Genomic DNA, 70,693 nt, shown 5'->3' on the forward strand with positions numbered 1-70,693 from the left:
GGTAGAGCAGGTTCAGGCTGTTGCGGCCGTCCATAAGGACTCGCGTCAGGTGGAATCCGTCAGTTATTGGGTCTAGGACCAATGCGGCTGAACCTCCATGACGGATACTGGTCGGGTGGTCCCGTCGATCAAAAGTGATCGGGCACGACGACCATGGATTAAATTTTGGGGCGACTGGCTCTATCGCATAAACGTCCCTGAGCGCGTGCTTGCGCTCCCTCTTGGGGATGTGTGTAGCGTATATCATGTTCACCGATTTGACCTGGGGGGACTTATTTTGTCCCCCTGTGTTCGGTTGCCAGAGCTCCTCGTCATCGTCCTCGCTTTGTGATCCCTTTTCTTTATTCTCGGCATTTAACTTGCCGGCCAGTTTAAAAACCCAGCAATCTCTGTTGGTCTGATTGGCTGGTTTATCAAAGGTGCCATGGATTTGGCACGGTCGATCGAGTATGCGATCCAAGCTTGATGGTCCCTGATTGTTTCTTTTATATGGCTTCTTCCGCTGGCCGGACTTGGAACCACTGAATCCGGCATTGACTGTCGTGTCATCGGTGTTGTCACCATTACTTCAGCGTCTGTGTCTGTTGCGTCGGAGCTTGCCGTTGCTATTTTTGGCCTCGGAGGTGCCCGTGTCACTTGTTGTATTCTTGCTACGGGCCAGCCAACTATCCTCTCCCGCACAGAAGCGGGTCATGAGTGCCGTGAGGGCTGCCATAGATTTTGGCTTTTCTTGGCCGAGGTGGCGGGCGAGCCATTCGTCGCGGATGTTGTGTTTAAAGGCCGCTAGGGCTTCGACATCTGGGCAGTCGACGATCTAGTTCTTTTTAGTTAGGAACCTAGTCCAGAACTTCCTGGCTGACTCCCCGGGCTATTGAACTATGTGGCTTAAGTCATCGGCGTCTGGTGGCCGGACATATGTACCTTGAAAGTTATCAAGGAAGGCCTCTTCCAAGTCCTCCCAGTTGCCAATAGAGTTTTCAGGCAGGCTGTTTAACCAGTGCCGAGCTGGCCCTTTAAGCTTTAGTGGGAGGTATTTGATAGCAGGAGGTCATCTCCGCGGGCCATGTGGATGTGGAGGATAAAGTCCTTGATCCATACCGCGGGATCAGTTGTTCTGTCGTATGATTCAATATTCACGGGTTTGAACCCTTCAGGGAATTCGTGATCCATTACTTCATCAGTGAAGCAAAGAGGGTGTGCGGCGCCTCTATATCGGGCCGCATCGCGACGTAGCTCCGATGGAGTCTGTCTACGGTTGTCGGCCCGGGTGTGACTAGGTTTGTCACGTCCGAATAGGTAGCCATCATCACGTGTCGAAGAACGTCCCCGCGATCCGTAAATCGATCGGGTGTATCCTGCTCTGCTATCCAGGGTTTGCCGGAGGTCGTGTGTGTGACCCCGAACTGTTTTGTCTCTATTTTTCCGTGGCGGTGGGGCGGGCTGCTGTTCAGCTTGAATTGCCGCTCTATCCCGACCACGAGGTGGTCGGTCTGCCGCACTGTCCCGACCGCGTAGTATTCGGTCTGCCGCATTACGCGAGGGAGGTATGGGCTCCGGTGCCTCTTCATCGAACTAAGGTAGCAACCTTCGCTTTGGGTAACTCTTGGCTGGGCGTCTGAGGCCGTATTCTGTGGCTGCCAGGACATCAGTCCATCTGTCGACGAGCAGATCTTGGTCAGCTTGAAGCTGCTGCTGCTTCTTTTTCAGGCTCCTTGCGGTGGCTATTAGCTGGCGCTTGAAGCGCTCCTACTCGAGAGGTTCCTCAGGCACTATAAAATCTTCGTTGCCGAGGCTTTCCTCATCCTCAAAGAGCGGACGATAACTACCGTCCTCTGAGTCGTTGGGCCTGGCTTGTTCGTCGGGGCTAGTTTGCCCGTTTTCTTGATCCTCCTGCTCGGATGTGACCTCAGGAGGGTCTTCATTGTTTTCGGCATCGTCCGGAGTATTATTTTCTCCGGTGCCAGTATTGCTGTCTTTAGAACGACGTGACTTAGAGCGGCGCCGAGGACGCCGACGTTTTTGCTGTGTCTCAGGAGGTTTATTCTCAACTGGATTTTCTTTGTCATCGTCATTGGCTGTTTTGGGTGTGTCCACCATGTACACATCGTACGAAGAAGTGGTCGTCCAGCGTCCAGTGAATGGCGGACTTTGATTTTTCTCCTTGTCGGCATCGTCGTCCATACCGTCGATGTCTTCAGAGTCGTAATCAAGCGTGTCGGTTAAATCCTCGACTGTGGCTATGAAGTGGGTGGCGGGTGGGAAGCAAGATTCTCCATCATCAGCCCCTAGTTCGAACCGAACATAGTTCGGCTGTGAGCCCCCCCGCCAAGGATAGGTTCTTTAATGAGTTTAGCACATCGCCCAAGGGCGAGTGCTGGAAGATTTCTGTGGCGCTGAACTCGAAGATCGATAAATGATCAAGTTCGGCATCCGCGGACTCACATGGTTCGGAACTTGCACCCAGAGACGAGTCTGGAGTTCCGGTGACACAAATATTGTGTGAGGTTAAGTCCATGTGTGGCTCCAACACCGGGGAATTTGTGGCCTCCGTGGTGGGTTTGAGCCTCCAATCCTTGGATGGCGCTATATGCTCCAGATCTAAGGCCAGAGTTGTTACAGGAGCTATCTCCTGGATGCGGTCTGACGACAGATTTAGGTCATGTTCATCAAGGTTACCAGGAGCGGTTGTCGCGGTCTCGAATCCGGTGAAGTTCAAATCTCCACGGATGTCCGCGACGTAGGTCAAGATCCCAAATCTGACCTGGTGGCCAGGGGCGTAGCTATCGATCTGCTCCAGGTGGCCAAACGAGTTGGCCCGCAGCACAAAGCCGCCGAACACGAAGATCTGTCCGGGGAGGAAGGTTTCCCCTTGGACAACGTCATTGTTGATGATTGAAGGGGCCACCAAACCTTTTGAGGACGGCACAGTGGAACTCTCAATGAAAGCACCAATGTCGGTGTCAAAACCGGCGGATCTCGGGTAGGGGGTCCCGAACTGTGCGTCTAAGGTCGATGGTAACAGGAGACAGGGGACACAATGTTTACCCAGTTCGGGCCCTCTCTATGGAGGTAATACCCTACTTCCTGCTTGATTGATCTTGATGAATATGAGTATTACAAGAGTTGGTCTACCATGAGATCGTAATGGCTAAACCCTAAAAGCCTAGCCTGTATGACTATGGTAATGAGTATATCCCCCCCCCTCCAGACTAAGTCCTCTGGTTTATATAGACACCAGGAGGATCTAGGGTTACACAAGGTCGGTTACAAAGAAGGGAATCTACAAATTTGGTCGCCAAGCTTGTCTTCCACGCCAAGGAGAGTCCCATCCAGACACGGGTGCAGTCTTCGGTCTTCGTGTCTTCATAGCCCATCAGTCCGGCCCATGGCTAACAGGCTGGACGCCCGAGGACCCCTTAGTCCAGGACTCCCTCAGTGGCTAGCGGGTGTTTGTTTCACCCACTTTAGTTGAATTGAATTTGACTGCGGCCGGTCCTTGTTGAAGGTTAAAATAAGAAACTTGATAAATCACCGTTGTGGTTTTGATGCGTAGGTAAGAATTGTTCTTGCTAGAAGCCCGTAGCAGCCACGTAAAACTAGCAACAACAAAGTAGAGGACGTCTAACTTGTTTTTGCATGGCATGTTGTGATGTTATATGGTCAAGACATGATGTGATATACGTTATTGTATGAGATGATCATGTTTTGTAAAAGTTATCAGCAACCGACATGAGCCTTATGGTTGTCTCCTTATTTGTGAAATGCAAACGCCATGTAGTTGCTTTACTTTATCACTATGTGTTAGTGATAGTTGTAGAAGCAATAGTTGGCGAGACGACCACGACACAACGATGGAGATCAAGGTGTCGAGCCGGTGATGATGGAGATCATGACGATGCTTTGGAGATGGAGATCAAAAGCACAAGATGATGATGGCCATATCATTTCACATATGTTGATTGCATGTGACGTTTATATTTTATGCATCTCCCTGAGTATGCACCGTTGCGAAAGTTTGTCATGTTGAGACACCACGTGATGATCGGGTGTGATAGACTCTATGTTCACATACAACGGGTGCAAGACAGTTTTGCACATGCGGAATACTCAGGTTAAACTTGACGGGCCTGGCATGTACAGACATGGCCTCGGAACACTGGAGACCGAAAGGTCGAACATGAATCATATAGTAGATATGATCAACATAGAGGTGTTCACCATTGATGACTACTCCATCTCACGTGATGATCGGACATGGTTTAGTTGATTTGGATCGCGTATCATTTAGATGACTTGAGGGATGTCTATCTAAGTGGGAGTTCGTAAGTAATTTGATTAATTGAACTTAATTTATCATGAACTTAGTCTTGATAGTTTTTGCATATCTATGTTGTAGATCAATGCCCGTGCCATCGTTCCCTTGAATTTTAATGCGTTCCTAGAGAAAACTAAGTTGAAAGATGATGGTAGCAACTACACAGACTGGGTCTGTAACTTGAGGATTATCCTCATTGTTGCACAGAAGAATTATGTCCTTGATGCACCGCTAGGTGAAAGGCCTGCTGTAGGAGCAGATGCTGATGTTATGAACGTCTGGCAAGCTCGATCTGATGACTACTCGATAGTTCAGTGTGCCATGCTTTACAGCTTAGAATCGGGACTTCAAAGACGTTTTGAACGTCATGGACCATATGGGATGTTCCAGGAATTGAAGTTAATATTTCAAGCAAATGCCCGAGTTGAGAGATATGAAGTCTCCAACAAGTTCTCTAGCTGCAAGATGGAGGAGAACAGTCCTGTCAGTGAACACATACTCAAAATTTCTGGGTATCATAATCACTTGACTCAGCTGAGAGTTAATCTTCTAGATGATAGTGTTATTGACAGACTTCTTCAATCACTGCCACCAAGCTACAAAGGCTTAGTGATGAACTATAATATGCAAGGGATGGATAAGACAATTCCCGAGCTCTTCGCAATGCTCAAAGCTGTGGAGGTAGAAATCAAGAAGGAGCATCAAGTGTTGATGGTTAACAAGACCACTAGTTTCAAGAAAAAGGACAAGGTGTCGGATCACGGGTTCCGGCAAAACCCTCAAGTTCAAACACTGGGGTGCGCGCGAACATTTCCTCCCTACCGATCCACGTCCTAACTAGCTAAGATCTCAAGAAAGAACTCGATGAACTCACAACACAAGGGACACAAGATTTGTACTGGTTCGGGCCACCGTTGTGGTGTAATACCCTACTCTAGTGTGGTGGTGGTGGATTGCCTCTTGGGCTGATGGTGAACAGTACAAGGGGAAGAACAGCCTCCTGAGGTTGAGGTGTTCTTGTGCTCGGTGTGTGGCTAAGGATTAGGTGAGATGCCTCTGAATGAATTATCCCCTACGTGGTGGCTAGTTCTACTTATATAGGCCCTGGTCCTCTCCCCAAATATTGAGCGGGAAGGGAGCCAACAACGGCCAATTTGAAAGGGGACAGCTAGTACAGCTTATCCTGACAAAAGCAGTCTTCGCCTGCAAAAGGCTCTGGTGGTGACGCCGTCTTGGGCTCCATGTTGACCTCCGTGTTGCCATCCTGCTGGTCTTGGTCTCGTTGCACCGATATGGAAACCTTTGCTTGACGCTCGGTACTCTGCGCCTGCGCTTGCCCCCTTTAGCACCAAAGAGGAAACAAGGACGCTGCGCACGCTGGCACCCGCCTGATCTTGATCGTCATGGCTCACGTCACGAGAACCTCGCGAGGTTTGCCCTGCCTTGATCTCTCCGCTCCTCGCGAGGCAACCTGGTGAGGCCGCTCCTGAGGAGGTCTTGCGTCGTCCGCCTCGCGAGGCTTGGCCCCTCGCGAGGGTCTTGAGTGCCTTGTTGATGAAGATGGGCCATACAGGCCTGCTAGCTCAGCCATGCCGTGGGCCGCAGGTAGGCAAGTCTGGGGACCCCCGTTCCCAGAACGCCGACAGTAGCCCCTGGGCCCAAGGCGCGCTCGGGCTTGGCTTCGAGGCGAAGCCAAAGGTCAAGTACGGAGCGCCGCGGGCCCCAAAAGCCTGCGGCCTTGGTCGACGCGTGACGGTTGATTGGACGTGGGCGTCTCCGCTTCCCCACGCTACCTCGGCAACTGCCCGACTTGACAAGTCCCTGCGACATGCAAGGAAAACCATCATTACCTGTGATCGTGGGGGGCGCTGGTTGGCCTTCTCCTGCTATAAATGAGGGAGGGAGCGGAGCCCCCGTCGCCCATTCTTTCCCATTCCGCTTGCTTCTTCCTCCTCTGCTCCACCATCGACTCCCATGGCGCCGTCGAAGAGATTCTCCGCCGCAGAGAAGGGAAAGGCCCCTCGCGAGGGGCCCGGCTCCCCGGCGCCCAAGCGGGGACGCGGCCGTCCCCGTAAGCACACCGCGACTCCCGCCATGGCCCCCCGCTCCCGGGGTGGCGCCGCTGCGCGTGGCAGGGGTCGCTCCGGTCGCGGCAGTCCCGTCGATGAAGGGAGACGTGTCGTGGTTGCGCAGCCTCCCCAGTCGTGCTTCCACTCGGCAGAGGTGCTGTCGGAGTTCGTTGTCTGGTCGGAGGATCTGGCTGGCAACTGGCTTCAGCTTCCGCGCTTCTTCGTTGACGAGCTACCAGCCTATGGTCCATGTGGGCTCTGGCTGCAGGCGGACGGCTGCTGCAGCAGGGCCTCCTGGGTCATGGTTGAGGTCTCCGCCGCGGGCAACATAGCTCTGGCCCGAGGTTGGCAGACGTTCGCCCGCGCGCGCGGCCTGGGCAGGCGGTGCACCCTCCATTTCAAGTACGACGGTGATGCGTCCCTCTACGTGTGGGTGTTTGGGGAAGATGGTCACCGCGCCGGGTGCTGCCCCGAGATGAACGACGGCGAGGAGGTGCTCGGCCTCGGCGACGGCCGCGACGAGGGCGAGGGCGAGCCCGCCGGCCGTGCCTTGTCCAGTTATGGTGGCTCTTCTCTTGGCGACAGCTCCAGCAGCGGCGGCTACGACCAGCCGCCGCGCTCGCTTCGAAGGTGGTAGCGGGTCGTCTCGTCGTCGCGCCTCCATGAAGCACGAGGAGGGATGCGGCTAAGCTCGGTACGTTGCCAGGGGCCTGCCCCCATGGACCGCTGCAGCGCCGCTTTTGTTTTGTTCTTCTTTTCTTTCCTGCATCAAAATGAAACCAGTATGGGCCCGGAGGGGCATGTATGGAATTATGATTCCTCAATCATTACGCTATTCTTGTTGTTTCCATGTTGTGTCGTTATTTTGTGCAGAGATAACTTAGCCTGGCGCGTTCGGGGCAGCCTCCTCTTCACGAGGCACTTGTTTCCTCGTGCCCGTCTTGACTTAGCGGTCACTCAGGAACTGCAAAAAATTCGTTAGGAAGCTTGCTAGGAGACTTATCATTCACCCGAGCCTTGACCCAGTGCTTCATATTGCGGTACCCGAGGGGCACGGATTAGGAGAGATGCGCCAGGTTCTGGGTTCGAACGAGGGTGCCTCGCGAGAAAGCAGACGGAAGGCAGAGAGAAGGAAAAACGCAGAAGGAAAAGCGCTCGCGAGGGCACCTGCCTAGCCCCCTCGCGAGGTATGCGAGAGAGAGAACACAGGTGAACTAGAGTCGGGAATAGTGGCAAACGGCGACGGAACCAAATCAGCAAGGAACACCAGAAGCAAACTTCGATTAAAAGAAGGCGAGCCAACTACGGAAAGCAAATGAAAAGCCGCGTTCGGCACCTAGTCTAGTCTTCAAGTCTTCTCACCAGCGCGGAGCTAAGTGCTGCCACTAGGCGTGGGTGGGAGCCCCCGAAGCCCGAGGGCGGCACTCTTGAGACTCCGGGGCGTGTACAGCCCCACTCATTATTACGTGAGAGTGTCACGGGCGGCGATTCTTCACAGGCACCGGGCCTTCTTCACAGGCACTGGGCCTTTCTTCATAGGCATTGGGCCTTGCTTCATGGGTAGAACTTCCGGAGGTGCTAGATGTTCCAGGCGTTCTGGATGGGTACCCCGTCCTGCGTCTCCAGGCGCGCGGCGCCAGGCCTGGAGACATGGACGACCCTGAACGGGCCCTCCCACATAGGTGAGAGCTTGTGCAACCCTTCCCTGGAGAGGACCCGCCTCAGGATGAGGTCGCCCGCCTCGAGCGTCCTGGAGCGGATGTTGCAGCAGTGGTATCGCCGCATCGCCTGCTGGTACCTTGCCGCCCTCAGTGCAGCTTCGTGGCGACGTTCCTCCCCCAGCACGAGGTCCATCCCCCGCGTGGCGTCCTGCTGCGTTTCATCAAATGCCAGGACCCGTGCGGAGCGATGCTTGAACTCGTGAGGGAGGACCGCTTCGGCTCCGTAGACAAGGAAGAACAGGGTCTTGCCCGTTGGCTTGGTGGCGGTGGTGTGGGTGGACCACAGCACGGACTGGAGCTCGTCGTGCCAGCCCCTGCCGCAGGCCTCGAGCTTCTTCTTGAAGGTCCTGGTCTTGAGGCCCCTCAGGACCTCTGCGTTGGCGCGTTTGGCCTGACCATTGCTCCTAGGGTGTGCCACCGTAGCGTAGCAGATCTGCGTTCCAAGGTTAGCACAGTATGTTTTGAAGAGGTTACTAGTGAATTGTGAGCTGTTATCTGTGATGATGCGGTTGGGAACCCCGAAGCGGCTGACGAGGCCCTTGATGAACTTGACTGCGGAGCCAGCTGGGATGGTGCGGACGGCTTCCACTTCCGCCCACTTGGTGAACTTGTCGATGGCAACGTAGAGGTAGCGGTAGCCCCCAGGCGCTCGAGGGAACGGGCCCAAGATATCCAGCCCCCAGACCGCGAACGGCCATGTGAGCGGGATGGTCTGGAGGCCCTGAGCCGGCTGATGGATCTGCTTGGCGTGGAACTAGCAGGCTTCACAGGACTTCACCAGCTCGGCCGCGTCATTGAGCGCCGTGGGCGAGTAGAATCCACTGCGGAATACCTTGCCGACGAGGGTCCATGATGATGAGTGGTGCCCGCAGTCCCCACCGTGTATGTCAGATAGCAACTCCTTTCCCTGGTCTCTGGAAATGCAACGCAATGAAACACCATTGGGCCGCCTCCTGTACAACTCACCGTCCTGGATGCAGTATGCCGTGGCCTGCCGGGCCACGCGCTCTGCATCCTCCCCCTTCTCCGGCAGCGCCCCTTGCATCAGATAGTCCCTGAATTCCTTGGTCCAGCATCCCTCCTGGGGCTCGAGCGCCAAGAGTAGGCGTGCTCCCGAAGTCGGGCCACAGGCTAGGGCTCCTGTGGCAGGCGGCTGCGGGAGCTCCTCCCGAGGCTGAGCTGTCCTTGAAAGTGGCGGCGTTGCTGACGGCTTGAAGAGGCGCTCCTCGAAGACGCTAGGCTCTTGGGGCTGCTGCTTGGACGCCCTCTTGGCGATGTCGTTGGCTTCCTTGTTGGTGCCACGAGGCACGTGCTGCAACTCTAGGCCCAGGAACTGCTTCTCCATCTTACGCACTTCCGCGAGGTATGCCTCCTTCTGCTCGTCCTTTGGCTCATATACTTTGTTGGAGAAGTTGACGAGGAGCTGTGAGTCGCCCCTAACGGTGAGGCGCTTCACCCCCAGAGCTGCCGCGGCCTTCAGGCCAGCTATGAGGCCTTCGTATTCTGCGATATTGTTGGAGACCTTCTCACCCTGCTGGAAGCAGAGCTGTACAGCGTAGTAGAGCTTGTCTTGAGTGGGTGAGACGAGTACTGCTCCAGCCCCCGCACCCTGGTGTGCGAAGGCCCCATCGAAATACATGACCCAGCCATCGGGCGCCTCACTCCCCGGCGAGGTGGGCCGGTCCTCGCCTACTTCCAGCGTCGGGGCCTCCGTCCATTCTGCCACGAAATCAGCGAGTGCGGCTCCCTTGATGACCCTGGTAGTGCTGAACTCCAACTGGAAGCCTGCAGCTCGATGTTCCACTCAGCGACCCTTCCAGCAGAGTTGGGGCTCCTAAGCACTCTCTCCAATGGGTAGGCGAGACGACCTTGATGGGGTGGCCCTGGAAGTAGTGCCGCAACTTGCACAAGGCCACCAAGAGCGCGAGAAGAAGCTTTTGGGGCATGGGGTATCGTGCCCTTGCGTCCCGCAACACCGTGCTGACGAAATACACCGGGTGCTCGACGAGGGCTGGCGCATTGGTGAGGCTCGTGTCTTGCAGAAGCTGGGACATCTCCTGAGGTGGTGGAACTCCTAGTGCCTGATCGCTTGCGGGAATCTCTGTGGTGTCGTCCTGCCGAGCTTGGTCTTCTGTTGATGCCGCTACGGCTCTTGCTGCGCCTTCCTGATCTTGCGTCATCCCGGTTGGCGGCGTAGCTTGGCGCGGCGTGCCCTTGGCTTGGTGCTCCCCCCGAACCGCCACTAGCGCCGCGCTGGCGGAGTACGGGGTGGCGGCAAGGTAAAGTACTAGAGGCTCGAGAGGTCGTGGTGCCACCATCACCGGAGGGCTGGTCAGGTATCTCTTGAGGTCTTGAAAAGCTCGGTCGGCCTCCGGGGTCCACTCGAATGGGCCCTTCTTCTTCATCAACTTGAAGAAGGGTAGGGCGCGCTCTCCCAGCTTGGAGATGAAGTGTCCCAACGCAGTTACCCGACCAGCCAGCTTCTGCATTTCCTTGAGGGTCTGCGGTGGGCTCATATCCTCAATGGCCTTGATCTTCTCCGGGTTCGCCTCAATCCCTCTGTGGGACATGAGGAATCCCAGCAGCTTGCCGGAAGGGACACCGAACACGCACTTCTCCGGGTTAAGTCGCAAGTTCACCTGGCGCAGGCTCGCGAAGGTCTCCTCCAGATCTTGGATCAAGGTTCTTGCCTCCCGAGACTTTACCACAATGTCGTCCACGTAGGCCTCCGTGTTTCTCCCAAGCTGCCGCCCTAAGGTGATGTGCATCAACCGCTGAAAGGTTGCGCCCATGTTGCGTAGTCTGAAGGGCATGCAGGTGTAGCAGTACACCCCACACGGGGTCAGGAAGGTTGTCTTCTCTACATCTTCAACCGCCATCTTGATTTGGTGATACCCTGAGAACGCATCCAGGAAGCACAACGGGTCGCACTCGGCGGTGGAGTCGACGATCTGGTCGATGCGTGGGAGAGGGAACGGATCTTGAGGGCACGCCTTATTGAGGTTGGTGAAGTCGACACACATTCTCCCCTTCCCGCCTTTCTTCGGCACTACGACGGGGTTCGCCAGCCATTCGGGGTACCGAACCTCGCGAATGGAACCCGCCACCTCCAACTTGCGGGTCTCCTAGACGATGAAGGTCTGCTTCTCCGTGGACCACCGTCTCGCCCCTTGCTTGATAGGGCGCACATTGGGGCATACTCTTAAGTGATGCTAGATCACCTCTCTCGGGACCCCCACCAGCTGATTGGGCTCCCATGCGAACATATCCTTGTTTGCGCGCAAGAATTTCACCAATGCTTCCTCTTGGCTTGGGTCGAGGCCGGCACCTATGGTAAAGGTGGCTCCTGAGGTCGCGTCCTCATCGACCGGCACCTGCTTGGTTTCCGCCTTGTCTTGGGTGAACAGCTGCTTCTTCTTGGTTGGTGCGGCTCCCATGGGCTCGTAGGTGCCTGCGTCGGCGGGCTGCGCCGCCATGGCGGTCTTGAGGGCAAGCTTGAGTGCTGCCAAGGCTTCCTTGGTGTCCCCCTTGATGGTGAGGACACCCTTGCTTCCAGGCATCTTCATGAGGTTGTAGGCCGGATGGGTCGCGGCCATGAATTGGGCCAGTGTCGGGTACCCAAGGATGGCGTTGTAAGGGAGGCCGATGCGGGCGATGTCGAAGTCGACCAGCTCAGTGCGGTAGTTGTCGCGCATGCCGAAGGTGACGGGGAGGCGGATCTGCCCCAGGGAGCGGGTGGCGCCGCCACTAACTCCTGAGAAAGGCTTGCTGAGGCTGAGCCGCTCGAGCGGTACGTGAAGAAGGCTGAAGGCCTCCATGGAGAGCAAGTTGAGGCCGGCGCCGCCGTCAATGAGGGTCTAGGTGACGGCCACGTTGCAGATGGTGGGCGTGCAGAGCATCGGAAGCCTGCCCGAGCCGGCGGTGGTGATGGGGTGGTCTTCTGAGTTGAAGGTGAGGCCGGCCTCAGGCGCAGCCCAGCCCGGCGGAGCCCCCGAGCGCTTCGAAGCGGCGCCGATCTGGTGAAGGAATGGCATGATATGGTGATCTGAAGGTGGCGCTTGAGAGCCGCCTAGCAGGGCCGCGACCGCGTGGTGCGCTGGCGCCGCGTAGCACGCAGTGAAGAGGTTGTGCAGCTCCTCCCAAGATGCCACCGTGGATCCGGGGAGGTTGAGCAGCCAGGCGCGCGGCACGCCGGTGAGGGCCATGGGAAACCAGTTGGCCATGACTTTGTCGTCGCCCCGGCCTCGATGACGGCCTCCTCGTATGCCAGCAGGAAACCCGACGGGTCCGCCGCGCCGTCGTAGCGCGGCGGCATCTCCGGCTTGAACTTGGGCGGCCACTGGACTTGCCGTAAGGCGGGGGCCAGGGCTCGGAGCCCCATGGCCCCGCCGTCAGCGCTGGCCGTCAGAGTCGGTGGCGGGGCGCCTGCCATGAGGGCAGAGCGCGGTGGAGGCGGAACGTAGATTGGCGGAGGGAGGGCTACGGCGCACCCCTACCTGGCGCGCCAAATGTCGGATCACGGGTTCCGGCAAAACCCTCAAGGTTCGAACACTGGGGTGCGCGCGAAGATTTCCTCCCTACCGATCCACGTCCTAACTAGCTAAGATCTCAAGAACGAACTCGAAGAACTCACAACACAAGGGACACAAGATTTATACTGGTTCGGGCCACCGTTGTGGTGTAATACCCTACTCCAGTGTGGTGGTGGTGGATTGCCTCTTGGGCTGATGATGAACAGTACAAGGGGAAGAACAGCCTCCTGAGGTTGAGGTGTTCTTGTGCTCGGTGTGTGGCTAAGGATTATTTGAGATGCCTCTAAATGAGTTATCCCCTACGGTGGTGGCTAGTTCGACTTATATAGGCCCTGGTCCTCTCCCCAAATATTGAGCGTGAAGGGAGCCAACAACGGCCAATTTGAAAGGGGACAACTAGTACAGCTTATCCTGACAAAAGCGGTCTTCGCCTGCAAAAGGCTCTGGTGGTGACGCCGTCTTGGGCTCGATGATGGCCTCCGTCTTGCCGCCCTGCTGGTCTTGGTCTCGTTGCACCGATATGGAAACCTTTTCTTGACGCCTCGATACTCTGCGCCTGCGCTTGCCCCCTTTAGCACCAAAGAGGAAACAAGGACGTTGCACGCGCTGGCGCCCGCCTGATCTTGATCGTCATGGCTCACGTCACGAGAACCTCGCGAGGTTTGCCCTGCCTTGATCTCTCCGCTCCTCGCGAGGCAACCTGGTGAGGCCACTCCTGAGGAGGTCTTGCGTCGTCCGCCTCGCGAGGCTTGGCCCCTTGCGAGGGTCTTGAGTGCCTTGTTGATGAAGATGGGCCGTACAGGCCTGCTAGCTTAGCACACCGTGGGCCGCAGGCAGGCAAGTCTGGGGACCCCCGTTCCCAGAACACCGACACAAGGGAAAGAAGGGGAATTTCAAGAAGAATGGCAAGCAAGTTGCCACTCCCGGGAAGAAGCCCAAAGCTGGACCTAAGCCTGAAACTGAGTGCTTCTACTATAAAGGGACTGGTCACTGGAAGCGGAACTGCCCCAAGTATTTGGCGGATAAGAAAGATGGCAAAGTGAAAAAGGTATATTTGATATACATGTTATTTATGTGTACCTTACTAATGCTCGTACTAGCACCTGTGTATTTGATACTGGTTCGGTTGCTCATATTTGTAAGTCGAATAGGGGCTACAAATTAAACGAAGATTGGCTAAGGACGAGGTGATGATGCGCGTCGGGAATGGTTCCAAGGTCGATGTGACCGTCGTCGGCACGCTACCTCTACATCTACCTTCAGGGTTAGTTTTAGACATGAATAATTGTTATTTGGTCCAGCGTTGAGCATGAACATTATATTTGGATCTTATTTAGTGCGAGACGGTTATTCATTTAATCAGAGAATAATGGTTGTTCTATTTATATGAGTAATATCTTTTATGGTCATGCACCCTTGAAGAGTGGTCTATGTTTGTTGAATCTTGATTGTGGTGATACACATATTCATAATATTGATGCCAAAAGATGAAAAGTTGATAATGATAGTGCAACATATTTGTGGCACTGCCGTTTAGGTCATATTGGTGTAAAACGCATGAAGAAAATCCATGCAGATGGACTTTTGGAATCACTTGATTATGAATCATTTGATACTTGCGAACCATGCCTCGTGGGCAAGATGACTAAAACTCCGTTCTCCGGAACAATGGAGCGAGCTAATGACTTATTGAAAATAATACATACTGATGTATGCGGTCCAATGAGTGTTGAGCTCGCGGCGGGTATCGTTATTTTCTGATGTTCACAGATGATTTGAGCAGATATGGGTATATCTACTTGATGAAACACAAGTCTGAAATATTTGAAAAGTTCAAAGAATTTCAGAGTGAAGTGGAGAATCATCGTAACAAGAAAATAAAGTTTCTATGATCTGATCGCGGAGGCGAATATTTGAGTTACGAGTTTGGCCTTCATTTAAAACAATGTGGAATAGTTTCACAAATCACGCCACCCGGAACACCTGGTGTGTCAGAACGTCGTAACCGTGCTTTATTAGATATGGTGCGATCTATGATGTCTCTTACCGACCACTATCGTTTGGGGGTTATGCATTAGAGACAACTGCATTCACGTTAAATAGGGCACCATCTAAATCCGATTGACACGACACCGTACGAACTGTGGTTTGTTAAGAAACCTAAGCTGTCGTTTCTTAAAGTTTGGGGTTGCGACACTTATGTCAAAAGGCCTCATCCTGATAAGCTCGAACCCAAATCGGAGAAGTGCGTCTTCACAGGATACCCTAAGGAAACAATTGGGTACACATTCTACCACAGATCCGAAGGCAAGATCTTTGTTGCCAAGAATGGAAACTTTCTAGAGAAGGACTTTCTCTCGAAAGAAGTGAGTGGGAGGAAAGTAGAACTTGATGAGGTAATTGTACCTTCTCTCGAATTGGAAGGTAGCTCATCACAGAAAACCGTTCCCGTGATGCCTACACCAACTAGAGAGGAAGCAAATGATAATGATGATGAAACATCAGATCAAGTTACTACTGAACCTCGTAGGTCAACCAGAACACGATCCGCACCAGAGTGGTACGGTAATCCTGTTCTGGAAGTCATGTTACTAGACCTTGACGAACCTACGAACTATGAAGAAGCTATGATGAGCCCTGATTCTGATAAATGGCTTGAGGCCATGAGATCTGAGATAGGATCCATGTATGAGAACAAAGTATGGACTTTGGTGGACTTGCCTGATGATTGGCGGGCCATAGAGAATACATGGATCTTCAAGAAGAAGACTGGTGCTGATGGTAATGTTACTGTCTACAAAGCTCGACCTGTCGCAAAATGTTTTTGACAAGTTCAAGGAGTTGACTATGATGAAACTTTCCCACCCGTAGCGATGCTTAAGTCTGTCCGAATCATGTTAACAATTACCGCATTTTATGATTATGAAATCTGGCAAATGGACGTCAAAACTGCATTCCTTAATGGATTTCTTAAAGAAGAGTTGTATATGACGCAACCAGAAGGTTTTGTCGATCCTAAAGGTGCTACCAAAGTGTGCAAGCTCCATCGATCCATCTATGGACTGGTGCAAGCATCTCGGAGTTGGAATATACGCTTTGATAAAGTGATCAAAGCATATGGTTTTATACAAACTTTCGGAGAAGCCTGTATTTACAAGAAAGTGAGTGGGAGCTCTGTAGCATTTTTAATATTATATGTGGATGACATATTGTTGATTGGAAATGATGTAGAATTTCTGGATAGCATAAAAGGATACTTGAATAAAAGTTTTTGAATGAAAGACCTCGATGAAGCTGCTTATATATTGGGCATCAAGATCTATAGAGATAGATTAGTAGGACTTTCACAAAGCACATACCTTGATAAAGTTTTGAAGAAGTTCAAAATGGATCAGTCAAAGAAAGGGTTCTTGCCTGTGTTACAAGGTGTGAAGTTGAGTCAGACTCAATTGCCCGACCACGGCAAAAGATAGAGAGAAAATGAAAGTCATTCCCTATGCCTCAGCCATAGGTTCTATTATGTATGCTATGTTGTGTACCAGACCTGATGTGTGCCTTGCTATAAGTTTAGTAGGGAGGTACCAAAGTAATCCAGGAGTGGATCACTGGACAGCGGTCAAGAACATCCTGAAGTACCTGAAACGGACTAAGGATATATTTCTCGTTATGGAGGTGACAAAGAGCTCGTCGTAAATGGTTACGTCGATGCTAGCTTTGACACTGATCCGGATGACTCTAAGTCACAAACCGGATACGTATTTTTATTGAATGGTGGAGTTGTCAGTTGGTGCAGTTCCAAGCAGAGTGTCGTGGCGGGATCTACGTGTGAAGCGGAGTACATAGCTGCTTCGGAAGCAGCAAATGAAAGAGTCTAGATGAAGGAGTTCATATCTGATCTAGGTGTAATACCTAGTGCATCGGGTCCAATGAAAATATTTTGTGACAATACTGGAGCAATTGCCTTGGCGAAGGAATTCAGATTTCACAAAATAACCAAACACATCAAGAGACGCTTCAACTCCATCCGTGATCAAGTCAAGGGGGGAGACACAGAGATTTGCAAAATACAAATGGATCTGAATGTGGCAGACCCGTTGACTAGGCCTCTTCCACGAGCAAAACATGATCAGCACCAAGACTCCATGGGTGTTAGAATCATTACAATATAATCTAGATTATTGACTCTAGTGCAAGTGGGAGACTGAAGCAAATATGCCCTAGAGGAAATAATAAAGTTGTTATTTTATATTTCCTTATTCATGATAAATGTTTATTATTCATGCTAGAATTGTATTGATCGGAAACCCAAATACACGTGTGAATACATAGACAAAACACCGTGTCCCTAGTGAGCCTCTACTTGAGTAGTGCATTGATCAAAGATGGTTAAGGTTTCCTAACCATGGACATGAGTTGTCATTTGATAACGGGATCACATCATTAGGAGGAGGATGTGATGGACAAGACCCATCCGTTAGCTTAGCATAATGATCGTTCAGTTTTATTGCTATTGCTTTCTTCATGTCAAATACATATTCCTTCGACTATGAGATTATGCAACTCCCGGATACCGGAGGAATGCCTTGTGTGCTATCAAACGTCACAATGTAACCGGGTGATTATAAATATGATCTACAGGTATCTCCGAAGGTGTTTGTTGGGTTGCCATAGATCGAGATTAGGATTTGTCACTCCGAGTATCTGAGAGGTATCTCTGGGCCCTCTCGGTAATACACATCATAAGAAGCCTTGCAAGCAAAGTGACTCATGAGTTAGTTGTGGGATGATGTATTAAGGAACGAGTAAAGAGACTTCCCGGTAATGAGACTGAACTAGGTATGAAGATACCGACGATCGAATCTCGGGCAAGTAACATACCGATGACATAGGGAATAACGTATGTTGTCATTACGATTCGACCGATAAAGATCTTCGTAGAATATGTAGGAGCCAATATGAGCATCTAGGTTCCGCTATTGGTTATTGACCGAAGAGGTGTCTCGGTCATGTCTACATAGTTCTCGAACCCGTAGGGTCCGCACGCTTAACGTTCGATGATGATTTAGTATTATTTGAGTTATGTGATTTGGTGAACGAATGTTGTTCGGAGTCCCGGATGAGATAACAGACATGATGAGGAGTCTCAAAATGGTCAAGAGGTAAAGATTGATATATAGGATGATAGTATTCGGACACTGGAAGTGTTCCGGATAGTATCGGGTATTTATCGGAGTACCGGGGGGATTACCGGAACCCTCGGAAGAATAATGGGCCATATGGGCCATGAGAGGGGAGCACACCAGCCCACAAGGGGTGGCGCACCCCCCTATGGCAGGAGGCCAATTGGGAGAAGGAAGATGGGGTCCGGCCCGCCCTTTCCTTCCTCCCTTCCCTCTTCCCTTTTCTTCTCCGGTAAAATAAGGAAGGGAGGGCGCCACTTGGGAAACCCCAAGTAGGATTCGGATCCTACTTGAGGCGCCCCATGGCTGCCTCTCCTCCCCTCCCACCTATATATATGTGGGGAGGGGGCGCCTAGAACACAAAAAACAACAATCGTTAGCCGTGTGCAGCGCCCCCTCCACAGTTTACACCCCGGGTCATAGTTTTGCGGTGCTTAGGCGAAGCCCTGCAAGAATCACTTCACCATCACCGTCACCATGCCGTCGTGCTGACGGAACTCATCTACTTACTCGACACCTTGCTGGATCAAGAAGGCGAGGACGTCATCCGCTGAACGTGTGCAGAACTCGGAGGTGCAGTACGTTCGGTGCTTGATCGGTCGGAGCTAGAAGAAGTTCGACTACATCAACCGCGTTATCAAACGCTTCTGCTTTTGGTCTATGAGGGTACGTAGACACACTCTTCCCCTCTCATTGCTATGCATCTCCTAGATAGATCTTGCGTGAGCGTAGGAATTTTTTTTGAAATTGCATGCTACGTTTCCCAACAAGAGCTTCCCGAAGCCCCCGGCAGAGAGCTTGGCGGGAACAACTCCCCTTTGATTGGTGAGCTGCACCCTCCCGCCAAACTACCTGTCCTTGTTGTTGAGGCATGCGCTCCCGTTAACGAGGAGGTGCCACTGGTCCTTGTTGCCGAGCTTCAGGCTCCAACTTGGGCGCAACACATAGTTCATTTCCTCCAAACAGGAGAACTTCCCGAAGAGCAAGAAGAAGCTGAAAGAGTAGCCCAAAGGGCCAACATGTATTAGTTCGTTGACGACACGCTATACAGAAGAAGGCCCAACAGTGTGGAATTGTAGTGCATTTGCCAGGAAGAAGGAAATGAACTGTTGGCAGAAATACACAAGGGTATGTGTGGCTCCCATGTTGGATCAAGGGCCCTGGTTGGAAACGCTTTCTGGCAAGGTTTCTACTGGCCTACGACCCTCCAAGATGCAATTGAGCTAGTCACCAAGTGTCAAGCCTGCCAGTTCCATTCCAAGAATATCCATCATCCTGCTCAAGCTCTTCAAACAATCCCTTTGTCATGGCCATTTTCGGTCTGGGGGCTCGACATCTTGGGCCCATTCCCCGTGCTACCGAGGGTTTTGAACTCTTGTACGTTGCAATTGACAAGTTTACAAAGTGGCCGGAAGTGGAGCCCGTGAGGAAGGTGCCCGCACAGTTAGTTATCAAGTTCTTGAAAGGATTGTTGTGTCGTTTTGGAGTACCCGCTAGAGTCATCACTAACAATGGCACCCAATTCACAAGTCGCGCCTTCATGCAATATGTTCATGCCCTTGGAAGCAAGGTCTCATTTGTCTTTGTTGCCCATCCCAGAAGCAATGGACCATCTGAGAGGGCAAACACTGAAATGCTGCGAGGACTCAAGACAGGAACATCTGATAGGATGCAGAAGTGTGGCAGGCGATGGATCGACAAGCTGCCGGTGGTTCTTTGGTCCCTCTATACGACACCAAATTGAGCTACCGGCCAGACTCCCTTCTCCCTAGTCTATGGGGGCAGAAGCAGTGATCCCCATGGAACTCATATACAGATCACCTTGAGTACTTGCCTACGATGAAGTAGTGCAAGAATAGCACCAGCGTGATGACGTTGTGCTACTCAAGGAGAACCGTCTCCGGGCTGCTACGCATGCTGCATGCTACCAGCAAGCCCTGCATCACTATCATAGTCGCAGGGTTCATGCCCGGAGCTTTGAGGAAGGTGACCTTGTCCTTAGGCGTGTTCAGTCCGCCAAGGGTGCAAACAAGTTGACGCCAAAGTGGGAAGGCCCTTACCGGGTAGTACGAGTCACCAGACCCGGCGCAGTCCGTCTAGAGACCGGAGATGGCATTCAGTTGCAGAACTCATGGAACATTGAGCATCTCCGTAAGTTTTACCCGTAAGGTGCGGCTGTCGAGCCCTGCCCGGTAGCCACCCTTTTGTACAAGCCTTGCCGATGTTGCATGTAACCCTTTGTACAAAGCCAGGCATAGACCCTGAGCAACAGATAAATAAACGAAGCGCTGGGTGATACGTCTCCAACGTATCTATAATTTATGAAGTATTCATGCCATGTTTACAATAGTTTTATATGATTTTGGTATGATTTGATTAGAACTAATCCGGACTGACGTTGTTTTCAGCAGAACTACCGTGGTGTTGTTTTTGTGTAGAAATAGAAGTTCTCGGAATGCGATGAAAATCAACGGAGAATTTTTCTGGAAAATATAAAAAATACTGGAACGAAGAGTTACCGGAGGGGAGGCCCGTGGGCCCCACGAGGGTGGAGGGCGCGCCCACCCCCCTAAGGCGCGCCCTATGCCTCATGGACTTCCCGTGGGGCCCCCTGACTTGTTCTCGACGCCAACCTCTCCTATAAATACCCAAACCTCCAGAAAATAACCTAGATCGGAATTCGCCGCCGCAAGCCTCTGTAGCCACGAGAAATCAATCTAGGCCCTCTCTGGCACCCTGCCGGAGCTGGCCATCATCACCGGAGGCCATGGAGGAGGATCCCGGAGGGACCATCATCGCCATGAAGGCCAAGGACCAGAGGGAGAATCTCTCCCCATCCAGGGGGAGGCCATGAAGGAGGAAGCACAAGGGGGAGAACCTCTCCTCCTCTCTCTCGGTGGCGCCGGAGTGCCATCGGGAGAGGAATCATCGCCGCGGTGATTGTCTTCATCAACATCACCCTCATCATCACCATCCTCATCTCTTTTACACGGTCCACTCTCCCGCACCCCGCTGTAATCCCTACTTGAACATGGTGCTTTATGCCACATATTATGATCCAATGATGTGTTGCCATCCTATGATGTTTTGAGTAGATATCCTTTGTCTTTGGGTTGATTGATGATCTAGATTGGTATGAGTTGTATGTTTTATTTTGGTGTTGTCCTATTGTGCCCTCCGTGTCGCGCAAGCGTGAGGGATTCCTGCTGTAGGGTGTTGCAATACGTTCATGATTCGCTTATAGTGGGTTGCTTGAGTGACAGAAGCATAAACCCGAGTAAGGGGGTTGTTGCATATAGGATAAAGGGGACTTGATGCTTTAATGCTATGGTTGGGTTTTACCTTAATGATCTTTAGTAGTTGCAGATGCTTTCTAGAGTTCCAATCATAAGTGCATATGATCCAAGAAGAGAAAGTATGTTAGCTTATGCCTCCCCCTCATATGAAATTGCAATGACGACTACCGGTCTTGTTAACAATTGCCTAGGATAGTTCCGCACACCGACCCATCATTATTCCACACTCTCTATTTATAATATTTAGTAATATATTCTAACTTTATGATAACAGCGCCTACTTTTATGTTTTAGCTCTCCGATATCATGCAAAGTTATCCTCTTCATACCCACAACGTAGTTTTATTTCTCGTTTCTAGTTGGAAGCAAACGTTCGATGTACTAGAGTCGTATCAGTGGCAGATAGGACTTGAGAGAATATTGATCTTACCTTTAGCTCCTTGTGGGTTCGACACTCCATACTTATCACTTCCACCATTGGGAATTGCTACGATAATTCCCTGCACTTGGGGATTATCACTGGGGGCCCCAAAGAAACTTGCATGCATGCATAAGCATATCATGAGCATAGCATGATCATGTAGATAAGATCACATGTAGCTCTGTTTTCATCTGCACTAAGCTACAGGGTTCTTGCGACGGACTTGGTCCCGAAGAGAAGAAATGGAGACGAGCCTAACAGATAAGTTCCTTCTTATCCATACATGTTCTATAAAGTGAAAAATTGTGCATATGAAAACCTCATCACCTTCAAAGCATAGGTGCTTGCTACCTCTTGAGCATGCGTTGGTTTTCCCTTGAAGAGGAAAGGGTGATGCAGCAAAGTAGCGTAAGTATTTCCCTTAGTTTTTGAGAACCAAGGTATCAATCCAGTAGGAGACTACATGCAAGTCCCTCGTACCTGCACAAACAATCAAGAACCTTGCAACAAACACGATAAAGGGGTTGTCAATCCCTTCACGGGCACTTGCAAAAGTGAGATCTGATAAAGATAATAAGATAAATATTTTTGGTATTTTTATTGTATAGATTGGAAAGTAAAGATTGCAAAAATAAACGGCGACAGAAATAGCTAGTTGACGGGAGATTAATATGATGGAAGATAGACCCGGGGGCCATAAGTTTCACTAGTGGCATCTCTCAAGATAGCATAATTTACGGTGGGTGAACAAATTACTGTCGAGCAATTGATAGAAAAGCGCATAGTTATGAGAATATCTAGGCATGATCATGTATATAGGCATCACGTCCGTGACAAGTAGACCGAAACGATTCTGCATCTACTACTATTACTCCACACATCGACCGCTATCCAGCATGCATCTAGAGTATTAAGTTCATAAGAATAGAGTAACGCATTAGGCAAGATGACATGATGTAGAGGGATAAACTCAAGCAATATGATATAAACCCCATCTTTTTATCCTCGATGGCAACAATACAATACGTGCCTTGCTGCCCCTGCTGTCACTGGGAAAGGACACCGCAAGATTGAACCCAAAGCTAAGCACTTCTCCCATTGCAAGAAAGATCAATCTAGTAGGCCAAACCAAACTGATAATTTGAAGAGACTTGCAAAGATATCAAATCATACATATAAGAATTCAGAGAAGAATCAAATATTGTTCATAGATAATCTTGATCATAAACCCACAATTCATCGGATCTCGACAAACACACCGCAAAAAGAATTACATCGAATAGATCTCCAAGAGAATCGAGGAGAACTTTGTACTGAGATCCAAAGAGAGAGAAGAAGCCATCTAGATAATAACTATGGACCCGAAGGTCTGTGGTAAACTACTCACACATCATTGGAGAGGCTATGGTGTTGATGTAGAAGCCCTCCGTGATCGATTCCCCCTCCGGCAGAGCGCTGGAAAAGGCCCCAAGATGGGATCTCACGGGTACAGAAGGTTGCGGCGGTGGAAATAGGGTTCGTGGTGCTCTCGGATGTTTTCAGGGTATATGAGTATATATAGGCGAAAGAAGTAGGTCGGTGAAGCCACGAGGGGCCCACGAGGGTGGGGGGCGCGCCTCCCTGCCTCGTGGCCGCCTCGTTGCTTCCTTGACGTCCACTCCAAGTCTCCTGGATTGCGTTTGTTCCAAAAACGATCCTCGCGAAGGTTTCATTCCGTTTGGATTCCGTTTGATATTCCTTTTCTGCGAAACACTGAAATAGACAAAAAAACAGCAATTTGCACTGGGCCTTCGATTAATAGGTTAGTCCCAAAAATAATATAAAAGTGCATAATAAAGCCCATTAAACATCCAAAACGGATAATATAATAGCATGGAACAGCCAAAAATTATAGATACCTTGGAGACGTATCAAGCATCCCCAAGCTTAATTCCTGCTCGTCCTCGAGTAGGTAAATGATAAAAACAGTTGATGTGGAATGCTACCTAACATAATTTTCTAAGTAATTCTCTTTAGTGTGGCATGAATGTTCAGATCTGAAAGATTCAAGACAAAAGTTTAATATTGACATAAAAATAATAATACTTCAAGCATACTAACTAAGCAATTATGCCCTCTCAAAATAACATGGCCAAAGAAAGCTTATCCCTAAAAATCATATAGTTTGGCTATGCTTCATTTTCGTCACACAAAAATGCTCTCATCATGCACAACCCCGACGACAAGCCAAGCAATTGTTTCATACTTTAGTAATCTCAATCTTTTTTCAACTTTCACGCAATACATGAGCGTGAGCCATGGACATAGCACTATGGGTGGAATAGAGTATAATGATGGGGGTTGTGTGGAGAAGACAAAAAAGGAGAAAGTCTCACATTGACGCGGCTAATCAATGGGCTAGGGAGATGCCCATCAATTGATGTCAATGCAAGGAGTAGGGATTGCCATGCAACGGATGCACTAGAGCTATAAATGTATGAAAGCTCAACAAAAGAAACTAAGTGGGTGTGCATCCAACTTGCTTGCTCACGAAGACCTAGGGCATTTGAGGAAGCCCATTGTTGGAATATACAAGCCAAGTTCTATAATGAAAAATTCCCACTAGTATATGAAAGTGACAAAATAAGAGACTCTCTATCATAAAGATCATGGTGCTACTTTGAAGCACAAGTGTGGAAAAAAGGATAGTAGCATTGTCCCTTTTATTTCTTTTCTCTTTTTTCTGGGGCCTTTTTTTGGCCTTACTCTTTTTTTTTTCTCTTTTTTCCTTTTTTTTATTTGGGACAATGCTCTATTAATGATGATCATCACACTTCTATTTATTTACAACTCAATGATTACAACTCGATACTAGAACAAAATATGACTCTATATGAGTGCCTCCGGCGGTGTACCGGGATGAGCAATGAATCAAGAGTGACATGTATGATAAATTATGCATGGTGGATTTGCCACAAATACGATGTCAACTACATGATCATGTAAAGCAATATGAAAATGATGAAGCATGTCATAATAAATGAAACAGTGGAAAGTTGCATGGCAATATATCTCGGAATGGCTATGGAAATGCCATAATAGGTAGGTATGGTGGCTGTTTTGAGGAAGATTTAAGCAGGTTTATGTGTGATAGAGCATATCATATCATGGGGTTTGGATGCACCGGTGAAGTTTGCACCAACTCTCAAGGTGAGAAAGGGCAATGCACGGTACCAAAGAGGCTAGCAATGATGGAAAGGTGAGAGTGCGTATAATCCATGGACTCAACATTAGTCATAAAGAACTCACATACTTATTGCAAAAATCTACAAGTCATCAAAAACCAAGCATTACGCGCATGCTCCTAGGGGGATAGATTGGTAGGAAAAGACCATCGCTCGTCCCCGACCGCCACTCATAAGGATGACAATCAAAGAACACATCATGTTTCAAATTTGTCACACAACGGTTACCATACGTGCATGCTACGGGACTTGCAAACTTCAACACAAGTATTTATCAAATTCACAACTACTCAACTAGCACGACTCTAATATTACCATCTTCATATCTCAAAACAATCATCAAGTATCAAACTTCTCATAGTATTCAATGCACTTTTTATGAAAGTTTTTATTATACCCATCTTTGGATGCCTATCATATTAGGACTAATTTTATAGCCAAAGAAAATTACCATGCTGTTCTAAAAGACTCTCAAAATAATATAAGTGAAGCATGAGAGATCAATAATTTCTATAAAATAAAACCACCACCGTGCTCTAAAAGATATAAGTGAAGCACTAGAGCAAAATTATCTAGCTCAAAAGATATAAGTGAAGCACATAGAGTATTCTAATAAATTCCGATTCATGTGTGTCTCTCCAAAAGGTGTGTACAGCAAGTATGATTGTGGTAAACTAAAAAGCAAAGACTCAAATCATACACGATGCTCCAAGCAAAACACATATCATGTGGTGAATAAAAATATAGCCTCAAGTAAAGTTACCGATAGACGAAGACGAAAGAGGGGATGCCTTCCGGGGCATCCCCAAGCTTAGGCTTTTGGTTGTCCTTGAATTTTACCTTGGGGTGCCTTGGGCATATCCAATCTTAGGCTCTTTCCGCTCCTTGTTCCAAAATCCATCAAATCTTTACCAAAACTTGAAACTTCACAACACAAAACTCAACAGAAAATCTCATGAGCTTCGTTAGTATAAGAAAACAAATCACCACTTTAAGGTACTGTAATGAAATCATTCTTTATTTATATTGGTGTTAAACCTACTGTATTCCAACTTCACTATGGTTCATACCCCCCGATACTAGCCATAGATTCATCAAAATAAGCAAACAACACACGAAAAACAGAATCTGTCAAAAACAGAACAGTCTGTAGCAATCAGATTTGTTAGAATACTTCTGGAACTCCAAAAATTCTGAAAACCTAGGAAAACCTGGATAATTTGTATATTGATCTACTTCAAAAAGAATTAGCAATTTATCATGTTCTGGTGAATTTTAACAATTATTTTCGTGAGCGCAAAGTTTCTGTCTTTTTCAGCAAGATCAAACAACTATCACCCAAGAAGATCCTATTGGTTCTACTTGGCACAAACACTAATTAAAACATAAAAAACACATCTAAACAGAAGCTAGATGAATTATTTATTACTAAACAGAAACAAAAAGCAAGAAATAAAAATAAAATTGGGTTGCCTCCCAACAAGCGCTATCGTGTAACGCCCCTAGCTAGGCATAAAAGCAAGAATAGATCTAGGTATTATCATCTTTGGTATGCAATCCATAAGTGGCTCTCATAATAGATTCATAAGGTAATTTAATTTTCTTTCTAGGAAAGTATTCCATGCCTTTCCTTAATGGAAATTGGAATCTAATATTTCCTTCTTTCATATCAATAATTGCACCAATCATTCTAAGGAAAGGTCTACCAAGAATAATAGGACATGTAGGATTGCAATCTATATCAAGAACAATGAAATCTACGGGAACATAAAAGGTAAGCAAAAAGAGACGAACGGAGAAAGAGGGCGAATAAAACGACAAAGGTGAAGTGGGGGAGACAAAAACAAGAGGCAAATGGCAAATAATGTAATGCGAGGAAGAAGAGTTTGTGATGGGTACTTGGTATGTCTTGACTTGTGCGTAGATCTCCCTGGCAACGGCGCCAGAAATGGCTCGTTGACGGGAGATCAAATCTTGACTTGACTTGGTGTAAGCCTCCCCGGCAACGGCGCCAGAAATCCTTCTTGCTACCTCTTGAGCATGCGTTGGTTTTCCCTTGAAGAGGAAAGGGTGATGCAGCAAAGTAGCGTAAGTATTTCCCTCAGTTTTTGAGAACCAAGGTATCAATCCAGTAGGAGACTACACGCAAGTCCCTCGTACCTAAACAAACAATCAAGAACCTTGCAACCAACGCGATAAAGGGGTTGTCAATCCCTTCACGGCCACTTGCAAAAGTGAGATCTGATAAAGATAATAAGATAAATATTTTTGTTATTTTTATTGTATAGATTGGAAAGTAAAGATTGCAAAAATAAACAGCGACAGAAATAGCTAGTTGATGGGAGATTAATATGATGGAAGATAGACCCGGGGGCCATAGGTTTCACTAGTGGTTCTCTCAAGATAGCATAATTTACGGTGGGTGAACAAATTACTGTCAAGCAATTGATAGAAAAGCGCATAGTTCTGAGAATATCTAGGCATGATCATGTATATAGGCATCACGTCCGTGATAAGTAGACCGAAACGATTCTGCATCTACTACTATTACTCCACACATCGACCGCTATCCATCATGCATCTAGAGTATTAAGTTCATAAGAATAGAGTAACACATTAGGCAAGATGACATGATGTAGAGGGATAAACTCAAGTAATATGATATAAACCCCATCTTTTTATCCTCGATGGCAACAATACAATACGTGCCTTGCTGCCCCTGCTGTCACTGGGAAAGGACACCGCAAGATTGAACCCAAAGCTAAGCACTTCTCCCATTGCAAGAAAGATCAATCTAGTAGGCCAAACCAATCTGATAATTCGAAGAGACTTGCAAAGATATCAAATCATACATATAAGGATTCAGAGAAGAATCAAATATTGTTCATAGATAATCTTGATCATAAACCCACAATTCATCGGATCTCGACAAACACATCGCAAAAAGGATTACATCGAATAGATCTCCAAGAGAATCGAGGAGAACTTTGTATTGAGATCCAAAGAGAGAGAAGAAGCCATCTACCTAATAACTATGGACCCGAAGGTCTGTGGTAAACTACTCACACATCATCGGAGAGGCTATGGTGTTGATGTAGAAGCCCTCCGTGATCGATTCTCCCTCCGGCGGAGCGCCGGAAAAGGCCCCAAGATGGGATCTCACGGGTACAGAAGGTTGTGGTGGTGGAAATAGGGTTTCATGGTGCTCTCGGATGTTTTCAGGGTATATGAGTATATATAGGCGAAAGAAGTAGGTCGGTGGAGCCACGAGGGGCCCACAAGGGTGGGGGGCGCGCCTACCCCCCTGGGCGTGCCTCCCTGCCTCGTGGCCGCCTCGTTGCTTCCTTGACGTCCACTCCAAGTCTCCTGGATTGCGTTTGTTCCAAAAACGATCCTCGCGAAGGTTTCATTCCGTTTGGATTCCGTTTGATATTCCTTTTCTGCGAAACACTGAAATAGGCAAAAAAACAGCAATTTGCACTGGGCCTTCGGTTAATAGATTAGTCCCAAAAATAATATAAAAGTGCATAATAAAGCCCATTAAACATCCAAAACAGATAATATAATAGCATGGAACAGTCAAAAATTATAGATACGTTGGAGATGTATCAGTGCTCCCATCCTTTGACCCGAACGTTGCTTCGGTCAAGGTGGTCGCAGTGGCCTTTGACGGAGAAGGTTCGGCGAGGGGCTGGTCCCTTTTTATAATTTTGAGCCCGGTAGGCCTAGCCCCGCGGCAGCAAACTAAGGGCACCGGCAGGATAGCTTGCCGGAGAAAACTTGTTTACTTAAATGTATAGAGGCATCTCGCCTCTGCATGGACATGATACATGCACAAGTACCCGACAAGGCTTGTCTTTTTCATTAATATGCTGATAAGCAAGTACAGATCTTACATAACACAAACATAGATAAAGAAGATTACAAAATTTAGACTAAAGTTTGGCAAATGCCTACACACTTTAGACTGAAAAAATATAAGTGCCCCGTAATCCCTCTCCTGTCCCTCTCCTCCTAGGAACTACTATGGGAGGTGAAGAGGGCAAAAGGAGTGCCTGAGCAGAAGCCCAACCCGATCCTGACAGGGCCTGCCGGGCGTAGCCTTACAAGATCTGGAGTGGCGAGGTTGCGAAGGGCGGGGACCGAGGGAGCAGCTCGACGGTGCCCTGGTCACCACCCCCAAGGTTAGCAAGAAGCCCCAGCGCAAGCACCGGCGGGGGAAGCCGGCGGAGCTCAGATGGAAGACTGCTGGAGGAGGCGAAGGCACCAAGAGAGCGCCCCCCTCCTCGGCAACCATCCTGAAGAGACCGGTGATGATGGTGCCGGGGGAGGAGGGGAAGAGCGGAAAGATGAGGCAGCGGGCCGGCAATATGAGAAGAAGGCGTCGGTGCCATCGTACTCCAACCTAATGCCCTGCCACCCACCTTCTCCGTCTTCCCTCGTTTTTTCCTCATCACCACCGCTCCGGGAAGACGCCGGACCCTCGGCCCGTCGCCTTCCCTGGAGAAACGGCAGACGACGGCGACGTCCAAGGCGCGCGAGGAGCACTGCTCCCCACCTTGGTGGGCAGGAAGGCGCCGCCGTCTTCAGCATTAACCCCGGGTCCGCCGGAAGGAGCAGTGCTGGGATTACCAAGGATCCCAAGCACTGCACCCCAAACAGGCGCCGGAATTCCCAGGAGCCTGGCCGTCGGGATGACGGGCCTCGACGACTTGCGGCAAGGACAAGCACTCCCCACCAGGTGGCCGGCTCATGTGGGGGAGACGGGCGTTTCACCATTTTGGAGAAGAGTAACGCCTCCCACACTCCGAACGACTCGGCGCCCACACCTTCGACCGTCGTAGCTCCTACGACCCCGGACCAGACTCACTCCCCGAGCGTCGACGCGAGCGTTCGGCACCATCGAGCCCGAGCTAGAGCCCGGGGCCTGGCCCCAGTCTCTCCCCCTCAACATAACAAAGAAGAAGGCAAGGAATAAAGAGGAGATGTGCGTGGATGAGCACTTCTGCTCCTCCTCTCCCCCTCTTATAGGCAGGCCGGGGCTAGGGGTTGATCCTTCACCCCCGCCCCATAGGGGTTCTTTCTTATTCGACCCGTCGGAACCACCACCGACGGCCGGATCCGATTGCCGTCCCCTTCCACTAATCTAAGAAGACCGGGCCCCTGCCATGACACTCTCTCCCGCACCATGCGCCTCTGATACGTCTCAATCGTATCTACTTTTCCAAACTCTTTTGCCCTTGTTTTGGACTCTAGTTTGCTTGATTTGAATGGAACTAACCTAGACTGATGCTGTTTTCAGCAGAATTGCCTTGGTGTTATTTTTGTGCAGAAATAAAAGTTCTCAAAATGACCTGAAAATTTACGGAGAATATTTTTGGAATAAATAAAAATATTGGCGAAAGAATCAACTAGAGGGGACCCGCCTGCTGTCCACAAGGGTGGAGGGCGCCCCCCAGGGCGCGCCCCCTGCCTTGTGGGTCCCCTGGAGGCCTGGACCTCCACCGACCTCAGCTCCAACTCCGTATATTCACTTTCAGGGAGGGAAAATCAGAGAGAAGGATTCATCGCATTTTACAATACAGAGCCGCCGCCACCTCCTGTTCTTCATCGGGAGGGCAGATCTGGAGTCCGTTCGGGGCTCCGGAGAGGGGAACCCGTCGCCATCATCATCATCAACCTTCCTCCATCACCAATTTCATGTGCTCACCGTCGTGCGTGAGTAATTCCATCGTAGGCTTGCTGGACGGTGATGGGTTAGATGAGATTTATCATGTAATCGAGTTAGTTTTGTTAGGGTTTGATCCCTAGTATCCATTATGTTCTGAGATTGATGTTGCTATGACTTTGCTATGCTTAATTCTTGTCACTAGGGTCCCAGTGCCATGATTTCAGATCTGAATCTATTATGTTTTCATGAATATATTTGTGTTCTTGATCCTATCTTGCAAGTTGTAGACACCTATTACGAGTTATGATCCGCATACCCCAAGGTGACAATAATTGGGATTCTTTCCGGTGATTACCGTAGTTTGAGGAGTTCATGTATTCACTAAGTGCTAATGCTTTGGTACGGTTCTCTATTAAAAGGAGGCCTTAATATCCCTTAGTTTCCATTAGGACCCCGCTGCCACGAGAGGGTAGGACAAAATATGTCATGCAAGTTCTTTTCCATAAGCACGTATGACTATATTCGGAATACATGCCTACATTATATTGATGAATTGGAGCTAGTTGTGTGTCACCCTAGTTTATAATTGTTGCATGATGAATGCCATCCTACATAATTATCCATCATTGATCCATTGCCTACGTGCTTTTCACATATTGATCTTTGCTACGTTACTTTGCCATTGCCACTATTACAATTGCTACAAAACTGCTACGGTTACTTTTGCCACCATTACCGTTACTTCCATACTACTTTGCTACTAAATACTTTGTTGTCGATATTAAGTCTTTCAGGTGTGGTTGAATTGACAACTCAGCTGCTAATACTTGAAAATATTCTTTGGCTCCCTTTGCGTCGAATCAATAAATTTGGGTTGAATACTCTACCCTCGAAAATTGTTGTGATCCCCTATACTTGTGAGTTATCAGCCTCCGTTACCTAACCCACACAATGCATGCAACATATGTGGCAAAGGATAAGGGCGTGGTGGGATGAGTGAATTGGCAGTTACTCCCCCGTGCATTAAAGTCATTCACGTGCCATTACAGAGATGGCCCCACTACAATTGGCGTTACGCGAGGCACGGAGAACCCAGAAACTGACTCAAGCACAGGTTAATGAAGAAGCAAAGAAGATCTCAAAGGATGAGCTACCACAACTTCCTCGCCTGTGTACTAGACAGGGCCTACCCTGACGACGCTCGGCAGCGCGTTCAGGCCAGGCTCGGGGGCTCCTGTCGGTGCAACAAACCCCAGGCGTGTGTTGCCCGGACTGTACACAGGCTCAAGAGTAAGGTTGCAGCATCCAAGGCAAGGCCAAGCATAAGAGATAGCTCTTTGAGAAGTCAAAGGGCGGATCAAGAAGACCAAGACGAGACAAAGGAACAAGATATCACTAAGGAAAAATCTCCCTTGCCGGGCAGGCGAGCCTGGCGAGGTCGAGGTTACCCCAAAGACAAGTCTCAAGACCACCCCGGCAAGCTTGCTGGGAACACCGAGGGCGGATTACCCATGGGGCTCCATCGCTCCACCTCACAGCAACACAAGTCACCTATCGGTGCGGTGTCAAACCCCCAAGTGATTAAGTGGTTGTTATTTGGCACGTGACAACCATTTCTAGAGGGAATAACCTCCAAATGACACCCGTCTAGGGATGTGTCACGCAAGCAGGCGACAAGGTGGCTGAAGGGCACGACAAGGCTTGCCGGGCTACACCAACGATGTGACACTAAGCGGTGCATTTAATGTGCCTTGTCCTGTCTGCAGAGTTAGGTATGATAGCACTGTTTGCTATCTAATCAGTACATAATGACTGATTTGCCATTGTGGTGACCCCTTGACCCATAAAAGGAGGGCCGTGGCAACCTTAGAAAGGATTCGGACCCTTGTACACTCATACGCGCGTAGCTACTCTTGTCCCGAGGCTACCTTGTCGGGCTAGAGTGCTTCATCTCCACCACGTTCCTTTTATCAATCCACCAAAGTAGGAGTAGGGTATTACGCCTCGCGGCGGCCCGAACCTGGGTAAAAACTGCTCGCGTCATCACTGTCGTGCTGCTCTACACCCTCCGCTCTTTGTGCAATGTGCTCCTTCCCCCTCGCCGAACCACAAGGGGCCGATGGTCCCATAGGTGGCCGTGTTATTCCACGACACAAAGCGTAATGGACAATCTTACCATACCATGGGATCATATTATCCCACTCAGTACATCTTCTGCGCTTTGTGTGTTGGTCAACTTGAATCCACTCTTTGTATTTTGACTTGATCACCCTTGTATCTTATTACCTTCTCTCTTCACTAAGATGGTGTCTTGAAGTTAAACATGAATGTTCACACAGTCTTCTTCTTCAAGACATGTTTGCAATTGGCTCAACTCTCACATGACCAATCTTTGAATAACTCCTTGAATAACACCTTGGTCAACACATAATCTATTCCTTTCAATCTTGAAACCAACATATGGTCTTCAAGAATTACCTATGGACCAACCCTTCAAATATAACTCAAGGCAACCATTAGTTCATAGAGATTGTCATTAATTACCAAAACCAAACATGGGGCACCATGCTCTTTCAACCGTGCCGCCCGCACGCGAACGCGAGCACCCACCACATCGCTTCCCATCGCGAGTCACTGGTCCGAGCGTCTAGATCCAGACCACGCAACCATTGGCTCCCCAAGGTGTCCCCTTCCACAACCACACCGGCGTCAACAGGAGGCACACTGCGCGCCCCGGGCTCCGCAGCGACTCCCGGCCATCGCAACACCTGGCTGAGATCCGCTGCAACCAAAGGCCCTGCCTCGCGTCGTGACCTCCAACACCCACACCGGCGCCCCGAGAAGACCGCCACCCCTCACTTCACAACCGTGCTCCATCCCTCCCAGCGCTCCACGCCGTGCGCCGCCACACCGGAGTCAACCACCGCGCCACCTGCTTGACAAGCCTCCCCGCGCAGAGGAGGCCCGTCGGGGCGCGCAACCCTCGCCCACGGCCTTTGACGGTCGGGCGTCGCCGCCACCACTGGCGCCCAGGGAATCCAGGAGAGAAGGGGCGCTAGGGGCGGCTAGGGTTTCTTCTCCGGAGCCGTCCACGGTAGCGGCCCGTGAGGGAGATGGGAACAGTTTTTGATGTGAGGGGAAACTAACTCGCCTAACTTGTTAGTTTTTTTGAGAATTTTTTTCATTCAAATCACGAATCAGTACAAAGTAGTTGACCCTTACAAGCACACTGAAACGCAAACACAAAGGACCATGAACACCTAGAGTACCCTAATACAACCATAACAGAAGAAGATCTCTGGAGCCCTGTGTCATCATCCCTGCATCTTGAGAGAAGACCCCTGCAGCAGAAGGATCTGCAACCAGTCGCAAGCAGGTCATCATCTTTGACCACGATACAATTGCCGCCACGCTGCTTCCTTCTTTCTTGACACCAGCGCTGAGAGGGCATGGACATCAATCCAACACACCTGCAACAGTCGTCGCCATCTTTGGCTTTGAGTACCGCGAAAAGTGTCCCTTCCGGAAGGAAGAGAATCGAGTCATCCGACCGGTCCAGCACCGCACCCGGGCCATCCGCCCGGACAAAGCAGGATCTCCCACCAGCATCAGCACAAAGGAAGGATAAGAACAGCAGCAGCAAATCATACCAACAAGGAAGAAGAAAGGTCTTCGTCTCCCTGCCTCCATCGCCCATCTGAGGATCCAAACGGCCAGTGCCGATGGACCTCCAACCACCATAGCCCGCGACCTCGACGAGATCCGGGGATCCCCAACACCGCTGGCTCCTAGACGAAGGCAACAGTCTCGCCTAACCGCGAACGGAGCCCGGAGAAACTTATTTCGACGCGACACCACCGCAACGGCCTCGGCAGCGTCTCCCTCAACCCTAACCCTACCACACACACACCTAGCGAACAGACCCGAGGTTCCCCCTACCTCCCGCCGCTGGAGCGGCCGACGGAAAGAGAGGGAACCGGCGACGTCACCGGCGGCGCGCAAGGGATCCCTCGCCTCCTTGATCGCCTAGATCCTACTACTTTCCGGGTGCGAGGCATGTGTTCTGTCTCTAACTTGTTAAAACTTGAGTGGTGAAGTTTTGATCAGATGAAGAGAAAGAAAAAAAGGCTTGCCGATTTGCCCTGCTCCAACGCGGGCGCGCCACGGCAGTCACACCAGGTTCAGCTCCACCAACCGCCCGGCCCACTGAAGAAACAGGAGCTTCCACCAGCCGCCAGTTCCAAGGAACGAGGCATCCATCATCCGCGAGCTGAAGCGCACGCTCTCCCTTCTCACCAACCACCGCCACGCCGTGCGGCCCATCCTCTGACGACGACGGCCATGGCGGCGGCGATGTCGGTGTCGGCCGTGGTCCCGCCGGCGGCGGCGGTGGCGCGCGCGCGGACGCTGCTCTGCGTGCCCGCCACGGCGCGCGCGCCGCGGGAGATGGCGGCGGAGGTGGCCGCCGCCGCCGCGCTCGGCGCCGACCTGGCGGAGCTCCGCCTCGATCGCCTAGCCGGGTTCGCCCCGCGCCGGGACCTGCCCGCGCTCCTCGCCAAGCCCCGCACGCTCCCCGCCCTCGTCACATACAGGTGAGTCACACCACCTCCCTCCGGGGATCATCTCATCTAGGCCAGTCCTGGGAGCAGAGGGCTTCTCGGTTGATTCTTATCTGGATTGGTTTGGGTGGTGTTATAGCGGGGTTTAACTTAATGGGGGATTTTTTTTAACTTCGCCATGTCTCATCATAAGCAAAACAACAGTATGCACTTGTTTGGTTAATTGCGTGTAAACACTGCATGTCGATTTTGCGTCGCTGGCTCATCTAAATGTATGTTGCCTACTGTTGGTTTCATAGGCCAAAGTGGGAAGGTGGTGAATATGAAGGCGATGATGAACCGCGGTTCGAGGCACTTCAATTGGCAATGGAACTGGGAGCTGAATACGTTGATATTGAGCTTAAGGTTTGCACCGAGTTAAACTTTTTTTTCTCTTCTGCGAATCGAATCACAAGGCTAATTCACTAGACAAATAAATCTTTATGCTCTGGAATAGAAGAATTAACATTCCACCGGCATTGTGTGTGTGTGTGTGTGTGTGCCAGTTTGAGCTGATGCTACCAAGTTCTTAACTTAAGAGACACGTGCACTAAGATGAACCCTGTCCAAGGTTAACAAGACACTACTACTAATTAGCATTGATTAGTTTCGGGGATATTACTCTTGCCTTCTGCACCTATGAATAAGTTGGTAGCTGCTTACAATAATCTTGTTATTGTGCAGGTTGCTGACAAATTTATTAAATTCATGTCCGGAAAGAAACCTGAAAACTGTAAGCTCATTGTTTCATCCCATAACTATGATAACACCCCTTCGGCAGAAGAGCTTGCAAGCCTGTTGGCTCAGATTCAAGCAACAGGAGCTGATATAGTAAAAATTGCGACCACTGCTACTGAAATTGTTGATGTTTCAAGAATGTTTCAAATACTTGTACACTGCCAAGTAAGTTCGCTGTCTAATTCTAAGCAAGCTCAGCACACACTAGTGTTAGCCGTTGCTATTTTTCGTGCTTATATTATTGGTCTGCAAGACTGCTGTATATACCTCATTTAGCCCAACATCTGTGATGATACCTTAAGCTAAGATCGAAAAGGATAATATTCTCTATGAGGAATCTTCTCTAGTATATCTGTACTTATATCATCATATCCAGTGTAAGGACATCCAAATATTGCTATTTTTAGTATAAGTTTTGTTGTAGATAATGTACTTCGATGGCCCTTAATAGCAGACAAAACTGTAAATTTCTTAGCTGATAATGCACTTTTGATGCACTGACATCGATTTAGGGGTTCTCGCACTTGCGTGAGATATTATGCTATGTGACATGTTCATGACTCCATGCTCCATTTCTCAGGTGTTTTAGCAGGATTCCTAGTTCACACTATCTTTTATTTGAATAATGCATTAGGAAAAGCAGGTGCCGATCATAGGACTGGTGATGAACGACAGAGGTTTTATTTCTCGTGTTCTCTGCCCCAAATTCGGTGGATACCTTACTTTTGGCTCTCTTGAAAAAGGAAAAGAATCTGCACCTTCACAGCCAACCGCTGCAGACTTGATCAATGTGTACAACATTAGACAGATAGGCCCAGATACTAAGGTTTTTGGTATTATTGGAAATCCTGTTGGACACAGTAAAAGCCCGATTTTGCATAATGAAGCTTTCAGATCAGTGGGTTTGAATGCTGTGTATGTGCCATTTTTGGTGGATGACTTGGCTAAATTTCTTTCGACCTACTCTTCACCAGACTTTGCTGGCTTCAGGTACTTAATCTTAGTGAGTCACATCACGTACTCTATTTCAACCAGAAGTTAATTCTTTCCACCCTATGAACTGGATTGCAGTTGTACAATTCCCCACAAGGAAGCTGCAGTTAGGTGCTGTGATGAGGTTGATCCTATTGCCAGGGTAATTTCATCCTCCCTTCTTCTGTTACTCCATTCATTGGATTGTTGAACCATTTAAGACACCCAGATTAACATTTGGGAGTATGCCGTTTTCTTCAGGACATTGGAGCTGTTAATACAATTATTAGAAAGCCTGATGGGAAACTTGTAGGCTACAATACTGATTATGTCGGTGCAATTTCTGCTATTGAAGATGGAATAAGAGGTTTCTACATGCCACTATATATTGAACCATTGTATTATTGCTGATCAGTATTCAATTTAAGTGGCTTTTAAACAAATTGGCAGCAACACAACAAACGCATTCTACCGTGTCACCACTGGCTGGAAGGCTTTTCGTTGTTATTGGTGCTGGTGGTGCAGGGAAAGCACTTGCTTACGGTGCAAAAGAGAAGGGAGCAAGAGTTGTAATAGCAAACCGCACTTTCGGTATGCATTTGCTCTAGACCCTGTGCTATCGATATTGATCAGCATGCATAGAGCACATGCTGCATAATAAAAGACACGTCATTTTTCATATTGTATCCTTACTCCGCTTCATATTTTTGGCAGCTATACAGTTTGTCGTTACATTTGAATTATTCTGAGTGTGTTGTATCTCAAACGTAACCTTCATTGTACTTTGCAGCACGTGCTCAAGAACTTGGTAACTTAATCGGTGGGCCTGCTTTGACTCTCACGGAGTTAGAAAACTACCATCCGGAGGAAGGGATGATTCTTGCAAACACAACAGCAATAGGAATGCATCCAAATGTCAATGAAACTCCTCTATCCAAGGTTTAAATCTCCTTGTTTTGCTAGTCTGAATTACAGTGAAATATCTTCTGCATTTCTAGTTTCATATATTAATAATATAATTTTGCAGCAAGCGCTTAAATCTTATGCTGTTGTCTTCGATGCGGTCTACACACCGAAAGAGACAAGACTTCTTAGGGAAGCTGCAGAATGTGGAGCCACAGTTGTTAGCGGTTTGGAGATGTTCATAAGGCAAGCAATGGGTCAATTTGAGCATTTCACGGGCATGCCAGGTAAAAAAAATTATGCTTATATTTTTGTGTGCTTGCCCATGAGTTCGTGTGTGGTAGTAAGTCTTACATCGTTTCTCCTATGGCTCGTCATACAGCTCCAGATAGCTTGATGCGTGATATTGTTCTGAGAAAGACATGATAAGGTTTGTTCAAAATGCATCCTTCCCTTCCATAGGACTGTCAGGAAAACTACTTAGGTGCCACTTTCTTTGCACGTTTCCCAGGTTTCCAGTTTTCACATTTGTTCATGGTAGAATCACATGTTCCTTTTTTCCTTCTGTTTTCAAGGTTGTTTGAATTACTAAAATGTGTTGGATATCTGAATGAGGTGGCGATACATTGTCTGGAGATAAAGTCAGTGTGGCGGTGTGGCCATAATATCTGCAGTTTTATTTCTACGGATGCCTAATGGATGGTAAATTTCGATATAACTCTTGTCTTTGTTTTCAGCGGTTGACGATAAATTCCGAGCGCTGTCAAATTCTTTGGACAACCCTAGCGCTGTGAAGGGAGACAGGAGCACATCACTCAAGCCTCGCTTGTGATAGACACATCCATGTCTGTGGGTTTTCGTACAAGTTTTTGGATTTGGAATCAGCAATCAGCTTGAGTAGATTGTGAGATGGCCTCGCTTGAAATTTTGCATTGTATTAGCCCAAATATATTTGTTTGAAGTTGGTGCATCAGAAAACAGCAAGGAGGCTTTGCTTGCCGGATAGCATGAGTTTTGTACTAGAATACTAGTAATAATAATGATAAAGTAATATACACCTGTGGAATCAGGCATGGCATGTTCCATTCTCCAATCAAATTTGCTCCCCGTTCGCGATTGGAGCGCCTTTATCAGATGTTCGGTTTTCCCCACAGGAGGAAACTACAGTTAAATGAGTCGCCGGTTTTCCCTGCAAAAGGAATCAAAAATGAAAACACCAAATCAAAAGAACATAAATAAGCTCCATAAATCTATATCTATACCAATGTAAAAAGACCCAAATGGGCAGATCCAATTAATCTCGGCCATCAAATCATGTCAATCCAACGACCTAGACTGCTTCAATGTCGAGCGCTCAACACGTTTAGTGTGCAGTTAATTTCATACAAAAATAGTGCTAATCACATAATAACATGCAAATAATATCCTACTTAATATTCACATGCATTTAATATACTTCCAAAATTAACGTGCATTGCACGTGCACATTGACTAGTAAGAAGAAACATGAGAGAAGATGTTGGGCTGGTGCAATATTATTAAACAAAGAGATAGTTCATTGCAGCTGCAAATGAAAAGATTGATCTTTGCTTTAACTCGTTCACGGCGAAGGCAGTTGCAGGGAGGTTTGGAATGAACCTGAGGTGTACAGTAGGGTGCAGTAAAATCGAGGTCAATTTTGATAGTTTGGAGGTTGTTGCTGCCCTAATCGGTGGTTATTTTTCTTCAGTGGCTTCTGCTATCTTTGATGACTAGTATTTTATGTTGCTTGACTTTACTCGTGCCATCTAGGATCATTGTAACAGAGAAAGAAATCAAGTAACTCATGAACTGGCTAGAATAGCTAAAGAAATCAAGTAGCTCATGAACTGGCTAGGATAGCTAGATTTTTCTCCTCCAAATATCTGGAAGGACACCGCCCTGAATGTGGTTATTCCTCTTATTATAAGCGATGGTACGATCCTTATGAATGAATAAAGGAGAAGATGATTGTCAAAATAAAAAACAAAGAGATAAGTAAAAATAGAGGTATTTTCACATTGCAAAGCAACAAAGTCTTTACTTCTTCTCAAGAAAAGTCCCCTTCCTCCTCCCGTCGGCGCCGCCGCAGATCCGCCCCGCTTCCGATGGCCTTTGGCCTGTGGAGGTGCGGAGGATCTCGGCCCCTCGCCGACGGGAGGGACCCCGTTCTCGTTTTTGCTAGGTTGAATGTCTTGGTTGGGGCTGTGTGGCGGCGGCGATGTCCCTCGGTAGCAATAATGTCTCCCATGTCCTATACCCGTCCCGATGGTGCTAATAGCGTTGTCGAAGGATTTGTGGAGCTGTGTCTTTGTCGGATCTCCTGGGATTCGGTCGGTGCTGGTCTTCGGTGGATCTATTTGGATCCAGTTTTTGTTCGTCTTCGTTCGTGTGGTTTCAGGTTTGATCTTTCCGATCTACAACTCTCTTCAACGGCGATGGTTCCTGCTCTGGTGTGCTGGTCCTTTGGGGCCTTAGTTCGACAACTTCCCGACTGTCTACTACAACAAGGTTTGCCCGCCTCCGGTGATGGAGGGGCGATGACGGCGGCGCACCTTCAGCTCGCTCCAGTGCTTGTAGTCGTCGCTAGGTGGTCCGTAGACCCGGTTGTAATTTTTATTACCTCTTATGTTCTCTGTACTACCATGCTTAATGAATAGATTGGAAATTTCTCTCGCAAAAAAGAGTCAAAAATAGAGAAAGAAGACATAATACATAAAAAATCAAAAGAAGTTGTCAAAATAAAAAAAACAAAAGAGATAAGTCAAAAATAGAGAAAGAAGACATAATACATAAAAAAACAAATCAAAAGAAGAGAAAAATTGGGGCATTCCGAGAATTGAACTCGGGACCTCTCGCACCCTAAGCGAGAATCATACCACTAGACCAAATGCCCTTTGTTGATAGTAACAGGAAGGAATCGTTTACATCTTTAACTCAGACCGATTGCACAATCTAATTGTCGCCCTGTGGTGATTCAGGCGATAGTTCTTCCGCTCACCCCCACGAGAGCCGGAGCAGGAATTGCAAGAAGAATATATACCCGACTCCCTCCGTCCCGAGTTCAAATCTTGTTTCCCCCCTCCATCTGCTTGATCGCTTCGTCTCCCTGTTTCTCCGTCCCGCGCGACTAGGCCAGGAGGATCCGGCGCCGAGAGGAGTGGCATCGCCGATGTCCGGAGACGCACGCTCACCGCCCCGGGGGGGGGCGCCTTACGCTCTGTACCAGTTCGGTACCAGCGGCGCCGCCGTCGCCGTCGCCACCGCCGTCACGCATCCGCTCGGTCAGCCAATTGCTCCTGCACGCTGCTGTTAACTGGTATATATCGGGTTGGTTTGGTGGGGAAAACAGATTTGCTAGTACCTTGCCGTAATCTGTCACAGGCATACGAATTTTGGGTCATAGTTCAGGCTTAGTTTTACTTGCGTCCATCAGTACTAAACATTTGTTGGCTGAGAAGCTGGGCGACAGATTCTACCGTTTGCCACCGCCTCTTCAAAGGAAAGGAGATGACCAAGGCCACAAGTTGAAAGGATGAGGCAAAATGCCGGGTGATGCCACGTGCTCGCTACATAACATCGAGAGAGTAGGCATCTGTCTCCATTGAGCCGCAGTGCCGTGCAGTGTCGAGATGCGCCTTTTTGTACCCTAAGACTCAATGAAAAATTAGCAGCTCTTTCCAAAGAAAAGCTCATCTGATTTGCAATGAATCGTTATGTGTGGTGGAACTGGAAACTATGTTTAAGTAGATAGAAGCTTGGGATATTTTCCCTGTAGGAAATAGCCGTGTCAGTAAAACAACAGTTTTTTTTTAATTGAATTAGGTTAAGGTATAGTTCTCCCAGCACAACAGGCTGGGTTGAAAAGTGCTCATTGTTTAGAGAGAAGTTTAGGGAGAAAGCACACCACACTGATTCATTCATCCGCAGGGGTATATGTACAGTTACAAGGCCACTGCCTGAGGGAGATCATGGGGTGCCGCATTACCATCGACGTGCGCCACGATCGGGCTACACGGACTAGAGCACGATCGTGTACGCATGGGTCTATACAGAGAGCGTACACGTCGGCCTACTATACAGTCTAACACCCCCCCGCAGTCGTGACGTCGGCGGCAGCGACGCAAAGACTGGACCGGAAATCAGAGAAGACATCCGATGGCAATCCTTTGGTCATAATGTCGGCGAGCTGCTGGCGCGTGGGGACGTGAAGAACTCTGAACTCGCCAAGGGCCACACGCTCGCGCACGAAGTGGATGTCCAGCTCCACATGCTTGGTGCGGCGATGGTGGATGGGGTTGGCCGAGAGGTACACCGCGGACACATTGTCGCAGTAGACGAGCGTCGCCTTGTGCACCGGTGTGAAGAGCTCGCCGAGGAGTTGTCGAAGCCAGACGCACTCCGCCACAGTGTTGGCAACGCCGCGGTACTCCGCCTCGGCGCTGGAGCGCGAGACAGTGGCCTGGCGCTTGGACGACCAGGAAACAAGGGCGTCGCCAAGGTAGACGCAGAACCCGGAGGTGGAGCGGCGTGTGTCGGGGCAGCCGGCCCAAACTGCGTCGGTGAAGGCGCGGAGGTCCAAGACAGCCGAGGCGCGGAGGTGGAGCCCCAAATGATGAGTGCCGCGGACATAGCGGAGCACACGCTTGATCAGCGCAAGGTGACACTCACGCGGATCATGCATATGCAAGCATATCTGCTGGACGGCGTAGGAGATCTCCGGTCGCGTGATGGTGAGGTACTGGAGCGCGCCGGCGATGCTGCGGTAGGCGGACGCATCCTCAACGCGCGGGCCATCAGCAGCGGGAAGTTTGCTCTTGGTGTCGATCGGCGTCGGAGACGGACAGCACGTGTCCATGCCAGCACGATCCAGGACGTCCTCGGCGTACTGGTGCTGGCAGAGGAAGAAGCCAGCAGGCGTCCGCGTGACTTGGATGCCGAGGAAGAAATGGAGAGGACCAAGGTCCTTCATCGTGAACTCGCGGGTGAGGCTGGCGATGATGCGGTGAAGAGCTGCCGGAGTCGACGCGGTGAGCACGATATCATCTACGTAAAGTAGAAGAAGGGCCGTGTCCGCGCCGTGTCGAAACGTGAACAGGGAGGAGTCGGAGCGGGTGGCGGTGAAGCCAATCGTCTTGAGGTAGCCGGCGAAGCGGAGGAACCACGCCCTGGGCGCCTGCTTCAAGCCGTACAACGACTTGGAGAGGCGACAGACATGATGCGGACGCTCGGGGTCGACGAACTCGGCGGGTTGGAGACAATAGACCTCTTCCTCCAGGTGCCCATGCAAGAACGCATTGGAGACGTCGAGCTGGTGGACTGGCCAGCCGCGCGACGCAGCCAAAGTCAGCACAGTGCGGATCGTAGCAGGCTTGACGACGGGCGAGAAGGTCTCTCCATAGTCGACGTCGGCGCGTTGACGAAAACCGCGGACGACCCAGCGCGCCTTGTAGCGGGCGAGGGAGCCATCGGCGTTGAGTTTGTGCTTGAAAATCCACTTGCCGGTGATGAGGTTAGCGCGGGCAGGACGCGGCACCAGCTCCCATGTCCTGTTCCGGACGAGCGCGTCGTACTCGTCGCGCATGGCGGCGAGCCACTGTGGATCGCGAGTAGCAGCACGGACAGAAGCGGGAACCGGAGAGATCGTCGGCGACGCAACGACAGTGGAGGCGTCATAGTACCGAGGATTGGGCCGGAAAATGCCACGCTGAGCGCGCGTCACCATCTGTCGTGGAGCAGTCGATGGAGACAAAGCAGCGAATGGCGGTGAAGAGCAGGGCGAGCTGATGGACGAGGTGGAGCTGTCGACAGAAGAACCCACCGCTATGGGACGCAGGGCGAGGGCGCGCTCGAGGCAGAGCCCCCCGCCGCCAATCCACTGGCCGCGCTGGTCGATGAAGAGCGGGCGTGCGCTGTGGATCGCGAGCGGGGCGTACTGGGCGCGCTCGGGGCGTCCAGTGATGATCGCGTCGCCGTAGTAGAAGTAGACGGTGGCGCAGGCACTTCAGGCCTCCCGACGTGAATCGGGACCTGCAAAACTGGCGGCGAGCTTGCAGGAAGTGGCAGAGTGGTGGCACCGGGTGAGGCTTTGGCAAAGGGGAACACCGTCTCATGAAAGACCACATGCCGGGAAGTGAAGACGCGCCGTGAAACGGGATCAAAGCACCTGTAGCCGCGATGATCCGGAGGATACCCAAGAAACACACAGGCCGTGGAGCGGTGGTCAAGCTTGTGTCGGGTGGTGGCGGTGAGATTCGGGTAGCACAAGCATCCGAAGACACGAAGAAGTGTGTAGTCAGGGGGCACGCCGAGCAAAAGCTCATGGGGTGAGCGTGGTGAGCTGGAACGGCATGGTCTACGGTTCAGAAGATAGGTGGAAGCGCTGAGTGCCTCGGCCCAGAAGCGGGCGGGCATGGAGGCATGAACAAGCAGGGCACGAACGCCGTCGTTGAGCGTGCGGAGGGCACGCTCAGCCTTGCCGTTCTGTTGGCTAGTGTATGGACAGGTGAGGCGAAAGTGAGCGCCGTGGCGAGCAAGAAGCGAGCGCACCCCAGCGTTGTCGAACTCGCGCCCGTTATCAGTTTGTAAAGCAAAGATGGGCAACTGAAATTGCGTCTGAACATAAGCAAAAAACTCGACAAGGATCTGCAACATTTCAGACTTGTGCTTGAGGGGAAAGGTCCAGACGTAATGCGTGTAATCATCGAGGATAACCAAGTAATACTGATAGCCAGATATGCTTACAATAGGTGAAGTCCATACATCAAGATGCAAGAGTTGAAAAGGAAACATGCTATGACTGCTAGAAGACTCAAACGGGAGACGGATGTGCTTGCCAACGCGACATGCATGGCATACATGCGGCGTGGACTTGGTGAACTCAAGGGGAAGAGCTGCTGACGACGCGTGCCCGGGGTGCCCAAGTCGCTGGTGCCAGAGATCGATCGTGACAGCGCCAGCAAACCACCGTGAGGAGGAAGACGAGGGACGGCCCACAGAGTAGAGATCGCCGCCGGAGTTACATCGGAGGATCACCGCCTTGGTTCGAAGGTCCTTTACAGAGAAGCCAAAAATGTCAAATTCGACAGAAACGGGATTGTCACGACATAGTTGACGGACAGAAAGAAGGTTCTTAACGAGAGATGGACAAACTAGAACATTGCGGAGTGGAAGGGGTGACGTGCCAGCAATGAGAGAGCCAGTGCCAATATGGGTGATTGGCAGGCACTCACCACTACCGACGATGACGCGGGAGTCAGAGGTATAAGGGTGGGCGGAAAGGAGATTACCAGGCGAGGATGACATGTGCGACGCGGCCCCAGAGTCGAGGTACCATTCCTGGGAAGTGCTGGAAGACGACGGCCCGGCGGTGGCGCTGTGAAGCGCGGCCTGCAGCGAGGCCATGTCCCAGGCAGGAACCGGTGAGGACGACGAGCTCGCCCCGGCGTGCCCGTAGCCAGCAGGCGGACCATGGCCAGGGAGCGCGCCGGGAGCGCCATAGCCCGGCAGAGCGCGCGGAGCACCGTAGCCGTACGGAGAAGGCATGGGCATGGTCGGTGCAGCCATCATAGCCTGCTGATGGGGCGTGCCAGGCCGCGGCCCGAGGACGCCAGAGTCAGGGGCGCGCCAGGCCATTGGCCAGGCCTGGACGAGACCGGTCCAGGAGTTGGCCCCGGGCGCTGGAGCGGGCATGGTCGGTGGCCGTGGCGAAGAGGAGGCCGGCGAGGGGGGCTGGCCGTTGCCGCGTCCGCGGCGGCGTCCACGCCCGCGCCCACGCGAGGCGTCGGTGACCGGAGTAGGCGGCTGCTGCGGGGCGGGTGCTGGCGGGGCGGTGCCGCGCCCGCGATCATGGCGTGGGCTGACTGAAGGCGCGCCGTCTGTTCGGCACGGTGCTCTTCGAGAAGAAGAAAAGAGCGGACCTGAAGGAATGAGGGCAGCGGAACCTGGGACGTGATATGAGGAATCACGGCGTGAAACTGGCGGTTGAGCCCTCGAAGCAGGTGGAAGACTTGGCGCGTCTCCGTCAAGCCCTGGCCAAGATCACGCAGTCAGTGAACGCCTTGAGGCGTGTGCAGTACTGCATGATGGTGAGGTCGCCCTGGACGAGCGCGTGGTACTCGGCGTCGACGTAGACCGCGCGGGCGAGCTGGTTGTCGCGGAAAATGCCGTCGACGGCGGCCCAGACGGTGAGCGCGGTGTCGTCGGGCTGCATGACGGCGTCGAGGAGCTCCGGCGAGATGGTGGTGTAGAGCCAGTGCACCACGACGTGGTCAGCCATCAGCCACTCCGGGTTGTCGAGGCGAGAAACAGCCTCGGGGTCGACGTGATCACGAAGGCCGAACATGCCGATGACGGTGTCGAAGTGGCGGCACCACTGCGAGTAGTTGCCGGCGAGGAGGTCCAGCGTGACGGGAACGTGGCGACGGATGTCCACCGTCTGTAGGATCGACGAAGGGAAGGTGGGTGCCGGGGCAGCAACTGGAGCCACACGGGCCGCGGGGAGTGCGGGCGCCGGTGGGAGCGCTGAAGCAGCTGGCGCAGCCGGGGCGGTGTCACCACCAGTAGCAGGAGGCGCGTTGGCGAGGGGAACGGCGTGGAGCGGATCGGCGTCGCCGGCGGGCGCCATAGGAGCGGAAGTGGAATCGGTGTCGTGCGCAGATGGGTTGAGCAAGACGGGAGTATCTGATACCATGTTTAGAGAGAAGTTTAGGGAGAAAGCACACCACACTGATTCATTCATCGGCAGGGGTATATGTACAATTACAAGGCCACTGCCTGAGGGAGATCATGGGGTGCCGCACTACCGACGTGCGCCACGATCGGGCTACACGGACTAGAGCACGATCGTGTACGCATGGGTCTATACAGAGAGCGTACACTTCAGCCTACTATACAGTCTAACACTCATCCATCATAGCACATGATAATCTGTGCTTTGGGAATATCTGTCCTCATGGATGATGGTCTATATGTTGATATAGATGAGACATGTATTTGAATGGAATGCATGTATTATATGCTGTCTATGCTTATTACTTCTCCTAATCAGTTTAAATTCTTGGCTTGGTGTATTTCCCCATTCAAACATTTAGTAGGGTTTGATACCAAAAAACAGAATGCGACAAATGAGCCTTTTTGTCGGGACCATAGTGGATAATGGTTAACATCAGCAAACAAAAGGGGACATATGGATGTGGAGCCAAAGCAAATTAAACATATATTGGTTTGACCAAAACTAAGGAGGTCGCATGCTCCAGATTTGTTGTGATTTTTTGGAGATATTTGTCAAGTAGCACCTGGATTGAAAATTGATAACAGTGAATTGTTTATTGATATGCTGCTAAATGATAACGCTGTAAAAGGATGGCCACTCTTTTATGTATATTTGTTTCTCCAAGAAATAAGAAACCCTTTATATATGTACCATCATTTTCATCTTGCAGACGTTATCAAAATTAGACTCCAAATGCAGCTTGCTGGGCAAAGAGGAAACTTAGTTGGAATGGTAAGCACAGCCTCAGGTGTGGCATCATCTATGTATCACCTATTAATGCTAAATTTAATAGTTTTAGTGAAACCTATCAGGGGGCAATATTTACACAAATGGTGGAAAGGGAAGGGCCTCGATCACTCTATCTGGGATTTGCACCAGCATTGACTAGATCCCTCATCTATGGTGGCCTTCGATTAGGATTGTACGAGCCCTGCAAACATGTCTGCAGCTACGCATTTGGTTCAACAAACTTTGCTTTTAAATTTGCATCGGGAGTAGTTGCTGGTGCCCTAGCAACTGCATTGACAAATCCGATGGAGGTTTTAAAGGTACAATATTGTGATACTTAATTCAAAGTATGAAATAGTTTTATGGACTTGATTTTGATCTGGGCACATCCTATAGGTGAGGTCACAGATGAGTACAAGCAGAATTAGTACAATTGGAGTGATGAGGGAAATTGTATCAGAGGAAGGAGTCAAAGCGCTTTGGAAAGGAGTTGGCCCAGCTATGGTGAGAGCAGGCTGCCTCACGGCATCACAAATGGCAACTTATGATGAGGCCAAACAGGTATACACCATTTTTTGTTGTCTTTTGATTGAAAGGAATGATTGTCGCATGTACTACTAATTGAGCCACCACTGAATTTTCTTCTTTACTAACTTTAGGTCTTACTGATGTGGACGCCACTTGAAGAAGGTTTTCAATTACATCTCATGTACTGTGAAATTTGTCCTGCATTTTGTTGCCTATACTTGGATGAAATATGTTGATAGCTATTTTTCTGTGGCTGAAAGGTCGAGCTGCATCGCTGGAACGGCTGGTACACTTGTGACTGCACCTATTGACATGATCAAAACAAGGCTAATGCTGCAACGGGAGTCCAAAGGTGCCAGAGTATACAGGAATGGTTTCCATTGTGCTTACCAGGTGTTAATCTTCATTCTTAGCTATGAATTTGTATTTTGAAGTGTGCGTCCGTGAATGAAATTGGAAATCTTTGGTAAATAATATTAAATTTAATCGCTTAACATAGCACCAAATTGCACGGTTAGTAGATAGTAGTTGGCGCAATATGAGAAAAGGAGCATATTTGAAGAGTAGAAATGCATTAATTTTACAGAGTACCAACAATTGGCACTCTATTCAAAACAGGAATATAGAAAGTTATTCCCACCAACTATAAGAGGATTCACATTTTCTAGAACCCCATGCCATGTCTATAGTTTATGTTGGGAATTAAGTGTAAAGAAAAATGCTTTCATTTATTTGGAGGTCACAGATCTCAAATCTTAAGCAGCTAATGTATCTTATACATTCTTTTCTTGGTTCACAGGTTGTCCTGACAGAGGGTGTAAAAGCACTTTATAAAGGGTGAGGAACTGAGGACTTCGTAAATAACATATATACTCCCTCCGTTCCTAAATATAAGTCTTTTTAGAGATTCCAATTTGGACTACATACAGAGCAAAATGAGTGAATCTACACTCTAAAGCATGTCTATATACATCCGTATGTCGTCCATATCGAAATCTCTAAAAGGACTTATATTTAGAAACGGAGGGAGTATATATAATTTTTTCGCTTTATTCAACAAGTCTTGATCATGCTATTTTGTTAAATCATTTGCAACTCTTGAGAGAAAAAAAATGATAAATATAAACTTTACCAGTATACTTATGAAAACGGCAACTAGTTAAAGATCAGTAGGATATGATTATATGAACCACAATCCAAAGCTCTAGTTATCGTCATTTTTTACATTGAAACATTATAACGGGATTTACAGCTACTACAGATTGAATCGATCCATTCGGATTAGTTTCTATTTGAGCCTCTTCCACTGTGATTTCCTAACAAACTCTGCAAAAATTTCAGTGGGTTTGCCACCTTCGCAAGGTTGGGCCCTCAAACAGCTATCACTTTCGTCGCGTGCGAGAAGCTGCGGGAACTCGCTGGAATGTCTGCTATTTAGTACCGCATGAGATTGAAGAAAAATACAGTTCAATATTTGACAAGTTGAAGAGCATATTTTACTCTTTATCAGCATTTCTTTCCACATTCATGGCAAAGGAAAATCATGAGGGTCTGTCAGAATTGAAGTACTGATTTTTGAAAGGATAAATTTTTAGCATGGGCTGCTTTAATGGTTAGCCTGTACTACTTGTTACTGATCAGATTTTCGCTTCAGGTCACAAAGTAGCGAGGACAGAATAATGTTACTCTCCATTTCTGATTTTCAGTCTGAGCTTCACATCGTTTATGTTCTTCAGACTGCAATTTTATATCCAGATGGTGTTTTTGTCATGAGAGATCATGATTTTATTTGTATTAAAAAATGGATCATTAATGCCAAACTGCATGACAGTACACAGTACAATCAGTGCCTAGATAAACAATGTACCAAGGAAGAAAAGATAACTAGTGGGAAAATGCTGTTCATCAAGTTCGGTCTGCCAAATATCAGTGTAAATCAGAACTGAGCAATGGATAATTATCTTCAAATGGCTGGAATCCAGCAAAATGAACGTGCTAACTATGCGAAGGGGTTTTTCTCCTTCATAAAAAAAGAGAGACAAGATGTGGGTTATTACAAGAACAAAATGGCCCCCACTTCTCCATATATTAATAAACTTCTCAATAAATTTACATACAAAGAACACGTGAGCCAGCTCCGTTTTATCTCAGCTCAACTCTCAATTTACTTTTCACCTCTTCTCTCACGTTCCACTGCAACCCAAATTGTAGTTAAGATCAGAATCCGATCAAATCAAGACAGCACTTAAAAATCATAGTATAATGTAACTCGGTTGCACGTACCTGCATGTCGTTGATCTCCTCGTCTGTGAGTGACCGTTCCATTGACCTATAGGCTATCCTGTAGCAATGACTCGTCATGCCTTTCTTGTTTGTGAAATTGTCTATTAGTTTTACCTGTAAAACAAAAAAAACAGCCCTTTAGATTGAGCGAGATATGGACCTATCAAATTCCATGATACCACAAACTGGTAACACTAGATAAAGAAGCTTAGGCTCCCAACAATCACCGCTAACATTTTAAGATAGAGATTAAACAGCGAAAGAGTTTGCCTATAGGTATGCATGTTACGTGGAGTTGTGGACATTGACAAGAGTTGGGGCCCATGGAAATGAACTAGAACCGTAATGTACCATACTAGCAGGAGGAGCTACAAACAATGCAAGGAAAGTCTGGCACTAACTAAACCATTGCCGGATAGAGTACAAAGCAAGGCTGCCATAAGCTTGCAGAGACTAGATCAAATTCTCGTCTAATTTGGAGCTATGTTATGCTACTCTTTGGAGTACCACTTACTACAGAAATACTGCATACTGCATACTACTGAGCCACAAATTGTGTGACAAGTAATTGTTGGTTATCTCACTAAGAAATTTTGAACATGGCAAGTGCTTAACACAAATTCGATTTACAGCCATGCGTCCAAATCAGAGTGCATACCTCCTCTACAAGATCTCCAGCAATTCCTCTGACAACCTCACATAAATTGTTCTCTGTAAATTCATCATTTATCCAGAAACTCATATCCTTGTAACAGGGTGGAAACTGTAGAACAGAAAAAAGGTCAGCTAGGGTGGCTTGATGAATACAAATCAATCAATGCAAATCATATCAGGATACATTCTTAATACAAATTTAACCATATTTACCCATTAGATGGATGACACAAACAATCTAAGCTGCAAATTCTAATGCTAGATGATCCAAACTAATGGATGCACAAAGATTTGGTTTAATTTGTTCCAGTGGGCATGCTTTGCATAGTCAAATGAGCTCAACCAGATGGGAGCAATTATCTTCAGCATCCTAGTGACATTCTAGCATTTCGCAAGATGCAGAACCACTCTTATACTAGAACAAATTAATTTTATCTACGGATGATATACAGATACACGTGGTATATGATATTGCATACCTTCGAGAATGGCTTGAACTTGACCCCAAGCTTGCCTTTAGAGAACTGGATAATAACAATACAATCTTAGCCATAAAGTTGAAAGTGTGCATATGAAGAAAATCAGTTCAGCATAGAGTTATGGACAAAGTTTTGTTCTGTTAACTAAATTTTCTGATATTACTGCAATAGGACTAAAGAGATGGCCCAGAGGTATACCAACTGAAATAAAGAGAGTAACCTGAGTTTTGAGCATATGTCAGAACTCAGGAACAAACATATCAGTTATTATGTCAAGTGTTAAACACTCATTACGAAACATAAGTTGTTCTTGCGAAACTCTTAGAAATAGAAAGCACAAGTTCTTCACATCAGAATTTCAAGTTTAGTACTAGTAACTCAACACTATCATGATTTTCATTTAGAGATCAAACACTCGGTCTTCCGAAATTTATAATCTATAAATACAGTAAATTAGTAATCCTAGAGATCAAAGGGGGTGGCACAGAAAGATGAGCTCTGTTGAATAGATCAGCACATAAGTCAGAGGACAGAGATAGATTAAGAGGCTATATTGCTTCAACATCGACAATTACTTTTCACACGATTTGTGGCTCAGCAGTATGCAGTATTTGTTTAATATGTGAACATAGTGAGATAACCAACAATCCAATAGTAGCAGCAATACCTGGGATGTGAACCGCTGATCATTTGACCAGAACAGTCGAATATCTGGAATATCAAAGAGGACCATTGCTAGTCGCTCCAAGCCTAGTCCGAAGGCCCATGCAACATGATCTGTCCTACCATTGCTTTTTAAAATTTCCTGTTCAGTGACCCCACATCCCAAAACTTCCAACCAGTCACCCTGCAAAGGTGATACAGTTCTTTCAGACCAGGCATCATGTCGACACAAGTTGTGTAACATGTTTTACTTCAATTCACTTACTACAACAAACCTGGAAATATATTTCGAGTTCAAAGGATGGGTTGGTGAATGGGAAGTAAGTATCAACCCAGCGCATCTCCACAGCACCTGCACACAACATATTATTATCTAGTTTAGCTGACATGTGAAGCTATTTTATCATTTCCTTTGATGACAAGGAGCAAGCCAACGCATTTTTTACCAAATAAATGTGTTGCCAAGCCTTCCAGTGTTTTCTTGAGGTCTGTAGCTGCATATGCTGTCCCATCCATGCCGGAGCCTGACCAGTCATCTGGAGAGAAGACACGAAAGCCTTCCATCTGTATGCGTGAAAGATCAATAGAATTCATAACATATCTTGTTTTGAAAACATTTAAGTACAATCTGGGAAATACAGTTACCTGATGGAAGACAGGGTAATGAGTTGAATCAATAGAATCCCTACGATAAACATCTCCAATTACAAGAAAGTGTCTATGCCCTTCTCTTAGCAGCTCTGCTTGATGAGCGCTGGTATGACACCTCAAGACTGTTTGAGAATCGACATAGTATGTGTCATTGTAACTCCGGCTTACATGGTCGGCAGGGACCAAGACATCATCAAAGTTCTGCAGAATGCACCACCTCAAGGTCAGTGAGAAGGTAAGAACAACCATAGTTGGTTTTAGTTGTAGATTTATTAATCTGGAGAACCAGCACACAGCAACTAAGTGTCCGTTCACTAGAAAAGGGAGGACAGCAGGAGAGCAAAGGAACAATCAATTGGACTCTTGCACAATCTTGAATCTTAGCGTTTTTTCCTCTCACACTCTTTTCCACCCCAAGTGCCAGGTTTCATTTGACCATATAATTAGAATTGCCCTTAGTTAGTCACAAGTGCTGCACCATGCTTAAGTGATTACCATAAAAATGTAGGGTCTTCTTAGCTCACATTCAGCTTTTATATTCAAGCTAATATACGCAATAAGCTATTGGTAGATCATACCTGCTTAGTAGAAACAAGAGGGCAGAGGTCATCGAACTTGACAAACTGGCCAGGAAAACTTTTGTCAAAGTAATCGTAGATAGTATTCTTGAGAATCCCTAGAGGGTGGTTATCCCTCCTGTGCAGCTGAAGACCAATTTTTGAATAAATGGTGTCTGGCACATTGTTCGTCGGGTCATCCTCCTTGACGACATCTACAAAGGACATCGAGACAAATCAGCGCCTGCTAGCTTGAGACTTGACACGGCGCTGTGATACATTGCGATTTAACTCCCCGCCAAATTCCATTGGGATATTAGCACCACAATCAATGACATGCCATTTCGGAACCCAACGCTCGAGTGACAGCGCAGCACTTATACTGCCGGTAAGCTCCGGAAGAATGTGAGCACTAGGCGTATCAACTTCACCTTCCTCCTAAATCCCATTCTAAGACTAATTTTATGCCTGGTCATGTTAAAAAAAGAAGAGAAAAGGTCCAGTGCGGAACAATGCCAGCAGCCAAAGTTAACCAAGCCTAAAAACCTCTCTCCCCACTGCCAAATTCTAGAACCCTCCTCCTCCGAGGCCAAGATCCCGCCGGCAACAGGGACATGAGAACTCACCCTCTCGCGCGATCTTGACGCCGCCCACCTCTACGGCGGCCTCCGCGGCAGCCGCGGACGTACGGAACGCCCGTGCCCCTGCCGGCGGCGGCGGCGCGGAGGGGAGGAAGCGGGCGGCGAAGAGCAGGCGACGGGCGCGCGAAGGAGAGGGGCATGGGGAAGGGGCGCGTGTGGAGGAGAAGGCGGCGGTGGTGGGAAGCGTGGCCATGGCGCGCACACGAGCGCGGAGGCAGGCGGTTCGGATAAGCGGGCGCATGGCTGCGTTGGCCGGATTGTCGCGTGGTTTTTCCGGGTGGGAGAGCGAAAGCGAAAGGGGGACGAAGACACAGGGGAGAGGAGAGCGAGGGTTAAGATAAGGGGAGCGTTAAAAGGAAGAGAATAGAGTGTGGTTTAAGGCTTGAGATAAATACGCTCATGGTTATTATAGTTGCGACCGAAGCACGATACGGTCACTGAACTTAGAAATACGCTCGATACGGTCATTCAATACGATGTGACGTGAAAATACAGTCACTGTAGCACGTACACGGTGGGTACAGCGCTGTTGACCACGTGTTGACCGGTCGTCCAGGCCAGGTGGCGAACCGTGGAGGCGTCGTCGTTGCTCTTTTGCATTTAGCCCCTGGCCACCGTGAAATCCACCCATTCACCCCTCCTCCAGTCACGTCGCCTCTTCGTCTTCGATTAGAAACAGGGGAGCGGCTGCTGCATAGGCGACGCCGCCCCCGACGGTGCAGGCGAGCTGAGGCGTGGAGCTCGTCAGCGCTTGCACAGGCGGCGCCGCCGCGCGTGTTCTTCTCGCTGGAGGCATCGGGGATGGCCCATGTTCGTCGCGCGGAAGGGGCGCCACCCCCTCTGTACAGTAAGTTTCCGCCCCCATGGAACCCGAGCCTTTTTGTGCGTTTTGATCGTCAAAAGACCTCCTTTTAGGGCCGCATTGCCATCTTAGATGTGTTCTAGTTGCTAGGTAGGACCGAGTGTTCTAGGGTTTTCAGTCAGGAATTGGGGGGTTAAGGGAATAGGGGCTAAGGGTTTTTGAGAAGTTACCAAATTGAAGATATCATTGATTGTGATGCATATACTGCTGTTGTTTTTCTGTCAGGTCGTCGAAGCAGCAATTTTTCGGTGCAGATCAACCATGGTGGATTTTTTGTTGGCCAAGGCACGAATCGTTCTTATGTTGATGGACGTGCCATTTGGTATGATCAAGTGGAAAGGGTCACCTGGTCTCCTATTATGATTGAAAATCTGGTGGAAGAAATAGGTTATGAGATGGCAGGGAGGGTTAAGGTTTTCTACTGTGTCCCCATCCTCACACTTAGCACAAATGGTCTCAGGGCAATTACTGATGATGAACAGGCTGCCATAATGCTCATGTTTCTTGATATTGGTCATCACTTTTTCAATATCTATTTGGATCATGATGATAGCTTCTGTGCAAACCTTAGTGAGGATGATGTTCTGAATCATCCAAGAGCTACTCTGCCTCCAGTTTTCAGCCCAACAAGAAGAGTTCATAGCAATGCAGAGAATGCAGAGAATGCTGAGGCGGAGACAGAGCATGGAGAAGCTGAGGCAGAAGCAGATCATGGAGAAGACGAGGCAGAGCATGGAGAAGCTGAGGCAGAAGCAGATCATGGAGAAGATGAGGCAGATCATGGAGAATCTGAGGCAGAAGCAGATCACGGAGAAGATGAGGCAGAGCATGGAGAAGCTGAGCAGAAGCAGATCATGGAGAAGATGAGGCAGAGCATGGAGAAGATGAAGCAGAGACAAATGTGCCACCTATTCCTATCCAAGTTGTGTATCCTAATTGTGATGATGAGGAGGATGTCAACCAGTTTGAGTTTGTGAAGAGGGCATCAGTTAATATAGAGGATGGTAATCAAAGACATGAGGAACATGCAGAGCTAGATGGTGATGCAGGTGGAAATTTGAGAATGAGGAGGAGTGCTAGGCAAAACCAGCAGACCTCTGCAATTGAAGAAGATGATGGAGCAAGTGATAGTGATGATGAAGATTATGAACCTGATATGCTTGTGGACAGTGATAATGAGATAGGGGATGATGATGATGATTTGTATGCAGATAATGTAGATGAGGATGAACCTGAGCAGAGAGATGAAAAGAAATCAAATGATAAAGCAAAGCAAAAAGGGAAAGAGAAAGTAGTTCCTACCAATCAACAAAAAGGGAAAGAAGCATACCAGTCTGATGAAGACATGTCAGAAAATGATGATTTGTGGGCTCCTGATTCAGATGATGAAGAGCTCAATTTGAAGTTCAAATCCTTCAGAGAAGATGATCTTCATAAGCCAAGGTTTCATGTTGGGCAGGTGTTTGAGAGTGTAGAGTTGTTGAGGACTGCCATCAAAGAGTACTCATGTCAGAACAGAGTTGATATCAAGTTGCCTGTGAATGACAGGAAGAGATTGAAAGCAAAGTGTGATGAAGACTTCACATGGTACTTGTGGGCATCATATGATAACAGGACTATGGCTTTCATGGTGAAAAGATATGTGAGTGAGCACACATGTAGCAAGAAGTGGAAGATTAGGGCTTTCACAGCTAAATTCCTAGCACATAAGTACCTAGAGATGTTCAGGGCTGATCAAGACATGAACCTTATGAATTTTTCTAGGGTTGTTCAGAAAGAATGGCATATGACACCAGGTAGAATGAAGTTGCAGAGAGCTAGAAGGATGGCAATGAAAATAGTATATGGTGATGAAGAAGGGCAGTACAAGCTGCTTTGGAATTATGCTAATGAAGTCAGGAGAAGCAACCCTGGCTCATCATTTTATGTTTCCCTTGGTGAGAATGCAAGGTTCAGCAAGCTATACATGTGTCTGGATGCTTGCAAGAGAGGATTCCTTTTGGGTTGTAGGCCAGTGATTTTTCTTGATGGCTGCCACATAAAAACAAGGTACAGAGGTCAACTACTAGCAGTTGTTGGTGTGGATCCAAATAATTGCATCTTTCCAATAGCAATTGTTGTTGTTGAAGTTGAGGACACCCCTAACTGGGTGTGGTTCCTTGACACACTGAAAAGGGATCTTGGCATCATCAACACTGAACCCTGGACTATCATGTCAGATAAGCAAAAGGTAACACTTGGTAATGTTGATCTTCATCTTGTACTTGTTTCATGCACTTGTCACTGTTGGTAGCTATAGTAAAAGCCTTTCATTCATACAATGTGCAGGGTCTCATTACTGCAGTTGAACAACTATTCCCTCAGTCAGAACACAGATTTTGTGTGAGGCACATGTGGCAGAACTTCCAGCAGCATTTCAAAGGGGATATTTTGAAGAACCAACTATGTAAGATAACAAGGAGCAACACAGTTCAGTTATATGAGAAGGGGATGGATGAAATGAAGCTACTAAATGCAGATGCTCACAAGTGGCTTCATGAGCTGGAACCCAACACTTGGGTGAAAGCCTTTCAGAAAGATTTGCCAAAATGTGATATATTACTGAACAACATATGTGAAGTTTTTAACAGGTTAGCATGATCATTTTTTGATGCTTAGGTTATTTGCTAACACCTTACCAAAATATTTACTAACAGGTTAGGTTATGTACTGAACAACAAATGTGACATTTGCAGGTATATTTTGGAGGCTAGGGAGCTGCCAATACTGACCATGGTTGACAGAATATGTAGGCAGCTTATGACCAGACATTATAACAAGCAGATTGAATCAGACAAGTGGCCAGGAAATATATGCCCTAAAATCAGGAAACAAGTTGAGAAAGCAAGTGAGTTTGCAAACACATGCTATCTAGATTGCTCAGGTGATGGTCTTTTCCTAGTAGGTGATAGAGGGACAGATTACATAGTTGACTTGCATAAGAGAACATGCACTTGTAGAAGAATTCAGAAATCAGGGGTGCCATGTTCTCATGTGGTAGCCTGCTGTAGGAATGAAAGAATTGATCCTCTTGAACTGGTAGACCCTTGCTACTCAAAGCAAATGTTCAAGAAGGCATATGAAAGCATTATCTATCCTTGCAAAGATAGGAGAGAGTGGGAGGACATGTGTGGGCCCCCAATACTGCCACCATTGTACCAGAAGCATGTAGGAAGGCCATCCACTACAAGAAGACAAGCACCTGGAGAGGTTGACCATAGAAGGGGAGGGAAAAAATCACAAGGCATGGTGTAATCATGCATTATTCATATTGTGGTGAGCCAGACCACAACAAGTCTGGATGCAAATACTTGAAGGCAGGAATTCGACCACCAAGTGGAAATAGTAGAGGCAATGGTGAACCCAGTGGGGCACCCACAGCTCCAGATGAAGGCAATGGTGCACCCACTGTGCCACCCACAGCTCAACATCAAGATGATCCAGTGTTAAATCAGGTAATAAAGAGTTGCAGCTCCTAACAACCAAATGCATTATATTCATGATTGCAATACAGCTGACCATGGTCTAATTGCAGGGAGTTGAAGAGCCAACTGCTGTGTTAGAAGATCTTATGGTGGATAACATGGTTGCCCATGTATAATTACTGCATAATTACTGTTATTTCCTTACTGTTTTTCTAGTATCATATATTTGAGAGAGGCCATTACCTTATCACATATTGTGCAGATGCCAACACCAAGGGTTGTTCAACAGAGGCCATTACCTTATTCTGGGTTTCTAACTGCTGCCCAAGTGATGCTCAACCAGACTAATGCTAGTCAAGGTAGTCAAGCTAGCTCAAGCACCATTAGGCCAGGTGAGTTGGCACAAAAGCTGGAGGCAATGAAAAATCAGAAAGATAGGGAGTTGGAGGAGAGGAAGCAAGCCATCCTTGCTTCTAGGAGGGAAGAAGAATTGAAAAAAGTTCAAGACATAACAAGGAAGAAGCATGAGGTAGCACAGAAGAAAGCAGAACTGGCTGAGAGAAGAAGATTGGCTGCACTGGAGAGGAGTGCCAAGAGAAAAGAAGAAGCAGAGATAAACAAGAAAGCTCAAGCTGAGACCAGACAAATTATTGCAGAAACAATGAAGACTATAGCTGCAGAGAAAAAGGCAAAGCAAGAGGCTGAGAGAAGAGCTGCTGCAGAGAAGAAGGAGGCACAAAAGAAAGCAGACAGGGAGGCAGCTGTTGCAAAGAAAGAAGAGGAGAAGAGAAAGGCTGCTGCACAGAGAGAAGAAGAGAAGAAACAAGCTGCTGCTAGGAAAGAAGAAGAGAAGAAACAAGCTGCTGCTAGGAAAGAAGAAGAGAAGAAGTTGGCTGCTGCTAAGAAAGAAGAGGATAAGAAGCTTGCTGCTGCTAAGAAACAGCTGGAGAAGAGGCCTGCTCCAAAAAGAAACCCAAGCTGGCTAGCCAATGAAGCTGATTATCCAAACAAATCAGCAAGATCATCAATGTTTGATGTCTTTAGGTAGTTTTCAAAGATATGCCTGTTTATGATCATGTAGGAGGTGTTCAAATGAGCATTTATGGAACTTGTGTACTCATTTTGGTGGTGAAGGAAATATGCCCTAGAGGCAATAATAAAGTATTATATATTTCCTTATATCATGATAAATGTTTATTATTCATGCTAGAATTGTATTAACCGGAAACATAATACATGTGTGAATACATAGACAAACAGAGTGTCACTAGTATGCCTCTACTTGACTAGCTCGTTAATAAAAGATGGTTATGTTTCCTAGCCATAGACATGAGTTGTCATTTGATTAACGGGATCACCTCATTAGGAGAATGACGTGATTGACTTGACCCATTCCGTTAGCTTAGCACCCGATCGTTTAGTATGTTGCTATTGCTTTCTTCATGACTTATACATGTTCCTATGACTATGAGATTATGCAACTCCCGTTTACCGGAGGAACACTTTGTGTGCTACCAAACGTCACAACGTAAATGGGTGATTATAAAGGTGCTCTACAGGTGTCTCCAAAGGTACTTGTTGGGTTGGCGTATTTCGAGATTAGGATTTGTCACTCCGATTGTCGGAGAGGTATCTCTGGGCCCACTCGGTAATGCACATCACTATAAGCCTTGCAAGCATTGTGACTAATGAGTTAGTTGCGGGATGATGTGTTACGGAACGAGTAAAGAGACTTGCCGGTAACGAGATTGAACTAGGTATCGAGATACCGACGATCAAATCTCGGGCAAGTAACATACCGGTGACAAAGGGAACAACGTATGTTGTTATGCGGTCTGACCGATAAAGATCTTCGTAGAATATGTGGGAGCCAATATGGGCATCCAGGTCCCGCTATTGGTTATTGACCGGAGACGTGTCTCGGTCATGTCTACATAGTTCTCAAACCCGTAGGGTCCGCACGCTTAACGTTACGATGACAGTTTTATTGAGTTTTGATGTACCGAAGGAGTTCGGAGTCCCGGATGAGATCGGGGATATGACGAGGAGTCTCGAAATGGTCGAGACGTAAAATCGATATATTAGACGACTATATTTGGACTTCGGAAAGGTTCCGAGTGATTCGGGTATTTTTCGGAGTACCGGAGAGTTACGGGAATTCGTATTGGGCCTTAATGGGCCATACGGGAAAGGAGAGAAAGGCCTCCAAAGGTGGCCGCACCCCTCCCCATGGTCTGGTCCGAATTGGACTAGGGAAGGGGGGCGCACCCTTCCTTCTTTCTCTTTCCCCCTTCCCTTCTCCTACTCCCACAAGGAAAGGAGGAGTCCTACTCCCGGTGGGAGTAGGACTCCCCCCTTTGGCGCGCCTCTCCCCTTGGCCGGCTGCCTTCCCCTTGCTCCTTTATATACGGGGGCAGGGGGGCACCCCATAGACACAACAATTGATCCTTGAGATCTCTTAGCCATGTGCGGTGCCCCCCTCCACCATATTACACCTCGATAATACCGTTGCGGAGCTTAGGCGAAGCCCTGCGTCGATGGAACATCATCATCGTCACCACGCCATCGTGCTGACGAAACTCTCCCTCAACACTCGGCTGGATCGGAGTTCGAGGGACGTCATCGAGCTGAACGTGTGTAGAACTCGGAGGTGCCGTACGTTCGGTACTTGATCGGTCGGATCATGAAGACGTACGACTACATCAACCGCGTTGTGATAACGCTTCCGCTGTCGGTCTACGAGGGTACGTGGACAACACTCTCCCCTCTCGTTGCTATGCATCACCATGATCTTGCGTGTGCGTAGGAATTTTTTTGAAATTACTACGTTACCCAACAGTGGCATCCGAGCCTGGTTTTATGCGTTGATGCTATGCACGAGTAGAACACAAGTGAGTTGTGGGCGATATAAGTCATACTGCTTACCAGCATGGCATACTTTGGTTCAGCGGTATTATGAGATGAAGCGGCCCGGACCGACATTACGCGTACGCTTACGCGAGACTGGTTTCACCGTTGCGAGCACTCGTTGCTTAAAGGTGACTGGCGGGTGTCTGTCTCTCTCACTTTAGTTGAACCGAGTGTGGCTACGCCCGGTCCTTGCGAAGGTTAAAACAGCACCAACTTGACAAACTATCGTTGTGGTTTTGATGCGTAGGTAAGAACGGTTCTTGCTAAGCCCGTAGCAGCCACGTAAAACTTGCAACAACAAAGTAGAGGACGTCTAACTTGTTTTTGCAGGGCATGTTGTGATGTGATATGGTCAAGACATGATGTGATATAATTTGTTGTATGAGATGATCATGTTTTGTAACCGAGTTATCGGCAACTGGCGGGAGCCATATGGTTGTCGTTTTATTGTATGCAATGCAATCACCATGTAATGCTTTACTTTATCACTAAGCGGTAGCGATAGTCGTAGAAGCATAAGATTGACGAGACGACAACGATGCTACGATGGAGATCAAGGTGTCGCGCCGGTGATGATGGTGATCATGACGGTGCTTCAGAGATGGAGATCACAAGCACGGTGTTTCGGAGATGGAGATCACAAGCACAAGATGATGATGGCCATATCATATCACTTATATTGATTGCATGTGATGTTAATCCTTTATGCATCTTATCTTGCTTTGTTTGACGGTAGCATTATAAGATGATCCTTCACTAAATTATCAAAGTATAAGTGTTCTCCCTGAGTATGCACCGTTGCGAAAGTTCTTCGTGCTGAGACACCACGTGATGATCGGGTGTGATAGGCTCTACGTTCAAATACAACGGGTGCAAAACAGTTGCACACGCGGAATACTCAGGTTAAACTTGACGAGCCTAGCATATAACAGATATGGCCTCGTGAAAGGATCGATATAGTTGACTAGAGGGGGGGTGAATAGGCAACTAACAATTTTTAGCTTTTCTTTACCAAATTAAACTTTGCATCAAAATAGGTTGTCTAGATATGCAACTAAGTGAGCAACCTATATTGATGCAACGACAACAAGCACGCAAGCAAGTAAGAGATATAACACAAGTAAACTAGCTAAAGTAAAGGAACGAGATAACCAAGAGTGGAGCCGGTGAAGACGAGGATGTGTTACCGAAGTTCCTTCCTTTTGAGGGGAAGTACGTCTCCGTTGGAGCGGTGTGGAGGCACAATGCTCCCCAAGAAGCCACAAGGGCCACCGTATTCTCCTCACGCCCTCACACAATGCGAGATGCCGTGATTCCACTATTGGTGCCCTTGAAGGCGGCGACCGGACCTTTACAAACAAGGTTGGGGCAATCTCCACAACTTAATTGGAGGCTCCCAACGACACCACAAAGCTTCACCACAATGGACTATGGCTCCGCGGTGACCTCAACCGTCTAGGGTGCTCAAACACCCAAGAGTAACAAGATCCGCTAGGGATAAGTGGGGGGAATCAAATTTCTCTTGGTGGAAGTGTAGATCGTGGCCTTCTCAACCAATCCCGAGCAAATCAACAAGTTTGATTGGCTAGGGAGAGAGATCGGGCGAAAATGGAGCTTGGAGCAACAATGGAGCTTTTTGGGGGAAGAGGTGAGTCAACTTTGGGGAAGAAGACCCCTTTATATAGTGGGGGTAACAAACCAACCGTTACCCCCCTTCTGCCCCGAAGAGAGCGGTAGTACCGCTGTGCCAGCGGTACTACCGCTTGCCACTATAAGCGGTACTACCGCCCCAAAGCGCGGTACTATCGCTTGGCCCACAGTGGTACTACCGCGGAGGGAGGGCAGTACTACCGCACAGGAGCAGTACTACGGCCCCCCACAGCCGCGGCCAGTACCGTAAAACCCGACACGAAAAAGGAGCCCTCGAATCGAGGCGGTACTAGCACGAGACCACCGCGGTACTACGGCTTGGGGCCACTAGCGGTACTACTGCTCTGGAGCGGTACTACCGCGCCCAGAGCGGTACTACCGCTTGTGGCACCCAAGCGGTACTACCGCTCCGTCCCGCGGTACTACCGCAGGGACCAGAGATAGTACACACACGGGGCTACTAGCGGTACTACTGCTCTGGGCGGTACTACCGCTCCAGAGCGGTACTACCGCTTGTAGCACCCAAGCGGTACTACCGCTCTGGCCCGCGGTACTACCGCTGGGACCAGAGAGGGCACAAAGAGAGGAGAACCAAGCCCATCATCGAAACGGAAAGGCTCGGAGGGAGGGGCAAAGGAAGTGTACGTGATGATTCCGCCCTAGCCTTTCCAAAACGGACCCCCTCTTGATAGAACGGTGATCCCTATGAAACTAGTCCACCAAACTAATCCGAAAGGACTACACCGTCTTCGCTTTAAGCTCCGAGGGGAGGAAATCGTCTCGTGCCAAAAGAATGAATCTCTGAAAAACACTCAACGCACACGATTAGTCCGCAAAAGCATTGTCATCAATCACCAAAACATCTTAGGGATAAATATGCCCTTACAATCTCCCCCTTTTTGGTGGATTGATGACAATACGGGATTTGCACAACTGGGAAAAAACAAAGGACATAAGCAAACCCCAAGTCTCTAAAATATAGACGGGCTCCCCCTAGATGTGTGCCATCAAGATAAGTGCTTTGAACTGCACGACACACATACTAGGATCAACACTCCCCCTGTATTTTAGAGACCAACAACCTAAGCGAGAAACAAGATAGCAGGATATATAACATAATGAAGCATATAACTCATGAGATATCAAATGACTAGAGACAAAGATAAAGATATGATAATGATAGGGTAGCATATGTCTCACACCATATGACTCGAACTAAAGTCTCACTGAACATAAAACCAAGCAAAGCACAAGGTCCAAGCAAAGCACAAAGTAGCACATAACGAAAGCACAAAGGCAAAGACACACTCGCAACACAACGACGCAAATCCCTAAACTCTCTCCCCCTTTGGCATCGAGACACCAAAAGGGGCAAAGAGCTAGCCTACGGCTCCAGGTGAGAGCATGCTGAGGATCTCGAACATCAGGACTCTGCGTGATCATCTGCACTGCCGTCCTCGCCCGGAAACTGCTCGGCATCTGAGTCGGTCCACGGACAGTGCTGCTGGATCCACTCCTCCTCCTCAGTAATCTGACCCTCTGAGCCGCTGGTGACTGTCGCACCCATCTGACGCATCAGCTCCTTGTGACGTCCTCTTGCCTTCTTCTCAGCCACATGAGTCATGTACTGACCATGAGACTCCAGGCAGAACAGCTTCTTCATCTTGCGTTTGAGCTTCTTTGCCCAAGAGGGCTCTGCTGCAGAAGGCTCTGTCCCAGGAGGCACATACTCCTCATCATCATCACCGGCATCAGCCTCGTCCTCGGTCTCCATGGCAGCAGCAGAAGATGGAGCTCCAGATCTACCCCAATTATCCTTCTTCCTCAGACGCTTGATCTCATGAGAGACCAACTCTCCAGTTTCCAGCTGCTCCTCAGGATAGGTATGTCTCCAGGCCCTCTCAATAAGCAACATGATGAACGGACCATAAATTGGGCACTTGCGCTCAGAAACAGCCGCCAGAAGCTCAGACCACATGACATGAGAGATGTCCAGAGACTCGCCGGTGTTTGCGTCCTTCTCACGCTGGCAGAAGAGAAGCATGTCCACAAGGTAAGAGTGTACCATGTCCAGATTCCCAATACGAGGGAAGAGAGTCTCGCGGAAGATGCGGTGAAGGATGTCCAGATAGGTAGACAACTCATAGGTTTCCTTCCTGGTCTCAGGGTGGACCTTCCGAGTACAGTAGGGCCAGAGGGCTTGCTTGTGAGTGGAGGTGACATTTTGGTGAGGACGAAAACCAACTGGAGTCTCGAGCCCTTGATCTTCCACCTCAAGCAGCCCCATGAAGGCCTGCCACTTGACAGCTAGCACCTTTCCATTTGTCATCCAAGTCAGAGTCCTGTCTGCGTCAGTTCCTAGGTGAACAGTGGCAAAGAACTGTGCCAGCAAATCTGCATCAAAGTCCTTGTTGAACTGCATGATCCTGAGAATGTTCAACTGAGAGCACATCTGTAGGGCATCACCAAAGTACTCAAGGTCCTTCTCCATAGCATCCGTGTTGATGGAATGAACATTGACAAAGAGATTCTTCTTAGCCTTGATCACATCAAAGTATGTGGCATACTGAAACCGGTTCCAGAACGGGCGGTTGACAAGATTGGGTTCTTGTTCTTCCTCATAGGGGTTGCGCCGACGCCTGTCCCAGAATTCCTTGCTAGACATCTCAGTCACTTTCTTGCCACTTGGCTTCGGTCGGCTGGCAATCTTCTTCTTGCGAGGAGGATTAGCACTTGAGGAAGCACCCCCTGCCGGCTGTGGAGCACTGCAAGAACCACCTGCAGTCTCAGATGAGCGGTACCGCTTTGACGTTGAATGCCCGGGGTTGACACGGCGGACTTGCTGCTCAGGATGTTCATCACCTGGAACCAAACACACGGACACAAGAAACAACCAGAAGGAACGATCAAAACCAAATAAACACAACAAAGATGGATCAACATGTGGTAGGAAACAATGGAACTGGGCATCCAGCGGTAGTACCGTGCCTGCTCAGCGGTAGTACCTCTTATCCACATAAGCGGTAGTACCGTGCCAGATGGGCGGTAGTACCGCCCGAGACAGGGCACGGCGGATCCCTACTGCCGTGGTCAGGTCCGGCACTACCGGGGATGCCAAATTCAAAAATAAACCTACCAAACATCAATCCAAAGAGTCTAGTTACCTTCTCCAACCTACTCAAGCCTAGATTTGGCCAAAAATCTAGAGATGCAACTACTATTGCCCCTAAAACGCGAGATCTGAAAACTAGACAAGAAGAGAAGAGGAATGGGGGCAATACCGGCATCCATGGCAAGAGGACGAGGTGGGGATCGACTCCACCGAAGGAAATGGAGAGGAACGGTCCGGAGACGGAGGGCCGCCGGAGCCTTCCCGCGGCGAGATGGCACTGGAGAGAGAGGAAGAGGAACCAGGGGACGAAGCAAATGGGTATGGGGTGGAGGAAACCACCCCTGCCCACGACTTAACCCCCTGGCCCCGCCCCTCAGCGGTAGTACCGTGGTGAGGGGCGGTAGTACCGCGTAGCCGTATAAGCGGTAGTACCGCTCCGTGGAGCGGTAGTGCCGCTCCAGCGGTAGTACCGCTCATGCACAACGGTAGTACCGCCCAGCGCAACTCAAACCAGACTCAACACATATGGTGCAAAACGAAAGACGGGAAACACCGGCAAGAAGACCAACAAGAGCACTAGCAAGAGAACAAGAATCACACGCCTCTATACGAGAGGGCGGTGGCCGAGGCCACCTATGTTTGAGTCACTTGGTATGGCACCGCGAAGAATTATCCTTGGGCCCATGACCAAAGCTCGTCTTTGAAGCACAAGTACCATCAAAAATGGCTAATGTGAAAGAGTGAGATCAGTTTATGCATTGTGGGGGGAGGGAAAGTTCATTGAGAGAACAACACTCCCCCTACGTCCATGCCTACACCTAGACAAGAAAGCACAATGAATGTGAGGGGTGTGCAAAGGTTCAAACCACATTGCTCGAATCAATGATATTTAGCTCATGCCTTAACTCGCGAAATCTTGCTTCATCCAATGGCTTCGTGAAAATATCTGCAAGGTTATCATGAGTGTTGACATAGTTGAGCTCGATCTCCCCTCGCCTAATATGATCCCGGATGAAGTGATACCGAATCTCAATATGCTTTGTCTTGAAGTGTTGCACCGGGTTGAGAGAAATCTTGATAGCACTTTCATTGTCACACCAAAGAGGCACTTTGTCACAAATGACACCGTAATCCTTTAAAGTTTGCCTCATCCATAAGAGTTGTGCACAACAACTTCCGGCCGCCACATACTCCGCTTCGGTGGACGAGAGAGACACACAACTTTGCTTTTTAGAAGACCAACTTACCAAAGAGCAACCAAGAAATTGGCACCCTCCGGAAGTGGACTTCCTATCCACTTTGTCTCCCGCCCAATCGGAGTCCGAATAACCTACAAGCTTGAAGTTTGCTCCTCTTGGGTACCATAGGCCAAAGTTTGGGGTATGAGCCAAATATCGAAAGATTCGCTTGACCGCCACAAAGTGGCTTTCCTTAGGTGCGGCTTGAAACCGTGCACATATTCCCACACTCAACATGATATCCGGTCTAGATGCACAAAGGTAAAGCAAGGATCCAATCATAGAGCGATATACCTTTTGATCCACCGCTTTACCATTGGGATCAATGTCAAGTTGGCACTTGGTGGGCATTGGAGTGGAAGCCGGCTTGACATCACTTAGCTTGAATCTATTTAGCATGTCTTGAGTGTATTTGGCTTGGTTGATGAAGGTTCCTTCTCTTCTTTGTTTGATTTCGAATCCGAGAAAGAACTTCAACTCTCCCATCATAGACATCTTGAACTTTGAGGTCATGAGAGCGGCAAATTCTTCATTGAAAGCTTTGTTAGGGGAACCAAAAATAATATCATCAACATATAGTTGGCACACAAACAACTCCCCTTTGACCTTCTTAGTAAAAAGAGTGGGGTCGATTTTCCCGATTTCGAATCCACGATCTTGTAACAACTCCGTAAGATGCTCATGCCACGCACGTAGGGATTGTTTAAGGCCATAGAGCGCCTTGTGGAGTTGATACACATGATCGGGGAAATAGGGATCTTCGAACCCGGGGGGTTGTTTGACATATACCAACTCATTTATGGGACCATTAAGAAAAGCACTCTTCACATCCATTTGTTGCAAAGTGAAATTATGATGAGAAGCATAAGCAATCAACAAATGAATAGATTCAAGGCGAGCAACGGGGGCAAAGGTTTCACCGTAGTCGATACCCTCGACTTGGGAGTAGCCTTGTGCCACCAAACGAGCCTTGTTGCGGACAATGATTCCATGAGCGTCTTGCTTGTTCTTGAATATCCACTTGGTTCCAATGACATTATGATTCCCGGTTGGCCTTGGCACTAACTTCCACACTTGGTTATGTTCGAAGTTGTTGAGTTCTTCATGCATGGCGTTGAGCCAATCCGGGTCCTCAAGCGCTTCATAAACCTTTGGTGGTGAGCTTGGAAGCGATCTTAGCGGCACGACGCTCCAATTCCTCCTCGGAAGTGAAGTGAGGAGGGGTTACTTGATCATCTTGAGCGTCGTCTTGAGCTTGTTCTTGATCTTGAACTAGCTCGAGGGGAAGAACTTGACCTTGGGCATCATTTGGTGGATCACCACCATCTTGAGGTTGATCTTGCCCTTGATCTTGTTCATGAGGTTGAGGGCCTTCACTTTGTTCTTCGGAAGCGTGTGGGTCTTGGGTTGGTGATGGCTCCACTTGAGTGGAGCATTGTCCTTCTCCTTCGGCCACAAGGGGTTCCTCAATGGGTAGGATATATCCAATACCCATTCTTCTTATGGCTTGGGGAGGAATTTCATCACCTACATCACAAGTACCACTTTGCTCCACTTGGGAGCCGTTATTTTCATCAAACTCCACGTTACACGTCTCCTCAATAAGTCCCGTGGACTTATTGAGAACACGGTAAGCATGGGAGTTTGTAGCATAACCAACAAATATGCCCTCATGAGCTCTAGTCTCAAATTTAGACAAACGAACACCTTTCTTGAGAATGAAACACTTACACCCGAACACCCGAAAGTACTTGAGGTTGGGCTTGTTACCGGTGAGGATCTCATATGGAGTCTTGTTCAAGCCTTTGCGAAGATAGAGCCGATTTGAAGCATGACACGCGGTGTTGATGGCTTCGGCCCAAAAGTTGTATGGAGACTTGAACTCCGCCATCATGGTCCTTGCCGCATCCATCAACGTCCGATTCTTCCTCTCCGCAACACCATTTTGTTGAGGGGTGTAAGGTGCGGAATATTGATGCTTGATCCCCTCATCACTGAGAAACTCATCCAAGGTGTAGTTCTTGAACTCGGTGCCGTTGTCACTTCTTATTGTCAAGATCTTTGCATTGTGTTGACGTTGGGCTTCATTTGCAAAGTCAATGACTGTTTGTTGGGTCTCACTCTTCCTCTTGAAGAAATACACCCACGTGTATCTAGAATAATCATCCACAATTACCAAGCAATACTTTCTACCCCCAAGACTATCAAAGGATGGAGGCCCAAAGAGATCCAAATGAAGGAGCTCCAACGGCCTCTTCGAGTAAATAAGAGTCGTGGGAGGGTGAGCCTTCTCATGAAGCTTTCCTTCGATACAAGCACTGCAAGCACGATCTTTGGCAAAACTAACGTTCGTTAGTCCACGGACATGGTCCCCCTTGAGAAGACTTTGCAAAGATCTCATATTGACATGGGCTAAACGGCGATGCCAAAGCCATCCCACGTCAACTTTAGCCATTAGGCATGTCGCGGTCTTAGTGGGTCGCTCCGAAAAGTTAATCACATAGAGACCGTTCTCGACATGCCCAACAAAGGCTACTTTAAGAGTCTTGCTCCACAAGAGGGCCACGGTATCAATATCAAAGAAGGTGGCAAAGCCCATGATAGCAAGTTGACGAACGGAAAGTAAATTGTATGCAAGGGACTCAACTAGCATGACCTTCTCGATCGTGAGATCATGAGAAATGACAACTTTGCCGAGTCCCAATACCTTAGAAGACGAGGCATCACCCCACTCGACATTGGTGGGCATAGATGGAATTTTGTGCACGTCCACCACCAAGTCCTTGCTTCCGGTAATATGATTTGTAGCTCCACCATCGAGCAACCATGATCCCCCATCGGAAGCAAACACCTACAAGAGATCAATGCTTGGTTTTAGGTACCCATTTAGTAATGGGTCCTTTGATGTTAGCAACAAGGGTCTTAGGAACCCAAATAGACCATTCAATGTACTCATGAGGAGAACCAACAAATTTGGCATAAACATGCCCATCACTAGCACGGCATAACACATAAGAAGGATTAAAGTCGCCGGCTTTGTTGGAAGGAGTGGTATTGCTCTTCTTGACACCGCCACCCTTCGCCTTGTTCTTCTTCTCCTTGGAAGCACCCTCTCCCTCCTTCACAAAAGTTTGCTTGAGAGGAGGAGGTCGCTTGGTCTTGTCATTCTTCTTCTTGTTCTTGGGATTGGGTGCGAACCCAATCCCCTCCTTGGCCACAACTTCCTTTTGATTGCTCAAGAGGTCGTTGAGGTTCTTCTCACCTTGTATGCATGACACAAGGCCTTTCTCAAGTTGCTCCTTCAACTTAGCATTCTCCTCAACAAGATGCACATGCTCACAACACGGGTTAGTAGCATTTGCATTATCAATTAACACCATATGAGGAAAGGTGGCTTTCTCCTTTGTTAGCTTCACTTGGAGTTGATCATGAGACTCCTTGAGGCTAGCATGAACACCCTTCAAGACTTTGTGAGCCTTGTCGAGAATGCCAAACTCCTCTTTGAGTCTAGCAAGATCAACCCCAAGTTTTGCCTTCTCGGAGTTTAGCACACGAGACACAACAAGAGCATGATCAAGATCTTTCTTTAACTTAGCATGATCATCGTTGTATGACTCCTCAAGAGCCAAACGAAGACCACGCTCTTCGTCAAGAGCATTGGAAAGATCCGAAATCTCATCGGCATAGTCACGACTATGCCCCTCCATCTTAGAGATGGTATCTTCGTGAGCCTCGATCATGTCATTGGCTTCACCAAGTTGTTCCAAGAGAGCAACGAAGTGCTTCTTGGATTTACCCTTGAGTTTACCCATAAAGATCTCAAACTCATTTTCCTCCACAT

At 48.6% G+C, this 70,693-nt stretch overlaps 3 protein-coding genes and 1 non-coding gene across 6 annotated transcripts; 2 read left to right on the forward strand and 2 right to left on the reverse strand.

The window, feature by feature from the left end:
- Positions 1-34,627: 34,627 nt before the first annotated feature.
- Positions 34,628-38,709, forward strand: LOC123119832 (bifunctional 3-dehydroquinate dehydratase/shikimate dehydrogenase, chloroplastic). 3 transcript variants are annotated; one of them, XR_006458942.1, is made up of 12 exons: positions 34,630-35,021; positions 35,288-35,393; positions 35,712-35,930; positions 36,400-36,755; positions 36,837-36,900; positions 36,999-37,104; positions 37,188-37,328; positions 37,528-37,676; positions 37,765-37,927; positions 38,023-38,070; positions 38,216-38,281; positions 38,378-38,709. XR_006458942.1 is itself a non-coding variant. In XM_044539778.1 (11 exons), exons 1-10 carry the CDS (start codon positions 34,771-34,773, stop codon positions 38,064-38,066), a joined length of 1,599 nt encoding a protein of 532 aa, XP_044395713.1. In that variant the 5' UTR covers positions 34,631-34,770; the 3' UTR covers positions 38,067-38,070; positions 38,378-38,709. The 3 variants fall into 3 exon arrangements, 2 of the variants coding, with proteins under 2 accessions (XP_044395712.1, XP_044395713.1); XM_044539778.1 differs by lacking the exon at positions 38,216-38,281 and having other exon boundaries at positions 34,631-35,021; XM_044539777.1 differs by lacking the exons at positions 38,023-38,070; positions 38,216-38,281 and having other exon boundaries at positions 34,628-35,021.
- Positions 38,710-40,482: 1,773 nt separating this feature from the next.
- On the reverse strand, positions 40,483-40,554 carry TRNAP-AGG (transfer RNA proline (anticodon AGG)). Its single transcript has one exon. It is a non-coding gene; the product is annotated as a tRNA-Pro (tRNA).
- On the forward strand, positions 40,489-49,456 carry LOC123119834 (mitochondrial substrate carrier family protein ucpB). Its single transcript, XM_044539780.1, has 8 exons — positions 40,489-40,942; positions 47,102-47,163; positions 47,244-47,480; positions 47,557-47,721; positions 47,820-47,869; positions 47,949-48,081; positions 48,488-48,525; positions 49,030-49,456. The coding sequence occupies exons 1-8, from the start codon at positions 40,831-40,833 to the stop codon at positions 49,124-49,126; spliced, it is 894 nt and encodes a 297-aa protein (XP_044395715.1). The 5' UTR covers positions 40,489-40,830; the 3' UTR covers positions 49,127-49,456.
- Positions 49,457-49,573: 117 nt separating this feature from the next.
- LOC123119833 (phenylalanine--tRNA ligase, chloroplastic/mitochondrial) lies at positions 49,574-53,941 on the reverse strand. The gene is made up of 10 exons (XM_044539779.1): positions 53,602-53,941; positions 52,997-53,190; positions 52,413-52,619; positions 52,214-52,331; positions 52,043-52,119; positions 51,772-51,951; positions 51,105-51,149; positions 50,630-50,734; positions 49,972-50,085; positions 49,574-49,881 (listed from the first exon to the last, which is right to left on the reverse strand). The coding sequence occupies exons 1-10, from the start codon at positions 53,855-53,857 to the stop codon at positions 49,831-49,833; spliced, it is 1,347 nt and encodes a 448-aa protein (XP_044395714.1). The 5' UTR covers positions 53,858-53,941; the 3' UTR covers positions 49,574-49,830.
- Positions 53,942-70,693: the final 16,752 nt, after the last annotated feature.

The sequence above is a fragment of the Triticum aestivum genome, chromosome 5D, assembly GCF_018294505.1.
Source record: "Triticum aestivum cultivar Chinese Spring chromosome 5D, IWGSC CS RefSeq v2.1, whole genome shotgun sequence".
Taxonomy (NCBI): Eukaryota; Viridiplantae; Streptophyta; class Magnoliopsida; order Poales; family Poaceae; genus Triticum; species Triticum aestivum.

Excerpts from the sequence above, each read along its gene's own strand:
- LOC123119832 (XM_044539777.1), top strand. The coding sequence starts at position 34,771 with ATGGCGGCGGCGATGTCGGTGTCGGCCGTGGTCCCGCCGGCGGCGGCG. Across the intron at positions 37,105-37,187 it reads TATTGAAGATGGAATAAGAG|CAACACAACAAACGCATTCT; the intron begins GTTTCTACATGC and ends ACAAATTGGCAG. Across the intron at positions 37,329-37,527 it reads AATAGCAAACCGCACTTTCG|CACGTGCTCAAGAACTTGGT; the intron begins GTATGCATTTGC and ends TGTACTTTGCAG.
- LOC123119834 (XM_044539780.1), top strand. The coding sequence starts at position 40,831 with ATGTCCGGAGACGCACGCTCACCGCCCCGGGGGGGGGCGCCTTACGCT. Across the intron at positions 47,481-47,556 it reads ATCCGATGGAGGTTTTAAAG|GTGAGGTCACAGATGAGTAC; the intron begins GTACAATATTGT and ends CACATCCTATAG. Across the intron at positions 47,722-47,819 it reads CTTATGATGAGGCCAAACAG|GTCTTACTGATGTGGACGCC; the intron begins GTATACACCATT and ends TACTAACTTTAG.
- LOC123119833 (XM_044539779.1), bottom strand. The coding sequence starts at position 53,857 with ATGCGCCCGCTTATCCGAACCGCCTGCCTCCGCGCTCGTGTGCGCGCC. Across the intron at positions 51,952-52,042 it reads AACTCGAAATATATTTCCAG|GGTGACTGGTTGGAAGTTTT; the intron begins GTTTGTTGTAGT and ends TCACCTTTGCAG. Across the intron at positions 49,882-49,971 it reads AGGAGATCAACGACATGCAG|TGGAACGTGAGAGAAGAGGT; the intron begins GTACGTGCAACC and ends TTTGGGTTGCAG.